Consider the following 72,089-nt stretch of genomic DNA (forward strand, 5'->3'; position numbering starts at 1 on the left):
ATTCACCCTCCTGATGAGAACCTTATGGTTTAATAGTGCTTATGGTTTAATAGTGTACTTTAATAATATCTATTGCCTCCTTCATTGACATACTGGATCCTTTTAAAAGGTTCACCATCTTTCTTTTGCTACCAGTGAACATAATTGCCAGTTTGCAGATCAGTCATTTTGCAATTAGTAACTTTTGCTTTTTGCCTTTGCCATAGAGTTAACTTTTGTCCACTGTCAGTCCCAGCACATGCGTGATCAATACTGAAAATGAGTCAGTCATTGTTAGTTTATTGTACAGCTCAAAAAGGAATCACACCGAAAATCATGCATTGTAATATTAATTTTATTTTGTTGAATTCACCTTCAATGGCCTTGCTCAATATGGTACTTACCTTGCACCAAGAAGAGGATACAATACACATGTATAAATGTATTTTCATGACATTATTAAACTAAACACTTTTAAACTGCTCTAGCTTTAACTTTGAATTAAGTGCACTTTGTTGCAAAAATCCCATTGCAAAAAAATTCCATTGCAAAAACTACAAAATTATGTAATTTCCTGAAGGTGAAGAAGCTCTCACTGTAACGGCCCGAGGACGCACAGACTCCCTCGACAGTGACAGATGTTTACTGACAGACACTTATGACATTGGCACTCACATACAACGTAAACGATGGACACAAACATGGGCTTTGACATGCTGAAAACAGACACGAACAAAGGCAATGTGAATAGGAGAAATGACCGACGGTGATGCACACAGGACTTTAAACACATAAACACAGAACACTAAATAGGGGCAAGTATGTCAGGGTTTCTGTACAGGATGTGAATAATTCCTGTCACTGTGGCCATCCCAGCAGGCACAGTAATAAATTGCTGCATGACTCTTCTTCACTGGGAACACCTTTAGATCATAGGAGCCTTTGAGCACACTGAAATCCGCTGCCTCACGGTGATCAGAATTACGAGTTAAACTGCCAGCATTAGTAGTGTACAGGATCCTTCTGAAAGGGTCACCATCTTTCTTTTGGTACCAATGAACATAGTTGTCACTCTGCAACCCAGTCACTTTGCATCTAATAAATGCACTTTTGCGTTCTACCTTTGTCATGGAGAGTTCACTTTGGTCTAATGTCAGTTCCAGCGTAACTGTGATCAATGCTGAAAATGAGTCAGTGTAAGGTTTTGTTAGTTTGTGGAACAGCTCGAAAATTAATCTGATTGAAAATCAGCCAGTCTAAGATACATTTTATTTTGTTGAATTTATCTTTAATGGCCTTGCTCAATATGATACTTACCCAGAACCAAGAAGAGGATACCAATGCCCATGTGAAAAGACATTTTTATTTGGCTCTTAAACTAAATATTTTCAATAAACTGCTCTAGCTTTAACTCTTGACTTGAATGAAGTACAGTTTGTTGTGAAAGCCCCTCAGCTACAAAATGATGTCATTTCCTGAAGTCGGAGAGGCTCTCACCACCTGCATAATTTATTTCATACATTGCTGGTTACTCCTTAGCTTGTTAAAAGTCACGTCACAAACCTCCACACTGAAGTTCTGACTGAGTTGCTCCTGGCCAAAAACCTGTTTGTACCATCCTCCATCAGGATACACAGGTCTTCTATGTGTGTCCTAGGTGTATATTGATAAGGCACTTTTACTGTGCACAGTTCATCAGCCATTTTTCACCTGCTTTACCACTGGTTAGACCCTCAGCAAAGGGACCACTGCTGCCCGGAGAGACCACCAGGGTGATGGACACACCAGAGACTCCACCGGTAGTAGCATCAGAGTGACTGTTGAACTGGTATCAGGAACAGCTGTGTTGCTGAAGTTTTTACACACGCTTGTGATTCTGCTCACCAGAGAGTGGGCTGCCATTCCAAAATGTCCACCAACATGTTTTGTGTCACCAACATGTTTTGTAATCTATTGCACATTTACTGCGATTAACATTTAAAATAAATAATTGTAATATTTAATTATTTGTCAATTTAGTTTATAATGGCACCTTGTGCCAATGAAAGGAAAACCATGTGCATTGTTTAAGTATCTTTACTTAAATGTAAAATAAAAGATATTTAATAAGCTTCTCTCTCAATGCTATGAATTTCAACACTCTCTTTTAAATATCTCGCTACTTTAAAATGATGTCATTTCCTATAGTTTTTTCCCCCCCCATTTTGGATACTTTATTGAGTGCTTGTGTATGCTGCAAACACTTAACCTATGTATGGAACATATACCTTTCTTTTACATGGTGGCTGAGAGAAAAGAGCTTTGATTTTGTTTTTAATTAAAAAGGATCTTTGGCAACTATGACATGCCAGGCTGACAAATAAAAGCATGTAAACTGTGGTAGATTCAATTCTTTGTTATTTTAGTGTGCACGAAATTCTAAAGTGCAAAAGGTGACACAAAATGCTCCCCCAAATAGTAAAAATTGTGATTCTAAATAAATAAATAAACTTACAATAAAATAATAATAAAAAAACTACACACAGTCTACCAAATGTTTTAGGCTTAAGAAATCCAGCAATGCCATTACAAAATTCAACTCTAAATCCAGTAATGCGGCAATTACTTGCGATTAGCCTTGATAGACATCACTTGGATTAAGTGCTATTGTAGAAAGAACAGGCTTACAGTGCTTTTCTATCTGAAACTATATCATCTGACCAAAATTGTGTTAAAAACCCAAGGTCCCTGGCCAAACGTTATATATTAGTGTTGTATAGCACACCACAATTAGTAGTTCTGGAAAATTAATTTCTTGATGTGAACTACTGGACACTGCTTAGCTGGTAAATACTTTTGAAAGGTTCACCATCTTTTTTTTTTGGTACCATTGAACATAACTGCTCTCAGTTACTTTGTAGCTGATGTAACCACTCTTACCTTCTGCCTTAGTAAAGGCGGGCTCGCTTTGTTCCACAGGCTCTTCCAGCACAGCCACTGTGAATAACATACAGAATAAATCGCTGTAATGTTTGTTATTTGGTAAAAGATCCTGATATTTAAAAGATCTGTAAAAAGTCTACTTCATATAGCGCTTAACCTTTGTCCCACGTATATGTATATAAGCATTTTTAGTTGTATGCAAAATATATTTAATACATTTCTCTCTTTAAACACTCACCTTAAATTAATCTCTGTGTTAATTTACAAAAAGGAAAAATATATATCTTCAAGCTTTTAAAGGATGTCATTTCCTGAGGTGACAGAAGACTTAAAAGTCTATATGACCTGCTCGTTAATTTGCTGGTGATTCTGTGACATGTCACACAATGTGATACAGATTTCAGGCTTATCATAAAATGTATTAATTCTGCTATTTTAAGTCAAACACCTGCTGACATTGTTCATTAGGAAGCAGAGACACTCAACATGTTCAATATATTGCAAATTGTAATAAATTATAGTGATGTTTGAACTGTGTGCTGTTGGCTCATAGTGATGTTTGAGATGTGTGTGGTTGGTCATAACCAAATGCTAGACAAATTGTACTCAGTCATAATTGTAAGTTGCTTTGGATAAAAGCCTCAGCTAAATCTTATGGTGTGTCCCTTTCGCATACTATGTTACATGGTTTTTTATGCATTCTAATGATTTTTGCGCAATTAGGCTTTTCTGAACTCTAAGCTGCTTTTTTTTTTTTAAACAATAATGTTTTAGTAAACACGGGGTGGTGTAAACGTATAAGGTCAAAGCAGACTTTGTAGATAAAACTGCACTACCTGGCCATGCATACCTATTTGCATATAAAGTAACCTTTTGGTAAAATTTGCAAATTAGATTTGTTTACAGTAAACATCAGAAAACATTTATACCCTTGTGATGGGAACTCCTTTTTCTATTTCATATCAAAGGCATTACACGACAGAAGGTATAGAATAGAATCCTCTATAAATGTCATCATCAGGGTTTCATGTAGTCAGCTGCTGAAGGCTATATACTGTCAGTAAAAGTTTTATGTGATTAAATATTCAAGATAATGTGCCATTGTCATTGCTGTCTGGGGCTTATGGTTTAATAGTGTGAGAGTTTCCGTACAGGATGTGAATAATTATTGTCACTGTGGCTGCTTGTGTCCCAGTAGGCACAGTAATAAATTGCTGAATGGCTCATCTTCAGTGGGTCCACCTTCAGATCATAGGACCCTCTGGTCACACTGAAATCCCTTCGCTCTGGGTGGTTAGCATCAGCGGTGAAAGTGCCACCACCATGATTGACGTACAATATCCTTTTGAAAGGTTCGTTATCTTTCTTTTGGTACCAGTGGAGATAATTGTTGCTGGAGAGACCAGTCACTTTGCAGCTGATGAAGGCTCTTTTACCCTTAGCCTTGGTCAAGGAGAGTACATTTTGCTCCACAGTCACTCCCAGTACTGCCACTGTGATTAACATGAAACTGTCACTTACTATTCTTGCATTTTTAATCATTCTTGCATTATTATTATTATTCATTTTCAAAAGACCCAGTTTGACATTGTACTTACCTACACTCAAAGAAATGAGAACAGTGTAAATAGTTATGATCATTTTGTTCTGGTTGCAAAATAAAGTTTATACTCAGTACAACACTTTGTGTTATAATGTTTCTTTGTGGTTTCATGGGCATGTGCAGAACCTTTTCAGCTATAAAACAATGATGTCATTTCCTGTATCTCAGTATGGCTGACTGAAATCTCACGATGACTGGCTGCCCACCATCTAGTGCTGAATCCCAGGAAGACTGAACTTCTGCACACCCCCGGAACACCTGGTCCTTGTAGGCAGGCAAGAAACCTTGGTGTAATTGCAGATGACAACATTTCATTCTCATGTCATAAAGTTGACTTGGTCATGCAGGTTTCTCTTCTTCAAAATACAGACAATTTCACGCCTTTCTCTCCAGGGTGGTCCCCAGGCTGATTGTTCTCCCCATGTTTGTCAACTGCAACTCACTCATAGCAGAACTTTATATACATACCATCAACTGAGCCAGAAAGCTCCTATAGTTTCCCATGTCACTCCACTACATCGTTCACTTCACTGGCTTCCTGTAGCTGTTTGTAACAGACTTCAAAGTGATTCTTGCCTGTAAGGACAAAAATAGACCTGTTCTCTCCTACATTAGGGTAATAGTCAACACCTGATCTGTAACTTCAGCTCTTCAAGCTTCAAGTACCGACCGACTTGAGCCACCATCCTTCAAGATTCATAGACAAGCAAGACAAGCATCAAGACTCCATCCTGTTGGAGGAATGAACTTGCACTAGATGTCTGAACTGCAGCGTCTATTGCTGTCTTCAAGCACCAACTGAAGACTCATCTCTTTGAAATTACCTAATAGGCACTTGTAAAAGTATTATACATCTGTACTTCAGCTGTCTAGTTTAGTAATTGATCTCAAATTGTATTCTACAGCTTTGAATTGTACTATATTTGTTTTTCTCCTTCTATGTTTCAGCAATGGCACTTGTTTCTTGCAGTGCTTTGAGATATAACTCTAACCTAGTTGTGTTATAGCTAGCTACTTTGAGTAGACAACCAGACCACTCTGGAAATGAGCATCTGATAAATGGCTAAATGTAAATGGGCAGAGACTCACCATTTTAATAGACAGAACTGTATTTGTTAGTGAACAAAAAATAATAGCATTTGTTATTAGTTGAAGGACTAGTAGAAAGAGAAGTATTAGTGGTAGTAGGTAAGAGGAGACAATAAGACATTATGGCTAATGCAGGTCAATATTAGTATTTACTGATTGTTAATCAGGTGATGACTGTGACTCTGCGCCCTTGCCCCATGACGTCATCACAGTGGGTGCCGTAGTGGGTCCTGAAAGTCCATATTTGTCGAGGTTTCCACTATCTGACACCAGAGGGCAATATTTTGCTGTGTTGTGACTTATTTTGTTTAATGTGGTTTAGTCCAGTTTATTTTATTTTTAGTTTTTGTTTGTTTCTTTCTTTAAAAAAGGTATTGTTATTTTTTAAAGAATAAGTATTACCAGATTGCTGCCCTACACAGTCAGTTAGTATTAACAGAGGCATGGCTCTCTCACATGTATGATTCCTTCTAAACTGGTGAAGAGTAACCTGCAGCCTCCTAACACTCCCATCTGTTACGGAACGTTCTCCTCCCACGAGTCACATAGTTTTTTAAAGGTTCGTAAAACCACTGATTTTATAGAATTAAAAAGCCATTCCTTTCCTTACTGCTAAAACTAAACTGCCTGAACAAAAGATTTGGGACATCCTCTTCATTTGCAGATTAAATAAACTTTCTGTGAAATATGACGTCTAGATTTGCTTACTGCAAAGTATATCCTACCTCCTTTCTTTGTCATAGTTGATAAGCCTTTTAACATTCACTGTTCACATACAAAAGCATAAGTGTCCTTTTGAGCCATTGCTGTCTGGGCCTTATGGGTTAATAGTGTGAGTGTTTCTGTACAGGATGTGAATAATTACTCTCATTTTGGCTTCTTGTGTCACAGCAGGCACAGTAATAAACTGCTGAAGGATTGTTCTTCACTGTGTCCACCTTCAGATCATAGCAGCTTTTGGGTACACTAAAGTCTGCAGCCTCGGGGTGATCATGAGTACAGCAGCCAGGACTAGTAGTGTATAGGATCCTTTTGAAAGGTTCACCATCTCTTTTTTTTGGTACCAATGAATATAACTCAATTTAGCAGTTAATTTGCAGCAGTTTTGCCTTCTGCCTCGGTAAAGGAGAGCTCATTTTGTTCTACATTCTCTCCCAGTACAGTCACTATGAATAACAAACAAAATAAGTCACTGTAATTCTTAGTTATTTGGTGAAAGATCCTGATGTTTAAAAGATCTTTAAAGTTCCTGCTTGACATAGCACTTACCTTTTGTCAAAGAGAGAAGACCCATGTATATAAGTATCTTTTTTATTTATATGCAAAATATTTTTAATGAATTTCTCTGCTTTACACACTCATCTTAAATTAAACTCTGTGCTCTCTGTTGCAAAAAGAAAAAAGGTCTTCTAGCTTTTAAATAATGTCATTTCCTGAAGTGGTCGAAGCCCCCCAAAAAGTGTGACCTGCATGTTAAATTGATGGTCATTCTGTGACGTTACACATTGTGTCACACATTTCATGCTTATGATAAAACTAAATCCAAAACCTGCTGACATTGTCCATTCGGAAGCAGAGACACTCAACATGTTCAATACATAGTATGCAATAATTCAATTCATAGTGATGTTTGAGCTGTGCGTGGTTGTGTGGTTGGTCATACCGAAAAAGTTAGAGCAGCATAGCAAATGTTAGCAAACACATAGCAACACTGATTTACTTATTGATCTTAAAGTACAACATGTGGTTTTCCCACAAACACAATAAAACAAAACTAATCCAGAATGTTTGATGGTCCATTTGCTGTGAAAGCAATCACAAAATTACACCTATTATGTAAATTCTGTCTAAAATTGATATTGTATTACCATGCTGATCTGCAATTGCAAATGTGTGTTTGGCATTGGTGATTATCCGGTACATTTTTGTTGAAAGTAGTACATTATCATTTGTCACTGACTGTGTGTATCCTGGGGATGCAGCTCAGTGAGCAGTGCATTTAGATGGTTCATGATCATGTAATAAAACATAAATACATAAATAAACATAAGAATGTGTGTGTGTGTGTGTGTGTGTGTGTCTAGTTGTATTTGCCTTCCTTAAACTTTTCTGTTAACATCTGTTAACATGGTTTAATAGTGTGCGAGTTTCTGTACAGAATGTGAATAATTTCTGTCACTGTGTCTGCTTGTGTCCCAGCAGGCGCAGTAATAAACTCCCGAATGACTCTTCCTCGTTGGATACACTTTTAACTGATAATCACTGGATTGTCTGTCTGTCTTTACTGTGAAGTCCTTTGAGTCTGGATGGTTGGGCTCAGTGGTGAGGCCGGTACCATCTGCCTTAACGTACAGTATTCTAGTGAAAGGTTCACCGTCTTTCTTTTGGTACCAGTGGACATAATCACTCCCGGACAGACCTGCGACTTTGCAGCTGATAAACACTGTTTTGCCTTCTAACTTTGTCAAGGAGGGTTCACTCTGGTCCACTGTCAATCCGAGTACAGCCACTGTAATTATTATTAAAAGTAAGTCATTGCATTATCTTATTTTCAGAATGCAATTTTAATTACCTTGCTTGATATACTTACCTTGGGTCAAAAACAGAAAAATCATATACATGTTGCTAAGCATCTTTCATGAGTTCTTATTCAATAAAAGATATTTCAGAAAACATAACAGTTATCGAATGATGTCATTTCCTGAGGGAGGTGAAACTCATCAGAGTCTATGTGATTTGTTCTTTAAATGGCTTGTTACTTCTCGGCTTATACAAGACTCATTTAGGATATTATCCGATTATTATGTTTAACAACAAAACCATTTACCTTCTTACTTTATCAGCATGCACATGGAGTCTACTAAGTGCACACACTAGATTTGCTTTTATGTGCTATAAATGTTTATGGTGTGTGTCTTTCCTCTGTGACTCAGAGTACAGTCTTTTGCTCTTGGTGTATATTGCAATTGTGATAGAAGTAAACAAAAGCATTATAGGTTAAATTACAAAGCTTCCCAGACACCTTCTTAATACTCTTGACATACATTTCTATACTGTAGACTGTGGAAATGTTATTCATATGGTTATGGTGTGTCCCTATTGCATATTATATTATGTTGTTTTTACACATTCTAATGTATGTGCTGTATAGATAATGTTTTCATCACATATGCACACTAAGGCTTTTCTGAACTTTTCTAAGCACATGGTGGTGTAAAATTATAAGGTCAAAACTGGCTTTGTAGAAAAAACTGCAGTACCTGGCCATAGATACTGGGATACTTAATTGCATATACATAAAATAATCTTGATAGTTATTTGCAAAATTTGCAAATTAGATTTGCTTACAGTAAACCTCAGTAAACATTTACACCCTTCTGATTTTAAACCCCTTATCCATTTAAATCAAAGGCATCGCACAACAAACGATACAAAACAGAATCCTACATAATTGTCATCATCAGGGTTTTTTTTGGTCAGCTGGTAAAGGTTGTATACTGTCAGTAAAACGTTTTATTTGATCAAATATTTAAGATATTGTGTCTTCCTGTTGTTCAGTTGTAGTGTGTGCTCACCTAATTCACCCTCCTGATGAGAACCTTATGGTTTAATAGTGCTTATGGTTTAATAGTGTACTTTAATAATATCTATTGCCTCCTTCATTGACATACTGGATCCTTTTAAAAGGTTCACCATCTTTCTTTTGCTACCAGTGAACATAATTGCCAGTTTGCAGATCAGTCATTTTGCAATTAGTAACTTTTGCTTTTTGCCTTTGCCATAGAGTTAACTTTTGTCCACTGTCAGTCCCAGCACATGCGTGATCAATACTGAAAATGAGTCAGTCATTGTTAGTTTATTGTACAGCTCAAAAAGGAATCACACCGAAAATCATGCATTGTAATATTAATTTTATTTTGTTGAATTCACCTTCAATGGCCTTGCTCAATATGGTACTTACCTTGCACCAAGAAGAGGATACAATACACATGTATAAATGTATTTTCATGACATTATTAAACTAAACACTTTTAAACTGCTCTAGCTTTAACTTTGAATTAAGTGCACTTTGTTGCAAAAATCCCATTGCAAAAAAATTCCATTGCAAAAACTACAAAATTATGTAATTTCCTGAAGGTGAAGAAGCTCTCACTGTAACGGCCCGAGGACGCACAGACTCCCTCGACAGTGACAGATGTTTACTGACAGACACTTATGACATTGGCACTCACATACAACGTAAACGATGGACACAAACATGGGCTTTGACATGCTGAAAACAGACACGAACAAAGGCAATGTGAATAGGAGAAATGACCGACGGTGATGCACACAGGACTTTAAACACATAAACACAGAACACTAAATAGGGGCAAGTATGTCAGGGTTTCTGTACAGGATGTGAATAATTCCTGTCACTGTGGCCATCCCAGCAGGCACAGTAATAAATTGCTGCATGACTCTTCTTCACTGGGAACACCTTTAGATCATAGGAGCCTTTGAGCACACTGAAATCCGCTGCCTCACGGTGATCAGAATTACGAGTTAAACTGCCAGCATTAGTAGTGTACAGGATCCTTCTGAAAGGGTCACCATCTTTCTTTTGGTACCAATGAACATAGTTGTCACTCTGCAACCCAGTCACTTTGCATCTAATAAATGCACTTTTGCGTTCTACCTTTGTCATGGAGAGTTCACTTTGGTCTAATGTCAGTTCCAGCGTAACTGTGATCAATGCTGAAAATGAGTCAGTGTAAGGTTTTGTTAGTTTGTGGAACAGCTCGAAAATTAATCTGATTGAAAATCAGCCAGTCTAAGATACATTTTATTTTGTTGAATTTATCTTTAATGGCCTTGCTCAATATGATACTTACCCAGAACCAAGAAGAGGATACCAATGCCCATGTGAAAAGACATTTTTATTTGGCTCTTAAACTAAATATTTTCAATAAACTGCTCTAGCTTTAACTCTTGACTTGAATGAAGTACAGTTTGTTGTGAAAGCCCCTCAGCTACAAAATGATGTCATTTCCTGAAGTCGGAGAGGCTCTCACCACCTGCATAATTTATTTCATACATTGCTGGTTACTCCTTAGCTTGTTAAAAGTCACGTCACAAACCTCCACACTGAAGTTCTGACTGAGTTGCTCCTGGCCAAAAACCTGTTTGTACCATCCTCCATCAGGATACACAGGTCTTCTATGTGTGTCCTAGGTGTATATTGATAAGGCACTTTTACTGTGCACAGTTCATCAGCCATTTTTCACCTGCTTTACCACTGGTTAGACCCTCAGCAAAGGGACCACTGCTGCCCGGAGAGACCACCAGGGTGATGGACACACCAGAGACTCCACCGGTAGTAGCATCAGAGTGACTGTTGAACTGGTATCAGGAACAGCTGTGTTGCTGAAGTTTTTACACACGCTTGTGATTCTGCTCACCAGAGAGTGGGCTGCCATTCCAAAATGTCCACCAACATGTTTTGTGTCACCAACATGTTTTGTAATCTATTGCACATTTACTGCGATTAACATTTAAAATAAATAATTGTAATATTTAATTATTTGTCAATTTAGTTTATAATGGCACCTTGTGCCAATGAAAGGAAAACCATGTGCATTGTTTAAGTATCTTTACTTAAATGTAAAATAAAAGATATTTAATAAGCTTCTCTCTCAATGCTATGAATTTCAACACTCTCTTTTAAATATCTCGCTACTTTAAAATGATGTCATTTCCTATAGTTTTTTCCCCCCCCATTTTGGATACTTTATTGAGTGCTTGTGTATGCTGCAAACACTTAACCTATGTATGGAACATATACCTTTCTTTTACATGGTGGCTGAGAGAAAAGAGCTTTGATTTTGTTTTTAATTAAAAAGGATCTTTGGCAACTATGACATGCCAGGCTGACAAATAAAAGCATGTAAACTGTGGTAGATTCAATTCTTTGTTATTTTAGTGTGCACGAAATTCTAAAGTGCAAAAGGTGACACAAAATGCTCCCCCAAATAGTAAAAATTGTGATTCTAAATAAATAAATAAACTTACAATAAAATAATAATAAAAAAACTACACACAGTCTACCAAATGTTTTAGGCTTAAGAAATCCAGCAATGCCATTACAAAATTCAACTCTAAATCCAGTAATGCGGCAATTACTTGCGATTAGCCTTGATAGACATCACTTGGATTAAGTGCTATTGTAGAAAGAACAGGCTTACAGTGCTTTTCTATCTGAAACTATATCATCTGACCAAAATTGTGTTAAAAACCCAAGGTCCCTGGCCAAACGTTATATATTAGTGTTGTATAGCACACCACAATTAGTAGTTCTGGAAAATTAATTTCTTGATGTGAACTACTGGACACTGCTTAGCTGGTAAATACTTTTGAAAGGTTCACCATCTTTTTTTTTTGGTACCATTGAACATAACTGCTCTCAGTTACTTTGTAGCTGATGTAACCACTCTTACCTTCTGCCTTAGTAAAGGCGGGCTCGCTTTGTTCCACAGGCTCTTCCAGCACAGCCACTGTGAATAACATACAGAATAAATCGCTGTAATGTTTGTTATTTGGTAAAAGATCCTGATATTTAAAAGATCTGTAAAAAGTCTACTTCATATAGCGCTTAACCTTTGTCCCACGTATATGTATATAAGCATTTTTAGTTGTATGCAAAATATATTTAATACATTTCTCTCTTTAAACACTCACCTTAAATTAATCTCTGTGTTAATTTACAAAAAGGAAAAATATATATCTTCAAGCTTTTAAAGGATGTCATTTCCTGAGGTGACAGAAGACTTAAAAGTCTATATGACCTGCTCGTTAATTTGCTGGTGATTCTGTGACATGTCACACAATGTGATACAGATTTCAGGCTTATCATAAAATGTATTAATTCTGCTATTTTAAGTCAAACACCTGCTGACATTGTTCATTAGGAAGCAGAGACACTCAACATGTTCAATATATTGCAAATTGTAATAAATTATAGTGATGTTTGAACTGTGTGCTGTTGGCTCATAGTGATGTTTGAGATGTGTGTGGTTGGTCATAACCAAATGCTAGACAAATTGTACTCAGTCATAATTGTAAGTTGCTTTGGATAAAAGCCTCAGCTAAATCTTATGGTGTGTCCCTTTCGCATACTATGTTACATGGTTTTTTATGCATTCTAATGATTTTTGCGCAATTAGGCTTTTCTGAACTCTAAGCTGCTTTTTTTTTTTTAAACAATAATGTTTTAGTAAACACGGGGTGGTGTAAACGTATAAGGTCAAAGCAGACTTTGTAGATAAAACTGCACTACCTGGCCATGCATACCTATTTGCATATAAAGTAACCTTTTGGTAAAATTTGCAAATTAGATTTGTTTACAGTAAACATCAGAAAACATTTATACCCTTGTGATGGGAACTCCTTTTTCTATTTCATATCAAAGGCATTACACGACAGAGGGTATAGAATAGAATCCTCTATAAATGTCATCATCAGGGTTTCATGTAGTCAGCTGCTGAAGGCTATATACTGTCAGTAAAAGTTTTATGTGATTAAATATTCAAGATAATGTGCCATTGTCATTGCTGTCTGGGGCTTATGGTTTAATAGTGTGAGAGTTTCCGTACAGGATGTGAATAATTATTGTCACTGTGGCTGCTTGTGTCCCAGTAGGCACAGTAATAAATTGCTGAATGGCTCATCTTCAGTGGGTCCACCTTCAGATCATAGGACCCTCTGGTCACACTGAAATCCCTTCGCTCTGGGTGGTTAGCATCAGCGGTGAAAGTGCCACCACCATGATTGACGTACAATATCCTTTTGAAAGGTTCGTTATCTTTCTTTTGGTACCAGTGGAGATAATTGTTGCTGGAGAGACCAGTCACTTTGCAGCTGATGAAGGCTCTTTTACCCTTAGCCTTGGTCAAGGAGAGTACATTTTGCTCCACAGTCACTCCCAGTACTGCCACTGTGATTAACATGAAACTGTCACTTACTATTCTTGCATTTTTAATCATTCTTGCATTATTATTATTATTCATTTTCAAAAGACCCAGTTTGACATTGTACTTACCTACACTCAAAGAAATGAGAACAGTGTAAATAGTTATGATCATTTTGTTCTGGTTGCAAAATAAAGTTTATACTCAGTACAACACTTTGTGTTATAATGTTTCTTTGTGGTTTCATGGGCATGTGCAGAACCTTTTCAGCTATAAAACAATGATGTCATTTCCTGTATCTCAGTATGGCTGACTGAAATCTCACGATGACTGGCTGCCCACCATCTAGTGCTGAATCCCAGGAAGACTGAACTTCTGCACACCCCCGGAACACCTGGTCCTTGTAGGCAGGCAAGAAACCTTGGTGTAATTGCAGATGACAACATTTCATTCTCATGTCATAAAGTTGACTTGGTCATGCAGGTTTCTCTTCTTCAAAATACAGACAATTTCACGCCTTTCTCTCCAGGGTGGTCCCCAGGCTGATTGTTCTCCCCATGTTTGTCAACTGCAACTCACTCATAGCAGAACTTTATATACATACCATCAACTGAGCCAGAAAGCTCCTATAGTTTCCCATGTCACTCCACTACATCGTTCACTTCACTGGCTTCCTGTAGCTGTTTGTAACAGACTTCAAAGTGATTCTTGCCTGTAAGGACAAAAATAGACCTGTTCTCTCCTACATTAGGGTAATAGTCAACACCTGATCTGTAACTTCAGCTCTTCAAGCTTCAAGTACCGACCGACTTGAGCCACCATCCTTCAAGATTCATAGACAAGCAAGACAAGCATCAAGACTCCATCCTGTTGGAGGAATGAACTTGCACTAGATGTCTGAACTGCAGCGTCTATTGCTGTCTTCAAGCACCAACTGAAGACTCATCTCTTTGAAATTACCTAATAGGCACTTGTAAAAGTATTATACATCTGTACTTCAGCTGTCTAGTTTAGTAATTGATCTCAAATTGTATTCTACAGCTTTGAATTGTACTATATTTGTTTTTCTCCTTCTATGTTTCAGCAATGGCACTTGTTTCTTGCAGTGCTTTGAGATATAACTCTAACCTAGTTGTGTTATAGCTAGCTACTTTGAGTAGACAACCAGACCACTCTGGAAATGAGCATCTGATAAATGGCTAAATGTAAATGGGCAGAGACTCACCATTTTAATAGACAGAACTGTATTTGTTAGTGAACAAAAAATAATAGCATTTGTTATTAGTTGAAGGACTAGTAGAAAGAGAAGTATTAGTGGTAGTAGGTAAGAGGAGACAATAAGACATTATGGCTAATGCAGGTCAATATTAGTATTTACTGATTGTTAATCAGGTGATGACTGTGACTCTGCGCCCTTGCCCCATGACGTCATCACAGTGGGTGCCGTAGTGGGTCCTGAAAGTCCATATTTGTCGAGGTTTCCACTATCTGACACCAGAGGGCAATATTTTGCTGTGTTGTGACTTATTTTGTTTAATGTGGTTTAGTCCAGTTTATTTTATTTTTAGTTTTTGTTTGTTTCTTTCTTTAAAAAAGGTATTGTTATTTTTTAAAGAATAAGTATTACCAGATTGCTGCCCTACACAGTCAGTTAGTATTAACAGAGGCATGGCTCTCTCACATGTATGATTCCTTCTAAACTGGTGAAGAGTAACCTGCAGCCTCCTAACACTCCCATCTGTTACGGAACGTTCTCCTCCCACGAGTCACATAGTTTTTTAAAGGTTCGTAAAACCACTGATTTTATAGAATTAAAAAGCCATTCCTTTCCTTACTGCTAAAACTAAACTGCCTGAACAAAAGATTTGGGACATCCTCTTCATTTGCAGATTAAATAAACTTTCTGTGAAATATGACGTCTAGATTTGCTTACTGCAAAGTATATCCTACCTCCTTTCTTTGTCATAGTTGATAAGCCTTTTAACATTCACTGTTCACATACAAAAGCATAAGTGTCCTTTTGAGCCATTGCTGTCTGGGCCTTATGGGTTAATAGTGTGAGTGTTTCTGTACAGGATGTGAATAATTACTCTCATTTTGGCTTCTTGTGTCACAGCAGGCACAGTAATAAACTGCTGAAGGATTGTTCTTCACTGTGTCCACCTTCAGATCATAGCAGCTTTTGGGTACACTAAAGTCTGCAGCCTCGGGGTGATCATGAGTACAGCAGCCAGGACTAGTAGTGTATAGGATCCTTTTGAAAGGTTCACCATCTCTTTTTTTTGGTACCAATGAATATAACTCAATTTAGCAGTTAATTTGCAGCAGTTTTGCCTTCTGCCTCGGTAAAGGAGAGCTCATTTTGTTCTACATTCTCTCCCAGTACAGTCACTATGAATAACAAACAAAATAAGTCACTGTAATTCTTAGTTATTTGGTGAAAGATCCTGATGTTTAAAAGATCTTTAAAGTTCCTGCTTGACATAGCACTTACCTTTTGTCAAAGAGAGAAGACCCATGTATATAAGTATCTTTTTTATTTATATGCAAAATATTTTTAATGAATTTCTCTGCTTTACACACTCATCTTAAATTAAACTCTGTGCTCTCTGTTGCAAAAAGAAAAAAGGTCTTCTAGCTTTTAAATAATGTCATTTCCTGAAGTGGTCGAAGCCCCCCAAAAAGTGTGACCTGCATGTTAAATTGATGGTCATTCTGTGACGTTACACATTGTGTCACACATTTCATGCTTATGATAAAACTAAATCCAAAACCTGCTGACATTGTCCATTCGGAAGCAGAGACACTCAACATGTTCAATACATAGTATGCAATAATTCAATTCATAGTGATGTTTGAGCTGTGCGTGGTTGTGTGGTTGGTCATACCGAAAAAGTTAGAGCAGCATAGCAAATGTTAGCAAACACATAGCAACACTGATTTACTTATTGATCTTAAAGTACAACATGTGGTTTTCCCACAAACACAATAAAACAAAACTAATCCAGAATGTTTGATGGTCCATTTGCTGTGAAAGCAATCACAAAATTACACCTATTATGTAAATTCTGTCTAAAATTGATATTGTATTACCATGCTGATCTGCAATTGCAAATGTGTGTTTGGCATTGGTGATTATCCGGTACATTTTTGTTGAAAGTAGTACATTATCATTTGTCACTGACTGTGTGTATCCTGGGGATGCAGCTCAGTGAGCAGTGCATTTAGATGGTTCATGATCATGTAATAAAACATAAATACATAAATAAACATAAGAATGTGTGTGTGTGTGTGTGTGTGTGTGTCTAGTTGTATTTGCCTTCCTTAAACTTTTCTGTTAACATCTGTTAACATGGTTTAATAGTGTGCGAGTTTCTGTACAGAATGTGAATAATTTCTGTCACTGTGTCTGCTTGTGTCCCAGCAGGCGCAGTAATAAACTCCCGAATGACTCTTCCTCGTTGGATACACTTTTAACTGATAATCACTGGATTGTCTGTCTGTCTTTACTGTGAAGTCCTTTGAGTCTGGATGGTTGGGCTCAGTGGTGAGGCCGGTACCATCTGCCTTAACGTACAGTATTCTAGTGAAAGGTTCACCGTCTTTCTTTTGGTACCAGTGGACATAATCACTCCCGGACAGACCTGCGACTTTGCAGCTGATAAACACTGTTTTGCCTTCTAACTTTGTCAAGGAGGGTTCACTCTGGTCCACTGTCAATCCGAGTACAGCCACTGTAATTATTATTAAAAGTAAGTCATTGCATTATCTTATTTTCAGAATGCAATTTTAATTACCTTGCTTGATATACTTACCTTGGGTCAAAAACAGAAAAATCATATACATGTTGCTAAGCATCTTTCATGAGTTCTTATTCAATAAAAGATATTTCAGAAAACATAACAGTTATCGAATGATGTCATTTCCTGAGGGAGGTGAAACTCATCAGAGTCTATGTGATTTGTTCTTTAAATGGCTTGTTACTTCTCGGCTTATACAAGACTCATTTAGGATATTATCCGATTATTATGTTTAACAACAAAACCATTTACCTTCTTACTTTATCAGCATGCACATGGAGTCTACTAAGTGCACACACTAGATTTGCTTTTATGTGCTATAAATGTTTATGGTGTGTGTCTTTCCTCTGTGACTCAGAGTACAGTCTTTTGCTCTTGGTGTATATTGCAATTGTGATAGAAGTAAACAAAAGCATTATAGGTTAAATTACAAAGCTTCCCAGACACCTTCTTAATACTCTTGACATACATTTCTATACTGTAGACTGTGGAAATGTTATTCATATGGTTATGGTGTGTCCCTATTGCATATTATATTATGTTGTTTTTACACATTCTAATGTATGTGCTGTATAGATAATGTTTTCATCACATATGCACACTAAGGCTTTTCTGAACTTTTCTAAGCACATGGTGGTGTAAAATTATAAGGTCAAAACTGGCTTTGTAGAAAAAACTGCAGTACCTGGCCATAGATACTGGGATACTTAATTGCATATACATAAAATAATCTTGATAGTTATTTGCAAAATTTGCAAATTAGATTTGCTTACAGTAAACCTCAGTAAACATTTACACCCTTCTGATTTTAAACCCCTTATCCATTTAAATCAAAGGCATCGCACAACAAACGATACAAAACAGAATCCTACATAATTGTCATCATCAGGGTTTTTTTTGGTCAGCTGGTAAAGGTTGTATACTGTCAGTAAAACGTTTTATTTGATCAAATATTTAAGATATTGTGTCTTCCTGTTGTTCAGTTGTAGTGTGTGCTCACCTAATTCACCCTCCTGATGAGAACCTTATGGTTTAATAGTGCTTATGGTTTAATAGTGTACTTTAATAATATCTATTGCCTCCTTCATTGACATACTGGATCCTTTTAAAAGGTTCACCATCTTTCTTTTGCTACCAGTGAACATAATTGCCAGTTTGCAGATCAGTCATTTTGCAATTAGTAACTTTTGCTTTTTGCCTTTGCCATAGAGTTAACTTTTGTCCACTGTCAGTCCCAGCACATGCGTGATCAATACTGAAAATGAGTCAGTCATTGTTAGTTTATTGTACAGCTCAAAAAGGAATCACACCGAAAATCATGCATTGTAATATTAATTTTATTTTGTTGAATTCACCTTCAATGGCCTTGCTCAATATGGTACTTACCTTGCACCAAGAAGAGGATACAATACACATGTATAAATGTATTTTCATGACATTATTAAACTAAACACTTTTAAACTGCTCTAGCTTTAACTTTGAATTAAGTGCACTTTGTTGCAAAAATCCCATTGCAAAAAAATTCCATTGCAAAAACTACAAAATTATGTAATTTCCTGAAGGTGAAGAAGCTCTCACTGTAATGGCCCGAGGACGCACAGACTCCCTCGACAGTGACAGATGTTTACTGACAGACACTTATGACATTGGCACTCGCATACAACGTAAACGATGGACACAAACATGGGCTTTGACATGCTAAAAACAGACACGAACAAAGGCAATGTGAATAGGAGAAATGACCGACGGTGATGCACACAGGACTTTAAACACATAAACACAGAACACTAAATAGGGGCAAGTATGTGCAGACATGTAGGCGTGATTACAAGCATACAAGAAACTCCCACTGCAAGCGGCGGGCCATACCATGTGACAGAGGGGAGCGTTCTGTGACAATCACCACTGCATAATTTGATGATTAAATTTTTGCTTACTCCTTAGCTTGTTATAAGTCACATCACAAACCTCTACAGTGATGTTCTGATTAATGTGTTTCAGGACAAAAACTGTTTTCTTCTTCTTCTATCCAGATACACAGGTTGCAGCTAAAATGAACTTTTTATATAAATTAGATTTACTTACTGACATCTTTGTCAGAAGGCATTTGTAGGCTTCTGCTGTTATATATTAGGATTATTGTATTTTGAATGGCATTTTAAAAACTGACCTTATAACTTTGTGTAGTGAACTGTCGTCATTAATTACATTTTTTAGTTACCATCATTTCCTGTCACTAACCACTTGCTCTGTGTTTTCATACTGTCAGGGTTTCTCTACAGGATGTGAATAATTCCTGTCACTGTGGCCATCCCAGCAGGCACAGTAATAAATTGCTGCCTGACTCTTCTTCACTGTGAACACCTTTAGATCATAGGAGCCTTTGAGCACACTGAAATCCGCTGCCTCACGGTGATCAGGATTACGAGTTAAGCTGCCAGCATTAGTAGTGTACAGGATCCTTCTGAAAGGTTCACCATCTTTCTTTTGGTACCAATGAACATAGTTGTCACTCTGCAGCCCAGTCACTTTGCATCTAATAAATGCACTTTTGCCTTCTACTTTTGTCATGGAGAGTTCACTTTGGTCTAATGTCAGTTCCAGCGTAACTGTGATCAATGCTGAAAATGAGTCAGTGTAAGGTTTTGTTAGTTTGTGGAACAGCTCGAAAATTAATCTGATTGAAAATCAGCCAGTCTAAGATACATTTTATTTTGTTGAATTTATCTTTAATGGCCTTGCTCAATATGATACTTACCCAGAGCCAAGAAGAGGATACCAATGCCCATGTGAAAAGACATTTTTATTTGGCTCTTAAACTAAATATTTTCAATAAACTGCTCTAGCTTTAACTCTTGACTTGAATGAAGTACAGTTTGTTGTGAAAGCCCCTCAGCTACAAAATGATGTCATTTCCTGAAGTTGGAGAAGCTCTCACCACCTGCATAATTTATTTCATACATTGCTGGTTACTCCTTAGCTTGTTAAAAGTCACGTCACAAACCTCCACACTGAAGTTCTGACTGAGTTGCTCCTGGCCAAAAACCTGTTTGTATCATGCTCCATCAGGATACACAGGTCTTCTATGTGTGTCCTAGGTGTATATTGATAAGGCACTTTTACTGTGCACAGTTCATCAGCCATTTTTCACCTGCTTTACCATTGGTTAGACCCTCAGCAAAGGGACCACTGCTGCCCGGAGAGACCACCAGGGTGATGGACACACCAGAGACTCCACCGGTAGTAGCATCATAGTGACTGTTGAACTGGTATCAGGAACAGCTGTGTTGCTGAAGTTTTTACACACGCTTGTGATTCTGCTCACCAGAGAGTGGGCTGCCATTCCAAAATGTCCAACCAATAGTAAGAAACTGGGTGTGGATTAAGACCTGGACGCACACTGCACACTGCGCATGGTAACATCTCTACCTGTGCCCTTGGCTGGATAATGTTGGATCGCTGGTGTATGTAACTATGTCACATTGGTTCTGAAGCTGAACGTAGTTCACGTGACCTGACCTAAAGCAATAGGCCATCCTCTCTGTTCTGCAGCTAAAATGACCTTTCTATGAACTAAATAAATTGGATTCGGTTACTGTAATGTTTGTCAGATGGCATTTATGGTGTTACATTTTAGGATTAGTGTATTTTGAACGCCATTATAAAAAACTGCCCTTGTAACTTTGTGTACTAAACTATAATCATTAGTTACATTTTTAGTTCATGTCATTTCCTGATAGCAAGATCTTGCTCTGTACTTATATTTTCATACTATGAGAGTTTCTGTACAGGATGTGAATAATTCCTGTCACTGTGGCCATCCCAGCAGGCACAGTAATAAATTGCTGCATGACTCTTCTTCACTGGGAACACCTTTAGATCATAGGAGCCTTTGAGCACACTGAAATAACCTAATTTGGGGGTGGTTAGGATCATGGTTGAAACTTCCACCACCATAACTGATAAACAGTATCCTTTTGAAAGGTTCATCATCTTTCTTTTGGTACCAGTGGAGATAATTGTTGCTGGAGAGACCAGTCACTTTGCAGCTGATGAAGGCGTGTTTGCTCTCCGCCTTGGTCAAAGACAGTACATTTTGTTCTACAGTCAATCCAAGTACTGCCATTGTGATTAACATGAAACTGTCACTTACCATTTAACATTTTTTACAATTATTAATATTAATTTTCAAAGGCCCCAGTTAGACATTGTACTTACCTACACCCACTGAAATGAGAACAGTGTATGTAGCTATGATCATTTTCTTTTGGGTGCAAAATAAAGAATATACTTAACACAACATTTTTTGTTACGTGTGTGTTCGTGGGCATGTGCAGAAATATTTTCAGCTATAAAACAATGATGTCATTTCCTGTATCTCAGCATATATGACTCTCATCATGAATAGCTGCAAGATTAATTCAGAGAATTTCATACCTTTCTCTCCAGGGAGGTCTCCAGGCTGATTGTTCAGTCTCTTGACATCTCCATATTTGTCTACTGCAACCCACTTATAGTGGGTTTTCATATACATACCATCATACCCTTTCAACTGATCCAGAATGCTGCTAGGCCAGTAATGGATCTGTTCACTTCTACTTGTAATTATGAAGAAATTATTATTTAAGTAAAAGTAAGAAAAGTATCTGTTAAACAGTCTACTCAAGTAACTTCACTGGAACTCATTTAATAACACCGGGAAAATAAATATAGACCACATGTTTATATATATAGATATATAAACATGTGGTATTCATAGGCATGGTTTTTAAGTGAAATTCATTATAAGTACATATTACTTATTCATAAATAAGGCTGTCATTACACACAGTCTTGTAAAGGTGTATGAATTTTGGGAATAATTGGCCTCAGAATATTTGGCCTTCAGTGTCCTGTAACAGTCTGCCAACACAGAGGGGCTCCACTTTCCTTGGTACCAATTTTCCATAGTCCTGCTATACACTGCTGTTTTTCTTTGCTCCTGCTTAGTTCCTGTGTTATGTTTAAGCTACATGAGGTTTTCGTACTGAGTAAATATTGTGCATATAACCTAAGACACAAGCATCACACTGGATTTAGTGATTACTTTGCGATTAGGTCAATCTGTAGGAATATTCTGAGCTGTTGCCAAAGGCAGCTTACTAGGCATCTTACAGTTTGTTATATTTAACTAAATATTAAAATTATTTTAAAGTGTAATGGAAGGAATGCTGACGAATATAACTGAGTAAAAGTAGATTTTGCCCGAGCAAATGTACTTGAGTAAGTGCTCATGTGCAGCACGCATGATTAGTTGTCTTAGCCTCCAACTGCTCTCCCCCGACTCTTTATATTACCATTCTGACCTTCGTTCATGACCTTTGTTCACCTTGCTTTTGTGCTTAATAAATTAGAGCTTCTCTGAATAAATGTGGACTCTTGATTTTGGGGTGGTTCTCTGCATGTCGAGAGAATGGTCTGGACAGAGAAGAGATGGCTAGTGCACCAGGGCTGCACCAGGGCTGCACTAGGGCTGCACTAGGGCTTGAGCAATAGGATATGGAACCTTTACACTCTGAATAAGAGCACCCGCTGAATGCCTGAATGGGTGGGGATTCACTACTTTAAGAGACTGTATTTGATAGTGAGCAAAAATATGAATAGCATTTGTTATTTCTATTTTTATAATAATTATTATTAGTATTAGTATTACTATTACTGTTACTAAGGAGTAGTAATGGTAGTAGGTGATAATATGAGACAATAAAAATTATAGTTAATGCAGCTCAATATTCGAATTTTAAGACAATGAGGAAATATGGTTAATGCAGCTCAATATTCAAATTTTAAGACAATAAGGAATTATGGCTAACGTAGTTCAGTGTTCGTATTTTAAGACTTTTTTTCGGGTGCTGACTGATGTCACTTGTGGTTTCCACTATTTGACACCAGAGGACAATATTTTGCTGTGTCGTGACTTATTTTGTTTAATGTAGTTTAGTCCGGTTTATTTTATTTTTTATTTTTTGTTTGTTTCTTTCTTTAAAAAAGGTATTGTTATTTTTTAAAGAATAAGTATTACCAGGTTGCTGCACTACACAGTCAGTTAGTATTAACAGAGGCATGGCTCTCTGACATGTATGATTCCTTCTAAACTGGTGAAGAGTAACCTGCAGCCTCCTAACACTCCTATCGTACATGGGACTCTGAGACAGGGCTTATTGAATCTGGGTCTGTGGACTGGATATAAATAGCCAGTGAGGTAGACAAGGTGAGTTAACTTTAATACATTTCAGCACTGACCATTGCCAAAATCTCCCAGATATAAAATAATATATAATAATAATAATAGTAGCAGTCATAACAGTGTATGATCTGATCATTAAACTGCTTCGAATGTGTCCTAATCACTTGTGTAAAAATGTTCAGAGTCTGTGAAGGTTTGTGTCCTACCCACCATCCTTTCCTCACCTAGACACAGATCACCCTCTCCTGAGTATCGATAAGCTCCACCTGTCTCTCATTCCAGTTTCCTCTATAACCTCCCGGTTTCCCTATCCAACTTGTGAAATATTGTATTACTCTTATGCATACTTATGCATTTCAGCACAAATAATATCATTTCCTAAAGGGGTGGAGCAGCCATAACAGTGATCTGATCATTCAACTGCTTTTAATGTCTCCTAATCACTCATGTAATAATGTTCAGTGTCAAGCTGTGACTTGTGATTAAGCTTTTTTAGAATAAAGGCCTGCTGCTGTTATTCTTTTTAAGAATGTAGAAATGTTTCATATTGATTTGGTGTTGTTTGCTTGCTTTTGCTTTTGATTTTTTAAAATATTTGCCTACTCCAGATATGTATGCTCTGCAAGGAATACATCAAATGCACATTAAGACATCTTTCAGCTGTGAATAAGACTGATGGTGTTATAGAATTAAAAGACCAGTTCTTTATCACATAATTTCTTTATCATTAAAACTAAACTGCCTGAACAATAGATCTGGGACATCCTCTTAATTTGCAGATAAAATAAACTTTCTGTGAGATATGACATCTAGATTTGCTTACTGTAAAGTTTGTCATAGGAGATGAGCATTTTAACATCAACTGTTAATTTCAACTCCAGACATACACTAAAAACATTCCAGAGATACACTACAAAGGCATTATTGTTCTGAGCTTTTGTGAGAACTGCCATTATTTTAATTTAATTCACCTTTCTGTTGAGGACCTCTAGGTCTCTGCTTATGGTTTAATAGTGTGAGGGTTTCTGTACAGGATGTGAATAATTACTGTCACTGTGGCTGCTTGTGTCCCAACAGGCGCAGTAATAAACTGCTGCATGACTCTTCCTCACTTTGATCACCTTCAGATTGTAGGTGCCTTTGGGTACACTGAAGTCCCCTGCCTCGGGATGGTTAGGATCTGGATTGAAGCTGTTAGCAGTAGTAGTGTACAGGACCCTTTTGAAAGGTTCACCATCCTTCTTTTGATACCAGTGAACATTAGTGCTCCCAGTTACTTTACAGCTGATGTAGGTAGTTTTGCCTTCTGCCTTGGTAATGGAGAGCTCGCTTTGTTCCACAGTCACTCCCAGTACAGCTACTGTGAAAAACATATAAAATCACTGTAATTTTTTAAAATTTAAGGAATTAATCTCTACAGATTCTGTTTGATGTAGCACATACCTTGTGTCAAAGAGATAAGACCTATGTACATGTATATAAACATCTTTCTTTAGATGTATTCAAAAATATTTAATAAATGCTCTCCCATACGTACTCAGCTTAAATTGTGTGTTCTCTGTTGCAAAAAAAAAAAAAGGCTTTCAAAATGATGTCATTTCCTGAGGTGACAGAAGACCTAAACGTCTGTATGACCTGCTCGTTAAGTTCATGGTTATTCTGTGATTTTGCGCATCGTTTCCCAGATTTTATGATCATGATAAAACTTATTGATTCTGTGATGCTAAACCAAAAAACTGCTGATAATGTCCATTAGGAAGTAGAGATGCACAATGTGTTCAATGCTCAGCAAAATGTAATTATTCAGTTCATTTAAGCTGTGTGTGGTTGATCATAACCAAAATATTAAAGCAACATAGCAGTGATTGATTCACTGACTGATCTTTTGTCATTGTGTGTATCCTGGAGGTGTGTTTACATGGTTCATGATCATTTAACAAAACATAAATACTCAAAGATTTGCTCTGTAGAATGTGTGTGTGTGTGTTTGTGTGTGTGTGTGTGTGGTTGCCTTGCTTAAATTTATCTGTTAAGGTCTCATCCTGTAGTGGCCTCTGATTATGGTTTAATAGTATGATTTAATAGCATTACACATCAACACTACAAAATGGAATCCTCAATGTCTACATCAGGGTGTCATGTAGTCAGCTCCTGAAGGTTATGTTAGCTTATTACGTGTCAGTAAAGGTTTTATGTGATTAAATATTCAAGAGAATGTGCCTTCCTGTTGTTCAGCTCTAGTGTGTGCTCACCTAATTCACTTTCCTGCTGTGGACCAATAGGTCTTTTCTTATGATTTATTAAGTGAGAGTTTCTGTACAGGATAATTACTGGTTAGGGTCTGGATAATTACTGGTTAGGGTCGGGATTGAAGCTACTGCCTCCTTCATTGATGTACAGGATCCTTTTAAAAGGTTCTCCATCTTTCTTGATGAACATAGTTGCCACTCTGCAATGCAGTGACTTTGCAACTAATAAATACACTTTTGTCTTTTGCTTTTATAATGGAGAGTTCACTTTGGTCCACTGTGAGTCCAAGCACAACAGTGATCAATACTGAAAACAAGTCAGTGTAATGTTTTGTTAGTTTGTTGAAAATTAATCATATTGAAAATTAATCAAATTGAAGTCATTCATTGTAATATAAATATATTTTTGTTGAATTTACCTTTAATGGCCTTGCTCAATATGGTACTTACCTGGAACCAAGAAAATGATACTTATATACATCTGCAAACACATTGTTAATCAGTTTAATCACATTTTTAATCAGTTCTTAAGTAAAATATTTTTTTTGTTCAAAAAATACCTCAGTTACAAAATGATGTCATTTCCTGAAGGTGGAGAAGCTCTCACCACCTGCATAATTTCTTTATTAAATTGCTGGTTACTCTTTAGCTTGTTAGATAAAATATCACACATAAGACAAACATATTCATTTAGTATCTCATTTCCTGGGACATGCCCTGCACAAATTATTCATCATAATGGTTGCCCATAAACCAAATTGAACATTACTGGAGAGAGAAATTGAAAGGCACCAAATTTTCTTTTGTTTTAAACCAAAGAAGAGAGTCCATAAAGCACTCCAATGATAATGTAAATTAAGGAGCACAGATGATATGGCTAGATGATAGACCCACCCAAAGCATGCTCTGATCTTACCGCCACCAAAACAATTTTTTGTTATATAACTCTATCTAACTATGCTGTTGCTTTTAGATGCTTCCATTTAACAATAATGACACTTGGCCAGAACAGATCTAGCAGGGTAGAAAAAGGGTACAAGTTGTCTTTGCATCATTTATTAAAAAATAACTCAAATAATAATATGCTTGTTTTAGTCAATACAAAGAATATTATTATGTTCCTAATAATAGAATCAGAAAACATTTGTGCTTATCTTTTGTCACATTAATAAATGGTAAATGCAACAAAACATTTTGTGAAACAAAACAAATGATCTTTTTAATCAAAATAAATATAAAACAATTGTACTACTGGACAGAGGCAAGTTAGTAGGATCCATGTGTAGGCTTTAATGGAGTCCACACATATATGCAAAAAGCCTGATGCCAAATAAACAAACAAACAAACAGACAAAAACAAAACAAAACAAAGGAATCACAGCATAGGAGTCAAAAACCAGAAAAGCAGGTCACAAATCCAAGAGATACTGATCAGAAAAGGACCAGTCAGGACTGCAGTTGAACAAATCACTGTTAATGATTCACATCGTCTAGTGTGGGAAAACCTATAGGAGTGTTAATGAGAGGCAAGGGGAATCAGGTGTAGGTGTGTGTGTGTATGATGAGTGTTGCTATTGACAGTTATAACAGTTATAATTTGGGAGATGAGGACCTCTGGTGTCTGGAAACAGGAGTGCTACTTAAAATTACAAATATATTTTAAACTGTAGATAGTTATTGTATTGTTCAATGCTGATAAGCTTAAGAAATGTGACCATAAAAGCTTTTATGAACCTCTTCCTTTGAGTCCCAATGCTAATTTGCTTTCAGTCAATACGCATGTCCAAGGACAATTTCTTAAAGGGAATGTGAATCTGAGGGGCAGCTGAACTGAATGAAAACCCAGTCTGCCTTCTTGTCTCCAGCACTTTTCAAAGCAAAGCTATGTCCATGCATACATGACATGATATCACATTAAACCATAATACAGCATTAGACACAACCATAATACATCATCATTACATTAGACACAACCATAATACATCATTACATTAGAACATGGTACATCATTACATTAGAAGATACTACAACATCATTACATTATAACATAATACAACATCATTACATTAGACACAACCATAATACAACATCATTATATTAAACCATAATACAACATCATTACATTAGAACATGGTACAACATCATTACATTAGACACAACCATAATACAACAACGTTACATTAGACACAACCATAATACAACATCATTACATTAGAACATGGTACAACATCATTACATTAGACACAACCATAATACAACATCATTATATTAAACACAACCATAATACAACATTACATTAGAAACAACCATAATACAACATCATTATTCAGTTACAATCATACAAAATCAGGTATGCAGTGCACAGATGTCATAATTGCAGCAGTTTGTAAAGGAAGTGAAAGTGGTTGGGTAATATGTCTGCTACATTTGTAGGTAAGAGTTTATAAATTGAATTTAATTTTGAAAATGTAAAGAGATGTTTTGACATTTGACAAACAGAAGATGGTGATATACACTCAACATTCACCAGATCTGAGCGGCTGCGTCAGCTCTTCCTTTTTGTTGCATCTTACGCGGGCTTTACTGAATAATGATGTGGTATTATGGTTGTGTCTAATGTAATGATGTTGTATTATGTTTTAAATGTTAATCTCTAGACCTTTTTTAAGAGTTTCATATTCAACCCTCATACAAAAATATGAAACTCTTAAAAAAGGTCTAGAGATTAATATTTTTACATTAACATTTTTTCATAATAATTGTGTCAGAAAATAATTTTTATATAATAATAATAATAATAATAATAATAATAAATAATAATAATAATAGCCAAATGTTACTCTAATGAGCGTGTGTTCTTGATACCACACTTATCTTTTGTGGTTTATTAATTAACTTGCTGGAAATCTCAAAATATTGTCCAACCCTATTATAGAATACTCTTATAAACCTTATAATCTTATAAGCTTATAAACCTTCTTGTTTGAGCCTAATAACATAACATATTTTTAATATTACAGCTGTAGACCAACTCTCACAAATATAGTTCTCTACTGTTGTGCTCTTAGAGCTGTAGCCCAAAGGTAAGGTACAAATCTAAAGTAATATATAAAATGCAAGTAATATATAAAATTATATATATTAATACAATCTTGGGGCAGCAGTGACAATGCCGTCAAATGGTCAACATTGCTCAATAAACCAATAAATCTCTTTAAAATATATCAACACATCTATTTAAAAATTACATCAGTTACTTTTAACATTAACCTCTTAATGGGGATGTAGGGTTTATCTTTACAAAATCAATGGTTATCAGGGTGAGAATAAAATCACAGGACATTTTACAGAGGACAAACCAATTAATAGGGTTAGAGTTTGAATAGTCATCACATACGATAATAACAAACATGAAAAATCCCGCCCAGAGAAATAACCATATGGCGATCTCATAATTTTACAAACACTTGTCAGCAGACTCTAACAAAGGTGTTGTGAAATATTTTATCCTTTTAACTAAATGTAAGTGTAGCACAGTCATTCCCTAAATGAGATAAGTAAACATGTTGCTTTAAGGTGAGACACTACTGGTGAAATATGATAATTTTATCTTGTCCCTCATTTCTACCTTTGGTTCTTGTATTTAAACCTTGTCTTGATCCCTGTGTTTTGGCTGTTGTTTGTTATGCTTCATTGCGTTTATGTGTTTGGTTGTTTTGATGTTTTTGCAAGCCTGTAAGTTTGTACTCCATGCTTTTGTATTATCTTAGCCTCTGTGTTCCCTAGTCTTTGTTATAGCCTGCTTCCCATTTGCCTTCGTGTACTTTTGCTTTGTGTCTCCTAGCTTTCAAGTATCCTAGCCCTTGTCTTGTTCATCATGTATCCCCGTACACTCCGTGTTGAATCTTTGACCCTGGACTACGACTACGACTCTGATTCTGAATTTGTCCTGAATAAATCTTGCTCTTCTCCGCACATGCGTCCGCCTCCTTACCACTCAATGTTACACCTCCCCATCTGGAGGGAGATTGTTCCATATCCCTGAAGGATGGGGTTATCCCCCCCAGGAGCTGGATTTATCACCTTTCTTAGGAAGAGACCCGTGTCATGGAACAATATATCAAGGAGGCAACTGCCCAGGGATATATACACCCCTTTACATCACCAGCTTCTGCTAGTGTGTTCTTTGTTAATAATTAGGATGTGAGTTTGACACTGCGTGTAGACTACCAAGGACTGTATAAACTACTGGTCAGGTACCCATATCCCCTTCCCCTGGTTCCTGCTGCGCTTGAACAGTTGAGGGGAGCTTGGTATTTCACAAAATTAGATGCTGTGCTTACAACCTGATTAGAATCAGGAAAGGAGACGAATGGAAAACTGCCTTTAGTACGTCCTCAGGCCGTACGGGTTAGCCACAGCGCCTTCTGCGTTTCAAGCGTACATAAACAAAGTACTAAGGCAGTTTTTGGTTAGGTCATTCATCACTTATATCAACGATATCCTGATCTATTCTGCCTCCTTCAATCAACATGTGCATGACGTAAGAGCGGTGCTTCATACCCTCTTATGTAATCAACTATACTGCAAGAAATGTGAATTCCACTGCAGGGAGGTGAACTTTCTAAGATATATCATAAGAGAGGCTAGTGTAAGAATGCAGCCTTGCAAAATAGAGGCAGTAAAGGACTGTCCGAGACCTCAGACATGCAGAAAGTTGCAACGCTTCCTAGGGTTTGCTAACTTTTACAGGAGAAGTCTTTTAGCACTGTGGCCAGGACCCTCACTGCACACCGGCCTCCCAGATACTGCACACCGACCTCCCAGATACTGGACCCCGACCTGATCACCTCCTTTCACAGGGAGCACCCTACAAAGCCTGTTCCTCGTCGGCCGAGCGAGCCGTGCTCTAGGAGGCTGGCGGGGTATTTGGGGGGGTTCTGTCATGGTTGGCTGGTCTCCCAGCAGGAGGGACACAAACTCCAGTTTGGGATCATAGCAAACTCCTGCCTCACTCCAAATCACCAACTTATTGATTCACTCACCTGTTCCTTGTTTTGTTTCTCATTATTTAAACTGACACGTCCATTCAGACAGTGCTGCACATTAGCAGACTAAACCCAAAGGTATCCAGACGGAGTAGTATGCTACGTTATACTTTCATATTTGTTTTCCTTTGTACCGACTTCGTTTTTGCTATGGCGAATAAAGAGCTCTATTCTTCAGCCATGCTTCTTGCTAACCTCTGTGTTGCCAGTGTCACAACTACCTAGATTTTGTATGTTAGATAACAGACAGATACCTTGGAGTCAATATATCCAGAGATATGTTTTGTGTGTAGTGATGCAGTCAAAATCTTGTGGGCCTAGTAGGAATGTACTGGGCTCTGCTGGAGTCACTGGAATGGTAGAGTCCCTTAAATCTCACTGTGTGACATTTGGTAGAGTCCCTTAAATCTCACTGTGTGACATTTGGTAGAGTCCCTTAAATCTCACTGTGTGACATTTGGTAGAGTCCCTTAGGTTTTTGTTGGAGGCAATCAAACTGAAGTGGAGCCAGGACACTTTAATAGTAGCATTAATAACTATTGCCACCAGCTTTGATGAAAACCACATGGTGGCTGAAGAATTTTGTTTAGAAGATCAAAGACCTTTATGACATTAATAACTGACTAACATTAGATTGCATATTGACCACCTTAATGTTTTCTCAAATTAGTATACAATGTTTATTGAATTCACCGTTATTAAAGGTATTAAGCATTTTAGTAACTACTATGTTGTAGCATTCACACACTAACATGTCAATGACATTTACAAAAGGATTATGCATCCTGCTGCTGGGCCCAAAGGACAGAGAACAGTTACATTTCAGTGGACTGTAGTTTGTTTCCTGTTTATTTCTGGTATTTTTAACAATCATAATGCCCCAGTAATCAACTAGTAATATGATCATTAATCTAAACATTTAAACCAAGAAATCAAGATTCTATTTAACTCATTACGGCAGGCATACAATTGAAGTGAACTTTAGCTAGCTAGCAGCATCGTGAATGCATTTTGTTGTTGTTTTGCTTGGAATTAACTCTTGAAATGGACTCAATTGCAATTGTTTCCCCACATTTGGAATCAAAACTGAAGAGCACTATAATGCTCTAGAACAGCCTTCAAGACACTGCAAGTCACTGCAATAACTTCAGTCACATTGTGAGGTCAGGGTTCATATTAATAGGTGGAGTTAAGAAAAACAGTCAGTCTCTGTGGTTAATGCTATTTCAAAGAGTTCAAATAGACTTTCTCTTGCACATGTATTAATCAAACATGAACTAATTTCATACTAAACTTCAGTTGTGCAGCTTCCAAATAGAAACATACTAAAGCTCTTCCTTTTGGTCTACAGACATATAGAGGGAATGAAAAGGATATTCTGAGCTGTCATTTATGATGTTAAAGGAGGGGTTTAGCATTGTACAGCCCAACTGAAGCAGGAATCAGTCTGACACATGCTCTCTCACAAGCTCCTGGAACTGCATTTATCTACCAATATGCATGCACCTGAGAACATGCTGGTGTTTATAGTGATATTATTGTCATCAATTGAAGGTAAGTTGTAACCTGGTCATTAGTCATTTGAAAAATTAAAAGACTTTTCTAATATTTTGTAAGACTTTTGTGTAAAGCACAGGGTTAGACATACATCACTAATTTATAATACTATTTTCTCTGGCAGGTTACTGTGGCTCAGATGAAATCACCCCATACAGTGCTGTAGTGACTGCTAACGTGGGTGACAATATACTGTCTTGTAATTACAGCAGTTACGTGAGCAGTTTTCACTGGTATCGGCAGTATTTGAAGTTACCTCCTCAGATCCTTATATTGGAATATTCAGGGTCAATATCAGAGGCAAACCCTCCAGTTCCAGGAATATCTGTCACACACAGAAAAGAATCTACCAGTGTGCATCTGAACATCTCTTCCACTGCAGTATCAGACTCTGCACTGTACTACTGTGCCATGCAGCCCACAGTGACAGGAAGCTTAAGTTTGTTGTACAAAAAGCAATCCATTTTGTATAAGATTTTTTTTCAAATTAGCTACCATTCTTAAACTTGGAAAGATGTTGCAGAAACATTGGTTTTCTTTTTTGAATTAACATTATGCATTACAAATGTTTATGTTGCCTATATATTTTATGTTGCAAATAAACAAAATTGTATATCAGTAGCACATAAATTATGCACAATGCACACAATGTACTCCTCGCACATCTGAATGAGTAACGTTAGTAACAGTAAGATAAATATTACCCATTTTACAAGGTGAATCCAGCTAATGTCACAAATCTCAGAAAACTCAGTACACCAACAGGGGTGATATTTCAACAACTATAAACAGGTCTGTCAATGCTGTTCCAATGTCAACAATGAGATACTGTAAGGCAATACTCTATTAGTATTGCACATTTTCATATTAGAGAGCATTAAATGTGCTTTACACAGGAAAGAAAAAAACTAAAGAAGATAACGACATAAAAATAAGACCAGAACACTGGATTAAAATAAAATTAATTAAAACTGTATTAAAACAACAATCTGCAATGCTACACTAAAGGACAGCAGACAAGGTTTAATCTAAATTTAATCTGGAAAAATATCTACATTTGGGGAACATTGTGTTGTGTGTAGCATGAAAACTAAATACTGCTTCAATGCATTTCATTTAGCGCTAGAGAATAAAGCCAAAGGCATATGAAAGCAGGGCTGGCTGGGCAGGTATGCACATGTAACAAGGCTGGTGTTGTGCACAGAATGAATTTTGAGGCGTACAAAAGATCTTCTTAAACCAAAGACCAACATCATTGGTCTTTGGCCTCATCATTACTCCTGTCACACGTAGCCACGTGCATCACTCAAAAGTTTTAATCACAATTATAATCCAGCGATCTAGAGAGAATAGGAGCTCTGATGCAGGAGGTCCTACAGTGTTTTAAACATAATTGAATTGTTCTCTCCTAAAAACGCTTTTAATTGCTGTAATATATGTAAGTACAATATATTTGGTCACCTTTCCTGTGGGGAATGAGGTGCAGTCACATCATACTGTACCTATAAGAGCCCTCAGGCAAGATTCCTCATGTGACATTTGCCTACCTATGTATCATGGTTGAAATTGTAAGTCCCTCCGATTAAGAGTGTCTGCCAAATGGAAAATGATATGATGTCAGTTATTAATTATGTCAAAGATACACATGGTGGTACAGAGACAACATTATTGAAAATTATCAAATTATCTTTTATATTATCCTCTGATCAAGGTTACGTTTCTTTGATGCTTCTGGTTGATCTGACTGCAGCATTTGATACTATAGCTCACACTCCTCTACAAAACAGGTTTGAAACCTTTTTTGGGTTCAGAGGAAAAGCCTTTTCTTAGTTCAGCTCCTAAATAATTGCTGAGTACAGTCAGTTTGTAATTGTAAATGGTTTGTCTAGACAAAAGGAGGTTTTTCACACTTTTGTCATTTGAACCTGATATCATAACGCAGAATATGTAGTCACAAAGTAATTACAGAAATCAGAGCAGGAGTGCTCTCAGTATGGAGTCATTATTACCAAAGCATCTATGAATTTTTTTTTACTCTTTATCTATAAATTTCTTAGCATGTGAATGTGCTTTGCTCATCATCTAATCATATATTTATAAACATACTTGATTTGCTAAAATGAAAGTAAAGAGCCCTTACACACACACACACACACACACACACACACACACACACACACACACACACACACTGCTACAGGGAAGAACCGTATCTGCAAGCTCCTGTGCACAGATCAGCTAAGAATTGATGAACTGATGAAATGATGAACTCTGGGCAGTAGGTGTTTTCATGATTTGTTTACATGTACTAAATAACACTAAATAATAAAGTTATGAGTTCTCTCCTTGAGTAGATTACAATTTTCATGAGGGGAAAAAGGACAATTCAGTGCATTCCAAAAAAACTGGAATATTATAAATCCAGAGTTTCCTCCCTTTCTATTTCTAGTAGTTTACACCTGTAGGAGGAGACTGGTGTACTTGGGTGAAAAGCACCATCCCCATCTCTCATTATGTCTACACTATCAACACCATGACGTACATTGCTCTGCTCTCTGGCTCTGTTTATCACAAGTATGTGTAGCTAAATTGGTCTCTCAAAAATATTTTGCTGTGTTTTATGCATGCATCTGTAGGTGATGGACTTTGCAAAGATGTATTTGAATATGCCAGAAATAAATTAGATTTAGTGGAAATTCTTTTTCACTGATTTGTGATTAATACATTTTTAAATGCAATAATTTTTTTAATGTCTTTATAGCTGGTTTGTCTCAGTCAGTGACGCCACTGAACAACAGAATAAGAGTTCATGCACTTGAATTTGAACCAGTTATTCTCTCCTACAAGTATGATGGCAATGTACAAAATCTTCAGTGGTAAATCTTCAGAATTCTGGATCCAGACCAGAATACTTGTTGATGATCTTTTCCTCAGAGAACAGTACTGTAATACATGGATCCCCCCGATTACCACATCCGGATGCTGAAGTGAAGATAAAACACAAAATAGTGCATCTGCTGGTCTCCCCTGCTGCAGTATCGGACTCTGCACTGTACTACTGTGCCCTGCAGCCTGCAGTGACAGGATACCCAGCTACACTTTACAAAAACCTTCTACTTCAGACATAAGTTTAAATAAGTATGATATATTCAGAATATTTGGCTGTCCATCTGAAAAATTAAGGTTGAAATATTCAAAGTCACTTTATGTCCTTGTGAAGTTTTCAACTGTAATGCAGCACATGCTAGGAAGATTCCACATAAAGCATCATGCTTTATTTCAATGTGAGAGAAATGAAACATGACAGGACTTGAGAGAATCACATTGTGATGAGCAATCCTAGGTGGTGTAAGGGTGGAGCTCTGTACCAAAGTAGAAAATCACGAATCCCATTCAGCTTTGGCTTTAATTCACTTCACATCTCCATCATCATGGTGCTCTTTGTACTTTCTATCTTAGTGACACTTTTAGGTGAGTTTATCTTCATAGTTTCATTTTGATTAAACATAAGAAACAGTCATCATTAAATTTTATTCACATTTGGGTAAAACGTTCTATGTTCCAGTTTGAAACAGATCAACTGATTTTATACATGCTATTCTTTATTTTCCTTTTCATTCCCAGCTGAAGTGTCAACACAGGAAATTAAGCCTCTTGAACCAGTAAAGCATGTGTCAGAGGTTGATCTTGTTACTCTCTCCTGCAGTTACCGTGCAAGTACTGGTGATGTTCTTCAGTGGTATCGTCAGTATCCCACATCTAGACCAGAGTTTATAGTTTCTATCCAGCTTCATGAAGAAAGTAAAGCCTCTCATCTTCCTCGTCTGTATGCTGTTATTGAAAGAAGCAAAAGCCATTTACAGCTGAACATCTCCTCCTGGTCACTTTATTAAGAATATATAGATTATTGATGCTTGTTAAAGAGAAACAATTAAACTTTAACCCAGCACTAAGTGTTAGTGCAACTGTTGACTTCATGTTATACGTAATTACAATTGTAATAAAAGGATTTCTACATTCTAATTATTACTTACATATTCATTTTATCATATGTTTAATCATATGTGTAACGGTGAGTGGTAAGGAGGCAGACGCATGTGCGTAGAAGAACGAGATTTATTAGGGGCAAATCCAAAGTTTTAGTCGTCAGAGCAGTCTAGGGTCAGTATACCAACATGGAGATTACGGGGATACATGATAAACCAAAAGCACACAAAGGCAAACAGTGGAAGCAGGCTATAACAAAGAGGCTAGGATACACAAATAAATAGGAATAACATCCAAGGGCTACGATATTACATACAAAGGCTAGACTTAACACATGGGCTTAGATTCACACAAATCAGCTCTACTTACAAACATACAGTGAACAGCTAAAACACAGGGAATGAGACAGGGTTTAAATAGATGAACTTAACAAGACTAGAAATAAGGAACAGGTATGGAAAACCAAACGAGGGGTGGAGAAAACGAAACTAAAATACACAAGACAGGGAAACCATGGAAGCGAGGAGTGAGCAACTGTGATAATATGACTCTATTTAGCAATTCAGAGCAATGCTGTGGGCAGTGTATTATGCACTGTGTGAAGATAAATGGTTTCTCTTTTGATAGACAGTAATTCTGTATATCCTCCAGAAGAGGGCAGAGTTCATCTAGAAACCCTGAAACTGCAGGTGATGTGACACTGGGTTGCTCTAAAGGAAGCTGAAGACAAGAAGAAACTGTAGTAGAAACTGAGTCTGCAGTTTAGTCATTGTATGTCTTAGTTCAAAGTTCAAAGTTCAAAGAGGTTTTATTGTCATTTCAGCTATATACAAGTACACAACAAAAACGAGACAATGTTCCTCCAGGACCATGGTGCAAAACAAAAACAACAGTGCAAGAGACATGCTACACAAGTGCAAACAGTCCAATATAGTGCAAAATGTCATTAAATAAACAATAATAAATACAGGACAGGACAAATACAAAATGAGTAGACAAAATGAGTAGTGGTCAATGGAGAGGGAATAGGACCAGTGTCTTCTACTGTAAACGTCCTACAAGGAAATCCTGTTACCCTCTCCTGGCTGTACAATGGCTCTGCTGCAACTGTTTCTCTGCTGTGGTATCGTCAGTATTCCAGATCCAGACCACAGTTTCATTACTTTGTTGATGAGGCTAAATTTGAACTAATTACTAAATTATTATTGTAAGTTGCTTTGGATAAAAGTGTCAGCTAAATGCTTTAAATGTAATCCCCAGTACCAGGAGTGTAAGCAGTACTAAAGGAAGGGGACAATTGTGCAGATCTGTTGATTTCCAGTGCTGAAGTCTCAGTCTCAAAAGTATCTAAATTTTCTCATGTCATATATCATGCCATACGCTACATGAAAATATTCTTAACCAATTTCTTCAATTAATTCAGTGTTTGAATATTTAAGATTCTGTTTCTTAAGTTATTTCATAAGTTATTTCACTTTTATTGGTCTTAATTGTTATATCCTGCATGGAAGATCCACCATTTAAACACGAGGCACGCTGCACTGAAGCACCAGACACTTAAATGGTTTTATGGAAGCTGGTAGCAGGAATATTCCTGCAGTAAAGTCTTCATTTAGCAAACCTGTCCACCAATCCTGTCCTGATGTGTCCTTACCTCCTATTGTCTTGATTCAAGAATATTTGGACTTATGATCAAGTTTCATTTACTGAAAGCCATACAATATGGATATTACAGCCACTGCCATATTGAGTCTGTTCTGTGTATTTTTGCATTCTCAGTCTTATTTTTTTCAGGTTGTCCAGGAGGTAGTGTTTTGACAGGAATGGTGACAAGAGGCTGATTCCTGTCACTTAGGACTGAGAGTTGTGACTAGTCAGCAGATTTGTCAGCTATTAGATAAATACTCATGTCGCGTACGCACTGGTGTCGTGAGTGGTAGACTCCAGGTGGTCATGGTAGCTGCAAGGTTTGGCTTATGAGCTTGTACTTAACACCATTTCTACTTAGTTGTTTTAGATGGGACTGTAAGTCTTTGTATTCAACACTATTTGTAGGAGGTTCTTTGATGGGCCCATTTTTGGCTTGTATTTGACACATGCATGAAGCCTTGAGTCATTACATTTGTGGGTTCTTAGAGCTGGAATAATTGAGCAGTCTTGATACAGGTATGTGAAGATCACTATGAGAAACACTGTGGGTTCTTATGCCTTTTCTCTTGTTTTTACTTTGTTAGGGCGTTAGTGAAGTTGTGTTGTGATGTTCTTTGTTTTATTTATTTATTTATTTATTTTAGGGAAGTAAATGTCAGAGGTTGGTTTGTTTGTTTTGTTTGTTATGTTGGATTAAATCCACCCTGATATTAAGCTCCAAATTTGTTTATTTATTTGTGATTTGCTTCTTAAATTCTGATGATAAAACTAATTGAAAACCTACTGCAGTTCTGTGTATCCATTTTTATTCTTTATGTTGCAAAACCGAGGCATCATAATATAATATTTTCAAATAATCTCAACAATGTCAAAAAGCAAGTTTTTTTATTTCTTCAACCTCAACACACACACTGACACCGGTAGGGAACCTTTACATGTCTCCATGACAACACACACATCTGACCTTTTGATTTGAGTTAAGGAACATGATGTGACCTTGTGGTTTTGGATTTGAAACTGAAGTTTCTTTTAATAGTATTCTTGTCCCAGACAAATAACCATGTCAGTTCAAAGTGTGGTGAACATGATGAGTTCATTCAGTAATAGTCCTATGATCTGCTGTACACTGTAGTGTTCATGTATTCAGATTAAGAAAATGTGTAGATACAGTAAAGGATCACTGGTGCAGTGCAGTTCATATGAATGTGTTGAAAGCACACTGATGTAAGGTGAGGCTGTAAGTACCATGTCCTCTTTCTTACCTTCTCATCTCTTATCAACCCCCCCCCCCTTTTTTGGAAACAAACCTCATTATGTATTAATATCTGTTTGATCAACACTGTTTATCCTATAATAATTTACGAAAAAATGTAGGCCCAGGTCCTCTGTTGGGCCTAGCGGATTTGAGCATATGAGTGTGTGTGTGTGTGAGAAAGTGATAGACACAGAGGGTGTGAACGCGACTGCACGTAACAATCTATTGTATCCGTTTCCCTGATTTAGGCCTCAGTACTAGCAGAGTTATTGCTTTGAACTTAAGCCTTAGGCCCTGACCTCTTTTATTATTTGTATTTAATGTTTGTTCAGACCTGGTTTCACCTAGTGTATACAAATAGTGTAGGCAAACTACACTGTACAAGTATGAGTTAAGTGTCAAATGATTTAAAGAAAACATCCCATAAACAAACATTCCCCCCACAAAAACACTTGCCAGGACACAAAAAGAATTCAAGAATTCATCAGTAAAGGTGCATAAAGGCTGTAGTCACAGTACATTTTGGTAAACGTCCTCGCAAAATTCAGATATGCTCAAAATGCCCCCCTCCCCCCAATAAAAAGACAAACTTTTGACAAATGGAAGATCAAGCTTAGATGCCTTTGTCAATGTTTAAAAATATCTAATTGCTACTTGGTATCAAACTAGTTTACGGTTGATGTACTAATTAGATGAAGATCACCTAAAGGAATTAGAGAATTCAGCAGAAAAGGTGCTCAAATGTTGTGACTGTAATGCAAAGTTGTGGGGAGGAGCTTCATAAAGCTTCATAGAGCTAAAAGGATAAAAGAGTGGAGAAAGATCTCAGAATATTATCACTCTGACAAGACCACTCATCATGTTCACCATTACACTCCTGTGTGTGTGGCTTTCACTGGGTGAGTTTAGACTGAACTGTTTAAATTATATGAATTACATCACTGTGCAGAATGATTGATAAATCATTCTGTGTGGTAAAAGAGCAGAGTGTGTGTTAGACTTGTTACTTGTTAGAGCAGCGTGATAGTCAGACTTATGTAACTATGCCATGAATTAAACCTGTTAACTTTATGTTCTCTTCTCTATGGCAGGTGACTCTATGGCAGAGCCAATAGAACCACTTTTCCCCAGTGAAGCTGTGTTTCAGGGTGATAATGTTACTCTGTCCTGCAACTATAAAGAGTTCAGTGGTACTATAGAGAATCTCCACTGGTACCAACAATATCCACAATCCAAACCAGAATTCCTCCTTTACATCTTTCCAAGTGGAACTAAAAGTGAACCTCTCCCACCACGTCTATCTGCCAATGTTGATAAAAATCTGAAACAAGTGGATTTGCTGATCTCCTCTGCTGCAGTATCAGACTCTGCACTGTACTACTGTGCCCTGGTGCCCACAGTGTGAGGAATCCTAGCTACACTGTACAAAAACCTCCTACTACACAGATAAGATTAAATAGGTACAATATACATGATGTATATGATTTAAATATGCATCTGAAAAGTGAGGACTGAAATGTTTGATAGTCACTATAGTATGTCATAATGTGATATATTTTAATAAAACATATATTCAATGTCTTTTAGAGAAGCATGAATACAAAATCAATAAAAATGTTAAAAATAGGATTTTTGTGAAGTTTTATTTGTATGATATCATAGGTCGACATACACATTTTAACCCTCTATATAATATATGTATCCAAATACAATTGTATGATGTATAGTTAATTACACTTTACCTGTTCCTTGTTGTTAAAGAGTCCCAGAGTATCATCAGACCCCCACAACCAGGGCTCATGGTCACCATGATTCCCTCCATGATTAGACAAATAAATCAAATACAATATACCCATGCTCAAAAAACATGCATTTCTGCAAAAACATCCTTCAGAAAACCAGAGTGGCAGCACTCTGTAAGGTTCTGCTTGTCTAATATCACCAAAAAGTGAAGTTTTAAATCAGGACTGTATCAGAAGGAAAGCTCCATAAGGAGAATGGGGGTGCTATTAATTAATTTATTGTTTATTCTAAAACAATGAAAATGTATATGATGCTCACACGTCACTGCAAACATTCTTGATAAAAATTAAATTACATTAGTTTTCTTTTCTGATGAAGAGCAACTAATGTATATTGTTATTTAATTTGTAAGAAGCATGAATGAGGGTTTTTGTACACACACACACACACACACACACACACACACACACACACACACACACACACACACACACACACATTACTGGCTGCAGCTATGCTTTATCACCCGACATAACAGTTTAAAAATATTGTCCATTGTTCTTCAAAATTATTTTAAGGAATAACAATGTCATTTTTAAACAGCTTCCAAATCTTTGCCACAGTTTTAGATTGTATATCATTACAGTACCATGTGGCCCATTCATTTAAAAAGCTGAGAATAAATTTAATCAAATACTTTTATATAAATATTTGTGGATCAATTGGCAAAAATTCCCATGCACACATTCCAAAATCTTGTAGAAATCCTTCCCAGAAGAGTGGATGCTGTTACAGGTGCAAAACAGGGACATACTCCTTATTAATATCTATAGATTTAGAATGGGATGTCATAAAAGTGGCTGTAGTTGTAACGTGTAGGTGTTCCAATACATTTGTCCATATAATGTATACACACACAGTATACTTCCTGGTTTAGTGTAAAGTAACTCATGATGGACACGCCCAATATTTGTAAATCACACTCCAATGTTGATGCCAAGCGCAAGTGTAATGCCATTAAAATGATCCTCATTAAAACAACAACTTATACCCACGGCTGATTCAGTTTGAACAAACTCACAATGGAGACACAAATCCTCTTGGTTTACATTATGGTATCAGGTACTGCCTATGAATTTGAACAATTTGTTTGAGAACCACAGATTCAAAATTCAATTAAATATGTTTATTGCATTATCTTACAGGTGTGTTTTGTGCTGATCAAATTGGACCAAACCAGGATCAGGATACTGAGGTTTTTCATGAAGAGGGAAAATCAGTTACACTGGAATGTTCATATGATTCAACTAATCAATATGTTGATATTTACTGGTACAGACAGCATCCTAACAAAGCACCACAGTATTTACTGCATAAACCTGCTCGATCAAGTCTGAGTCCCGGGCACATATCAGACCGACGTTTTTCATCAACTACCTCTGACACATCCACTCAGCTCACTATTAATGGACTAACTCTGGCAGACACAGCTCTCTACTATTGTGCTCTTCACACTCAGTGATATAAAGTCTCTGAGAGGCTTTACAAAAACTGATACAATTAATATTTGCTTTGAACTTGACGAGCATCTAAACCACAGTGGTGTTACTGAATGTATTAAACACCTGGGAAAAAAAGGGTTCTGGTGGTTAAATAAGATAAAAAGATGTTCAAACAGACATGTTTTTATATGAGTCACTTCTTAGAAGAAATACAATTCTGTCAGTGAAGTTGCCAGCAGAAGACAACAGTGGAAGCATAACATTGTTCACTAAGGAAAGAAATATTGTAAATAAAGTTAGACTGTTAATACTGTTAAAACAGAATTATTTTATATTGTTAAATGGACAGCTTATAAGGGGGAGCTATTGCTAGGAATGGACTATAGTATACAAATTGGTTATGTTAGAAATACATTGGTAGAAATAAAACAGCAGGAGAAGCATAGTACTGTTCATTTAAGGAAAAGCAGAAATAATCTAAATAAACTTAGACTATAAGTAAGAGAGTGAATTTATTTTAGATTGCTAAACATACAGTCACCCAATACAAGGTGTAGGGTGAGTGTTAAACTTTATTAGAAACAACCACCCTACACCCACACTGGCCACTTGTAATTATATGTGATGCTGTGCTCAGTTTACAAGCCACTACTCTCAGTAGATGTAGCACTGACATGGTAGTGTTACTGTGTGTTGCACTGTTGAAAATGAGTGTAGTTCCTAACATGCAATCAATCACATCAATCAATCAAAAATATATTTATTTTATTGAGTTTTCACAAATCAGCTTCACAAATGTCTGTGTCGAAGACCGCAGTACACAAGCCAAAGGCTGCTGTGGCAGGAAAAACTCCTTAAGAGTGTGAGGAGGAAATCTGGAGAGGGATCAAGACTCAACGGGGAAGCCCATCCTTCTCTAGATGATACTGGACACACACAAAAAGAACAAAATGAGCAAGAAGAAGCCCAGAAAATCAACAGCAAAGTACATCAGAAAAACAAAAAGCAGAAAAGCAGAGGAAATTGTTATTATGTGTCAGAAAGGATTATGGCAGTATTCTAAAACCACATAAAATAAAAATTGTATTGCTAACATGTGAAACTGTCATGCAGCCTGTCAGAACCTCCATGAACTATGTCCCAGAATCCTCCAGGGAGACGCTCATCCCCAGAATATTAGTGCCTGCACCTGTTGCCCATTTATGTAGCCTATTTATACACTTCATACTCCTTTTCTCTTTGTTAAGTCTTGTCAAGTAGCTCCTAGTGCATATTGAGCATTATTTTCCTAACTTCTGTGTTTTGACAATTGCTCATGTCTTCTTCTATCTTGGATATTCCTATTTGTCCATGTTGCATTATCCATGCCTGCTCCTCGGCCATGGATTGGATTTGTCCTTTTGGATTTGTTTGCCTGGACTGTGCTGATAATAAACTGGTTTGTTATCAACAATCTGCAAGCATCTGATCTGTCTTTCAGTGTGACAGAAACTGAACATGTCAGGGCTTGATAAAATCACATTGTGATGAGCAGTATGAGGTGCTGTAAGGGTGGAGCTCTGAACCTCAGTAGAAAACTTCATGAATCCCATTCAGCTTTGGCTTTCACTCACTTCACATCTCCATCATCATGCTGCTCTTTGCATTTTCTCTCCTAGTCACAATTTTAGGTGAGTTTATCTTTATTTCAAAAGGCATTTCCCATAATTTATAACAAATCAAAAATTCATTTGGCATAATCTTTTTATTCTTATACAAGTACAAATGTCTGTCTTTTTTTAGGCAAGATCTCAACACAGAAAATGTATCCACTTGAGACAGTAAAGCATGTGTCAGAGGGCGATTCTGTTAATCTCTCCTGTAATTACAGTGGGAGCAGTAATATTCTTCAGTGGTATCGCCAGTATCCCATGTCTAGACCAGACTTTATTATTTTAATCTACCAACATGAAACTAAAAAAGAGTCTGATCTTCCTGGTGTTTCTGTAAGAGTTGATAAAGACCAAAGCCGTGTGGATCTGCTGATCTCCTCTGCTGCAGTATCAGATTCTGCACTGTATTACTGTGCCCTGCAGCCCACAGTGACAGGAAACCCAGCTACACTGTACAAAAACCTCCAACTACACAGATAAGATTAAATAGGTATCCCATATTTAAATATGTATCTGAAAAGTGATGACTGAAATGTTTTATAGTCACTGTAATGTCATAATGTGATTTGTTCTAATAAAACATGTCAGTGTGATTTAGAGAAACATGAAAACCAAACAAAAGCAAAAAAAAAAAAACCAAAAAACAAAAGGACATTTTTTTTTTTTTATTGGGACCTTAATGACATTTTTAAGATAATCTAAATAAAAAATGGTGGAAATATCAGTCAGTAACATTGTTGGTAGGGTGTTGAATTGGTAATGGTGTTAAAATGTTTTTAAAATTTTGACTCTTTTGTGTCACTATATTACACAAAACCATTTAACATTGCTTTCAGGACAATGTATCTTTATGATATCATGGGTAGACGTGCACTATTCATTTTAACATAATGACAGTAGTCTGCTCATCTGCAACACTCAACACAAAATATTATTCCCCTTCATCACACTGTGATGACAGCAGTCTCCCAGAGGAGGGCAGACTTTACACAGAATAATTTTCTAGACTGTACCACAATGGCTAAAAACACTAGTGTCGATAAGGCAGGACACTACTGAAAATCAAGAAACTTGAGAAAAATAATTTTTACACTTAGCTCAAACCAATGAAATCATTTCAGTTTAAAAAGATATTCCGATGACTGCAAAGTTCCATTATGAAGCCTAATGGTTTAACATACGTGTTTTATCAGTATTAACAGTCATGCAGGCTAGGAATAATCTATAGTGAGCAGAGTGGCTAGAAACCAGGGGATCTGGACACTCTGCTGGTGAGGCAAAAAGGCTCCTCTGATAAAAGGAAAAATAATATACCATGATCAAAACATGTTTGTCTACTCAGACTCCCTCCAGACAAACTGTAAAAGCTGAGTTTGGCATGGTCATAGTGTTTCATAGTACATAAATGCATACTAAATAAATGATAAACTAACAATCTCATGTAAGCCTACTTTAAATGAAAATGGCTACATATTGAGTGCAGAATTCATTCAAACACTATTGAATGGATGTAAAACACATCAGGTTTTTGGTTAATATGAATTTGAAGACTAACATTAAAAACTAAATTTAATTAAAAATAAAAAAGCACAAATATAAAAATAGATAAGGTACATAAACAAAAATATGACTTTGTGTGTGTCACCCTTAATATGGAATATTCATTATTGATTCATGCTTTACAAGAATATAATCTTATACTAATGATTCAGTCAGATTTTTTGTTATCACTAGAGGTGTTTTGTCATGGTACGCCACCCCACTCCCCCAAACGTCTCCATGTGTAGGTGTGTGTGTGTCTGTTGTCACGCCCTCCCGTGTCATTCACCTGATACTTGTTGTATGTAACTGTCAGATGTATATAAGTCTCGGGTTTTGTTGTTGATTTGTCGGTGTTTGGAAGATAGCAAGTGTGCTACGTCTAATTGTTACCTATTAAATAAATGTCTGTTGCGTGGTGCCTTGTGCTGGCATCCTTCTACATCTCCAAACGTGACATGTTTGATACTGTTGCATTGTATAACCCCAACCTTAATATACCTGCACACACACACACACACACACACACACATACACACACACACACGTCTCCATAACAGTATACAATTTTCTCCTCTTTTTCTTTCTTCTGGAGCCCAATTAAACTTTTATCCCTTTAACAACTAATTGGTACTAAACACTCTATTATACAGAAATTAGCAAATTAAATGATCAATAATATTTTAGAATTAAAGAGTCTATGAACAAACAAAACATCATGCTATTTGCCTTTAAAACATACATAACTCTACATAACTGTAGAAATGTCAGCTATGAAAATTCAATTTCTATCTCATTATTGCTTTAATGTTTGCAAGAACGCCCAGCCGAGCTGTTCTCCAAGACAGGAAGTTCTTGCATCAGTGACAGTATTAAATTATATTGGTAACATTTTTTATTCAATAATTCTGAATTATATTCAGCAGTATTCACATTTTTAGACCATTTTAATGGTCATTGTATGTTACGTTGGCTTGCTTTGTTTTAGTGCATTTTTATGTTCAGTTTCGTTTTCGTTCCTCTCATTAAATGTTTCAGTTTGCATATTCACCCCAGTTCCATTTACCTTTCATTTAGTAACAACTGTTATGGCCACATCTAGGCAGTAAGGCAAAGAGTGATTATATCGCAGAACAAATGGACAATGGAATGAACAATGGAAATGAGGAAACGAGGTAAAAAACCTAATTTGTTGCTGATTTGAACATAAAGCAGGAGTGATACAAATGGAACATCTAATGGAATTAGCATCAGGAGTGCCCCAGAACAAAATAAAACAAAACCCTTTAAAAGAAAGAACCCACTAGCTAATCATGTACAAAAGAAGCACAAACCGTTTCACACTGACTTCCTAACACATAAACACAGGACAAAACCCACACCCAATAAAAATGGCAGACACTCCCTACCTTCATTAGGATCCATACCAACATATACTGGGCACTATTTACGAATACATACCAATATATATATAACATCAGCCGACGTAATAAGGCAAATACAAGGTCATACACAAGTTCTTAAAGTAATTACACATGAATGAATGCTAAACCGAACACAACACAAACAATCACGAACAAGATCATCCTCCACCTGTCTCAGCCTCAGCCTGTCCTGTCCTCCCAATCTCGTCTGAAAGAGTTTTTTTTTTTTTTTTTTTTTTTGTAGAGCAGGCGGGCGACGCAGGGATCTGGCACTGAATGGAGCGGAGTTTTGATTAATCTTGGTGCAATGTTTGATTGGCCAAAGCACAAAGGAAAATCTGTATCTGAAATCTGATGAATATCTCTACACACACACTGTAACGCTCTTTACATCAAATACACTCTAGGCTATGAGGAAGCAGAACAAGACATCAGAGCCCACGGTGTACAGTAGGCGACAAATAGGGAAATTCTAATGGTATTCCAAGGATGCTTATTCACATGAATCTCAGTCTTGAGGGTACATATATCCTCCTACATCAGTCAACCTCAAACACCATAGATGCATTACTCATGAAAACAAAGAAATGTATGTTTATGTAAACATGTACAAAACAGGCTCCTACATGTCATACTATTTATATCAATGCAAACAAACAAACAATCATACAAACAAACAAAAGCATGCATGCAAATTCAAGGTACCAAGAGCCAATAAAGAGCTCTTGGTGTTATAGAATACTACTTTACTTCAAAGCATATTGTGACTGCAGGATATGATGTCACAAAAAAAGGTCCTTACAGGAGTACATTTCTACAGTCTCTCATTACAGTCTCTCATTAGAGACTTACAGCAACACAAAGTAAAAAAAAAAAGTGTTGAGTTTTACTCAACATGGTGAGAGCACTACTCATTTTCACCCTAGTATTAGGTTTGAAATACAAACTTAAAGAAGAAATACACAAACACAATCATTTAATCAACTCAATGTAAATGATTAGAATAACTGTAAAATATGATTTTGAAATTTCATTTCCAGGTATATTTTGTGAAGATCAAATTGCACACCTTGATATTGGTTGTTGACTATGACCGTGTGCTCTATGTCTACACCGTATGTCTGTACTAAATCAAACGCATATCCACCATGTGTGTGAGTTCTCTTATATGTTGGGTGAAACCAATTGATTCTAACATACAACAGGCCAATCTCAAAGGATCTTGGGCACTATCAAAGTGAATATTCAAATCATCAACAATAATGTTGTTGGCTCTTTTTCTACAGTGACTATATTACAGAAGAAATCTGCAGACTCGTTAATAAATTCTGAATAGGGTCCTGGTGGCCCTATATATCGCTGTGCCACACTGGGACCGGAGCATACTACAGCATCGGACATTGTCTTCACTAACTGACATACCTCTGCAAAATTATTCTTAGTAAACTCTGACCGGCGAAGGCATATATCGTTAGCTCCTATGTGACTGACAGAGAACAGATGCTTGTCTAAGACCTTACATTTTAATGTAGTTCTTTCGATGTAGTTTTTGATGGTAGAGTAGTCTTCAATGTTTAGTGGAAATTGCTGATTTCCAGGTAGAATGTAGTTAAGCCAACCTTTCGCCCCTTTCATGTGGAGGTCAGTTTGATAATTTTGTGATTTGACAGCAAGTACAGCAACTGTTGAGCATTTGTACTGGGCTGCCTGCTCTCATTGGTTACTAAAAGGAAATGGAGGAGGAGCTGAACTATGATGTACAGAAAGAATGTCAATATGAGACTTCTAAGTTACTTCTAAGACAGAAGGCAAAATACTACACAATGTTTCTCTGTTTATTTATGCTTTTAACAGTACTCACAGGTAAGACATTTGTTCCATTTAACATATATTCTTTATTTGCATGTTTATATATTACAAATGTTTACATGTAAATATGTATGTATTGTTAAATATTATGTTACTACCTTCAGTATGAACCTGTTGGAGAAATCATAAATCTGCAATGGATCAGTTTGTGTGAGTAACTGAAGATATTTTTTCAGGTGACAGCACACAGGACAGCATCACCTCTTTATCTTCTGTAGTCAGTTTTAAAGAGGACCAAACAGTTACACTCTCCTGTAACTACAGCTTCACTGGGTCTTCGGACAATCTGCTGTGGTATCGCCAATATTCCAATTCAGAGCCTCAGTTTCTTGTTTTAGTGACTGAATATGGACAAAATCAAACAGCTGATTCTGATCCTCGTCTGTCTGTTCACGTTCATAAGAGTGTCAAGCGTGTGGATCTGAAAATCTCCTCTGCTGCAGTATCAGACTCTGCACTGTACTACTGTGCCCTGCAGCCCACAGTGGCAGGAAAACATCATTCACTGTACAAAAACATGTGGAAATAAACTTCATTGCAGATGTCTGTGAAGATGTGAATACATTTCTTGGTTTCCTTTAATGCAAGAAGAAATGTACAGCCATTGAATGAAGAGAGCTAAGGTTTTCGTTTAAAAAAATAGTGTTTGTCAAATATCAATAATACTAATTACATAATACATACTAAATAATAATGATACATAATAGAACTAAAAAGGTTAACCTTACAGATACCACAAGTAATGTATTCAGATATTTCATTTATTTTAGCAAAAAGAAGTAAACTTTCTATGAGCATGCATCTATATCTGTGTTTATTCCCTGACAATTTGAAATTCTGTAAAATTGTAAGTAAGCCACCAGAAGGTGGCAGCACTCTGTATATTTCTGCTTGTCTAATATTGCCAAAAAGTCCTTCTGTATCAGAAGGAAAGCTCCATAAGGAGAATGGTGGTGAGATTAATTAATTTATTGTTTATTCTAAAACAATGAAAATGTATATAATGCTCATTGATGAAGAGCAACTAATGTATATTGTTATTTAATTTGTAAGAAGCATGAATGGGGATTTTTGTACACACACAGACACACACACACTCACACACACACACACACACACACACACACACACACACACACACACACATTGCTCACTGCAGCTGTGCTTTATTACCTGACAGCATCTTCAAAATATTATCCATTGTTCTTCAGAATTAGTTTAATGAATAGCAACATCATTATTAAACAGTTTCTAAATCTTTCCCACGGTTTTATATTATATATTATTACAGTGCCATGTGCTCCATTCATTTAAAAAGTTGACAGTAAAATTAATCAAATACTACTATTTAAATACTTGTGAATGAATTGGCAAAAGTTCCCATGGACACATTTCAAAATCTTGTAGAAAGCCTTCCCAGAAGAGTGGATGCTACTAGAGCTGCAAAGCAGTGATCAAATCCATTTTAATATCTATGGATTTAGAATGGGATGTCATAAAAGTGGGTGTAGCTGTAATGTGTAGGTGTCCCAATACTTTTGTCCATATAGTTTATACACTGCCTGGCCAAAAAAAAAAGGTCACCACCTGGATTTAACTAAGCAAACAGGTTAGAGACTCCCATTGGATAATTACTGCATGGGTGATTATGTTTCAGCTGGCAACAAGTTATTTAACCATAACTGATGCAGTGAGTAACTTCTCCTTTGTTTAAGAACCATGTCAAAAGACACATCCTGTGGTCGTGGAAAATATATTAATCTGTTTCAGAAGGGTCAAATTATTGGCATGCATCAAGCAGAGAAAACATCTAAGGAGATTGCTGAAACAACTAAAATCTGGTTAAGAACTGTCCAAGGCATTATTAAAAAGTGGAAGGACAGTGGGGAAACATCATCTTCGAGGAAGGAATGTGGTTGGAAATAAATCTTGAATGATCATGATTTGTGATCACTTAAAGGTGTGGTGAAATCAAATCATAGAAAAACAACAGCAGAACTCAGCGATATGTTTAATAGTGAAAGTAAGAGCATTTCCACATGCACAATGCAAAGGGAACTCAAGGGATTGGGACTAAACTGCTGTTTAGCCTTAATAAAACCACTTGTCAATGAGGCAAAAATGGCTTCAGTTTGCTAGGGAGCATAAAGATTGGACTCTGGAGTAATGGAAGAAGCTCATGTGGTCTGATGAGTCCAGATTTACCCTGTTCCAGAGTGATGGGTGCATCACGGTAAGAAGAGAGGCGGCTGAAGTGATGCACCCATCATGTCTAATGCCTACCGTGCAAGCCTGTGGGGGCAGTGCTATGATCTGGGGTTGCTGCAGTTGGTCAGGTCTAGGTTCAGCAACGTTATGTGCCCAAAGAATGAGGTCAGCTGACTACCTGAATATATTGAACGACCATGTAATTCCATCAATGGATTTTTTCTTCCATGATGGCATGGCCATATTCCAAGATGATAATGCCAGGATTGATAGGGCTCAAATTTTGAAAGAGTGGTTCAGGGAGCATGAGACATCATTTTCACACATGGATTGGCCACCACAGAGTCCAGACCTGAACCCCATTGAGAATCTTTGGGATGTTCTGGAGAAGACTTTGCGCAGTGGTCCAAATCTCCCATCATCAATACAAGATCTTGGGGGAAAAATTAATGCAACTCTGGACAGAAATAAATGTTGTGACATTGCAGAAGCATGTGGAAATGATGCCACAGCGAATTTGGGCTGTAATCAAAGCTAAAGGTGGTCCAACGAAATATTAGAGTGTGTGACCTTTTTTTTTTTTTTGGCTAGGCAGTGTATATAACTACTTATGTAGCTATAATTATGTAGCTCAGTTCAGTTCAGTTGGTTACTTGATGAAGGCTCTTAGAGTCCTGTTGATGTTATACACCCTCAAGCAATCCAGAACCCACGTGTGAGGCAGTGAATCATAAGCTTTATTGTAGTGAATCCAGCTGCTACACAGCATGGTCTGTAGTCTGGCCTGCAGCTCACAGTTGGTCAGGTCTGCAGCCCACAGTGACACCCAGCTATACTCTACAAAAACACATTATTACAGAAACAAGCCTAAACATGTAGTTTTTGGAACATACTTTGAAAAGCAGCCTTGAATATCATGAAGGTACTATATAAATAAAACATGATGATGATCTCTGTATTTGTAATATATAAAATGAGATGTGGGAAACATGCCACTTTAATGTTTCATTATATATAACAGTTATTTAAGGGGACAAAAATAATTAATTAATTATTAACTAGCATTGATATAATGACAAGCCTATGATATTTAATCACAGCGTACATCACGTACCCATACAAAATCAACTAAAACATGCAGAATCTCTAGAAGATCATGTGAAGATTCATATTAATCAGATGTACAACATCTACAAATGCTGGTTCTCCAGTGAGTTCAGGAAACCTGATACAGCCAAAGAAGAGACATGCAGGTGTAGTGACCTCAGTGCATACAAAAGGATGAAGTATACACTCAATAAGACAGTGAGAACTGATAAACACAAATACAGAAAACACTGTAAGAGCAGGCATGTGTCCTGTACTTAGGGATTGTTTAATCTACTGTATAGATATATGTATATTTTATTAATAGCATTATGTTCAGTTTACAGCATGTACTGGCATGTTGTCTGTATTTATCATATTTGCACTGTCTGCTGCAATTTTGTATCAAATGTCATATGAATCTATTTTTCGTTCACTACCCAGTTCAACAAATCTCTGGTGAGGCAGATTGACAAATTTGACTTTGAATTTAGTTATAAGAGTATTTAAGAGTACTCAAGAGTAATTACGCACACATGTAGAGCTTCTCTATGTTTATATGATTTCCTAATTACCAATTCCGTGTTCAATTGGCTGTGGTCGAAATAGTTGATACTTTAATTTCTGCATCAATGCCCTGTGTAAAGATAATGATACAGAGCAATCTTTATCAATGTTTGCTCGTCATACAGAGTAATATTGTAAACCCTCCAAAAGAGGGTTTACAATAAAAATCTTGAAACTGCAGGCGATGTGGCACTATATCGTTCTAAGGGAAACAGAAGAAAAGAAGAAACTGTAGCAAAAATCGAGTCTGCAGTTCAGTCATGGCAGGTCTTAGTGGACAATGGCTTCTGTTTCTCATTTTAGGTAAGATGCACATGATTACTGGACATTCTGCATTAGATCAACATATATAAACTGGGGAAGGTTTCAAATAATACAGAAGGGTATTCACTTACTAAACCAGACTAACCCTAAAATACAGCCCTCTTGTCTTTGACTCTCTTCATCAGGTTATAGTTCTGGAGAGGGAATAGGACCAGTGTCTTCTACTGTAAATGTCCTACAAGGAAATCCTTTTACCCTCTCCTGCCTGTATAACAGATCTGCTGCAACTGAGTCTCTGCTGTGGTATCGTCAGTATTCCAGATCCAGACCATAGTTTCTTTACCTGGTTGGTGAAGCTAAATTTGAACAAAAGCTGAACCCCCAGTACCAGGAGTGTCTGCAGTAGTAAATGAAGAGAAAAACCATGTGGATCTGTTGATTTCCTCTGCTGCAGTATTAGACTCTGCTCTGTATTACTGTGCCCTGCAGGCCTGCAGATGGGACTGTAAGACTTTGTTTTCAATACTATATGTGATAGATTCTTTGATGGGGCCATCAAAGAATACTGGTATGTGAAGAGCACTATGAGAAATACTAGAGAAATATTGTGAAATTGTAATGGCCTGAGTGCTGATGGGTGTGGAGCAGAACGCACAGACTCCCTCAACAGTGAAATATGTTTATTAACACTGAACATAAACTATGACAGTGGCACTCACACACAACATTAAGTTTGTTAATTACATTGAGAGTCACTCGACATGTGTGATTCTCTTGAGCTGCAATTCTTTCTTGTGCCAGACAAATATCCATGTCAGTTCAAAGTGTGGTGAACAAGATGAGATGAGCTCATTCAGTAGTAGTTGTATAGTTTGCTGTACACAGTAGTGTTCATGTATTCAAATGAAGAAAATATAGATGAATTAAAGGATTTGAGCACTTTACATGTATGTGAAATGCTAGAGATGCGCTAATGATGCACCAATGAGAACATGGTCCTTTTAAAATGAATTACCTTTATAGCAGCTGTAAATTCATGATACATATCTTATGGTTTCATTCTTTAAATTGTTTCATTCTTTGTCTTTGAACTACTAAGAAGTAAAAGTGATCTCTAACACCAAACTCTTCTCCATTAAAACAGCATTTAATTCAGAAGGTCAAATAAAGGTGCAGAGCACAATCATGCACATTTAATATTTTTGGTGAGGATTATTTAAATGTTGTGTTTATTTCCTATGGTATAGTACAATGCCTGATGTTGGACACACCCAATATTTGAAAATCACACTGTAATATTGATGCAAATTGCTGGTGCAATACCATTAATATGATATACATTAGATCAACAGCTTAAACACACTGCTGATTCAGTTTGAACATACATACAATGGCCACACACCTCCTCATGATTTACATTATGGCATTAGGTAATGGCTATGGTTGAACAACTTGTTTGAGAACCACAGATTCAAATAATTTGGTTTGCATTCTCTTACAGGAGTGTTTTGTGCTGATCAAATTGGACCAAAGCAGAATCAGGAAACAGGTTTTTCGCAAAGAGGGACAATCTGTAACACTGGAATGTTCATATGATTCCATGTCGATATATGGGCTTTACTGGTACAGACAATATCCTAACAAAGCATCACAGTATTTATTACTTAAAGGTGCAAAATCCCAAGGTGGTGAACACACACCAGACTGACGTTTTTCAGCAGCAGTTACCTCTGACACATCCACTCAGCTCACTATTAGTGGACTAACACAGTTCTCTACTAGTGTGCTCTTCACACTCAGTGATATAAAGTCTCTGAGAGGCTTTACAAAAACTGATACACAATATTTGCTTTGAACCCGAGGAGCATCTAAACCACATTGGTGTTACTGAATGTAGTAACACCTGAAAAAAAAAGATTCTGGTGAGGGATTAAACAAGATAAAAAGATCTTTGAACAGACATATCTTTGTATGTCACACTAATTACTTGAAATCAATTGGTGTCAGTGAAGTTGCCAGCAGAAGACATATGGAGAAGAACTGTTCACTAAGGATAAAATAAAAATAATCTAAATTAACTTACACTGCAAAGTAATAGAAACAATTTATTTTATTTTAACAGTGAGCAGTAAGGAGGTGGATGCATGTGCGGAGAAAAGCAAGATTTATTAGGAGCAAATCCAGAGTCGTAGTCACTGGAGTAGTACAGGATCATAGAACCAATACGTAGAGTACTAGGGTACACGATAAACTAAAGCAAAGCACACAAAGGCAAACAGGGGAAGCAGGCTACAACAGAGACTAGGAAATAACACACAGAGGTAACGAAAAACATACGGTTAAGATAACACACGGGCTAACAAACACAGACAGGGGTTTCTAACACACCCAAACAAACAAACATTCAATTAACCACCTAGACACAGAGCACAATACAGGCTTTAAATACATGAACTTAACAAGACTAGAAATGAGGAACAGCTGAAAGTAATGACGGACTTGGAAAACCAAACGAGGGGTGGAGAAAACAAAACTAAGGAATGGAACCAAAACACACAAGACAGGGAAACCATGGAACATGGAAGTTGGGAGGGACTAAACGTGACATTTATATTGTGAAACATACATTCATCAATCACTTAATCAGCTAGAATACAATATATACTGAACATAGCAGTCACCAGTAGCAGCCAGAACAGTTCAGAGTACAGTGCTGGTTTAGTACAGTACTCTAGCAGCAAGTAGGATAATGTGCAAGACTGCAACAGGAGTGCATATTTTATGTTTGTGAAGTTCGACTTCAGCACTAGTCCGATGCAAAACAATATGTGAGTGTGTGTATGGATAAGTATGTAAGTATGTATGTATGTGTGTGTGTGTGTGTGTGTGTGTGTGTGTGTGTGTGTGTGTGTGTGTGTGTGTTTGTGTGTGTATAAAGTGCCCAATTTTGGAATCTGAATTGGGATTGGAGTTAACCAGAGTTCAGGCGTCTAATGGCTTCTGGGAAGAAGCCGTTGCACAGTCTGGAGGTACGGGACCGGATGCTGCGGTACCTTCTTCCAATCAATCAATCTCAAGAACTGCTCAGGGAAAGAGAGAAACAGAAAACTGACTAACCATAGAGAAGAGGGTGTAAGTGTGCATGTGTATGTGTGTAGTGAATGATGGTAGCTACAGCATGTCAGAAAATTACTGCAAAACATGAGAAAATACAAAACATAATGGAATGTTACCATACAAAGTGTAAATCAAAACAATGCATGTCATAGGAAGTTAACTGTAAGTAATGTAAATGTGTTTTAATTTAGATTTAAATGTTAATAGTTGGTCTAAGTCCCAAAGAGGCTGGGAGCACTGAGGGGCCTTATGAGAGAAAGCTCAACCTCCTGCAATTTACTAACAGAGTGTATGTGACAAGTTAGAAAACTTGATGATTTCACTGAAATACAGAGGATCTTACAGACATAATAGACTATTATCCCAATAGTACTACATCCAACAGCTCTTATACACAAAACTGCTTTTGAACAATTATAATCACTTTTTAAAATTCAAGCAGCCCTCCATGAACAGTCCAGCTGTTCTCAGATGAGTAACAGCAGACTTTTGGTTCTCAGTGCAATAGCAGGAATACAGTCCTCCTATTTCTTTTTCAGGAAGATATTTCTCTTCTTAGTGCCTAAGCTGTAATGCTACCTGTTATCAGAGCTACAAAGCTAATGTGCTGTTCTCAGACCTGTGGTTTAATTTATCATTCTTCTTCCTAGAATTCCACTAACAAACTCTGAGTGACTGCAAAGCTGTTCCATTATGAAGCCTAATGGTTTAACATACATGTTTTATCAGTATTAACAGTCATGCAGGCTAGGATTAAGAATAACCTTCCCAGTGTATCAGTTCTGTGTATCTCAATTTTTCTGTCATCTATAGTCAGCAGAGTGGATAGAAACCAGGGGATCTGGACTCCGTGCTGGCAAGGCAATCAAGCTCCTCTGATACAGAGAAAAATAATATACCATGATCAAAACATGTTTATCTACACATACTCCCTCCAGAAAAAAAATTAAAAAACTGACCTGAGTTTGGCATGGTCATAGTGTGTCATTGTACTTAAATACAAACTAGATAATTGATAAAATAACCACCTCATGTAAGCCTGTTGGTGATTAGGCTTGTCTGTGATCTGTAAGTCTGACCAGTGGAACGCAGGAGCCACCAGAAAGACTTAAAGACTTCATATCAGAAAATTAACAGAGGCAGTAATACATAAGAATTCAGTTTGAATGTGAAAATGAATACACTGTATGAGTCTGTTGTTTGAGCCACTACAGAAAGCAAAAAACAAATTATTTACATCGTTCAAATAGAACTATGAAATCCATCATATCATTAAACACAGGAAACAAAGAATTAACTGGCATCCGCTGGAGTCCCCAGGAGTCTAACTCTGCTTGACAAAAAAATCTAAACTTTGAATCTCAAATGATCAGAAATACACTAAACTGTGATGGGTGTCCGAGCTCCCAGCAGGACGAACATGCCCACTCACTGGGATGACCACAGTGCACACCTAACCCGCTCCCAATCATGGGCCTACTAACCATGTGCACCTGTCCCTTGTTATTCCCTTCAACTATTTCTATGGTGATTATATCACACTTCTGAGTTAGGATGTGGGTTCATTGATGTGGGCTGTGGGCTCACTGATAGTCCTGTGTTATACATGGGAAACATATTGTGATGAGCAGTATGTGGTGGTGTAAGGGTGGAGCTCTGTACCTTAGCAAAAAAATTACATGAAACCTATTCAGCTTTGGCTTTCACTCAGTTCACATCTCCATCATCATGCTACTCTTTGTACTTTCTCTCCTAGTGACACTTTTAGGTGAGTTTATTTATATGTCAGAATGCTTTTCCCACAATTATAACAAGTCAAGAAACAATTTGGCATAATATTTTTATTCTAATATGAATGCAAATTTCTGTAGAATGTTTCACTTTTGAAAAGATTTTGATTATTTAATTTTCATAACCTTTTTTTTAGGGAAGATCTCAACACAGAAAATTGTTCCACTTGACCCAGTAAAGCATGTGTCAGTAGGTGATCCTGTTAATCTCTCCTGCAGTTACAATACGAGTACTAATGATCTTCTTCAGTGGTATCGCCAGTATCCAACATCAAGACCAGAGTTTATAGTTTTCATCTACCTACACGAAACTAAAAAAGAGTCTGATCTTCCTGGTGTTTCTGTAAGAGTTGATAAAGACCAAAGCCGTTTGGATCTGCTGATCTCCTCTGCTGAAATATCAGACTCTGCACTGTACTACTGTGCCCTGGTACCCACAGTGACAGGAAACCTGGCTACACTGTACAAAAACCTCCTACTACACAGATAAGTTTAAATAGGTATCCCATATTTAAATATGTATCTGAAAAGTGATGACTGAAATGCTTTATAATCACTGTAATGTGTCATAATGTGATTTGTTCTAATAAAACATGTCAGTGAGATTTAGAGAAACATGAAAACCAAACAAAAGCAAAAAAAAAAGACTTGGGATGTTAATGGGATGTTAATAACATTTTTAAGATAATCTAAATAAAAAAATGGTGAAAATATCAGAGTCAGTAACATTGTTGGTATGGTGTTGAATTGGTAATGGTGTTAAAATGTTTTTAAAATTTTGACTCTTTTGTGTCACTATATTACACAAAACCATTTAACATTGCTTTCAGGACAATGTATCTTTATGATATCATGGGTAGACGTGCACTATTCATTTTAACATAATGACAGTAGTCTGTTCACCTGCAACACTCTGAAGCATCAACATAAAATATTATTCCCCTTCATCACACTGTGATGACAGCAGTCTCCCAGATGAGGGCAGACTTTACACAGAATAATTTTCTACACTGTAACACACTGGCTAAAAACACTAGTGTCAATAAGGTAGGACACTACTCAAAATCAAGAAACTTGAGAAAAATAATTTTTACACTTAGCTCAAACCAATGAAATCATTTCAGTTTAAACAGATATTCCGATGACTGCAAAGTTCCATTATGAAGCCTAATGGTTTAACATACATGTTTTATCAGTATTAATAGTCATGCAGGCTAGGAATAAGAATAATCTTCCCAGTGTATCAGTGCTGTGTATCTGCATTTATTCTGTGATCTATAGTGACCAGAGTGGATAGAAACCAGGGGATCTGGAAACCGTGCTGATGAGGCAAAAAGGCTCCACTGATAAAAGGAAAAATAATATACCATAATCAAAACATGTTTATCTACTCAGACTCTCTCCAGACAAACTGCAAAAGCTGAGTTTGGCATGGTCATAGTGTGTCATAGTACATAAATACATACTAAATAAATCATAAAATAACAACCTCATGTAAGCCTGCTGGTGAGTAGGCTTGCCCTTTAAAAGTGCATAGTGCTTTAAATGAAAATGGTTACATATTGAGTGCAGAATTCATTCAAAAACTATTGAATGAATGTACAACACATCAGGTTTTTGGTTAATATGAATTTAAGCTAACATTAAAAACTAAATTAAAAATAAAAAAGCACAAATATAAAAATATATAAGGTGCATACACACAAATGTGACTTTGTGAGTGTCACCCTTAATATGGAATATTCATTATTGTTTCATGCTTTACAAGAATATAATGGTATACTCCTGATTCAGTCAGATTTTTTGTTATCACTAGAGGTGTTTTGTCATGGTACGCCTCCCGCAAACATCTCCATGTGTAGGTGTGTGTGTGTGCCTGTTGTCACGCCCTCTCGTGTCGTTCACCTGATACTTGTTGTATGTAAATGTCATATGTAAATAAGTCTCGTCAGTGTTTGGAAGATAACAGGTGTGCTACGTCTAAGTGTTACATGTTAAATAAACATCTGTTTCATCGTGCCTCCTCCCCGTATCCTTGAACATATCCAAACGTGACATATTTGATACTGTTGCATTGTATAGCCCCAACCTTAATATACCTACACACACATACACACACACATACGCACACACACACACACACACACACACGTGCACACAAACACACCCCCACATACACCCCCCCCCCCCCCACACACACACATCTCCATAACAGTATACAATTTTCTCCTTGTTTTCTTTTTTCTGGAGCCCAATAAATGTTTATCCCATTAACAACTAATTTGTACTAAACACTCTATTATACACAAATTAGCAAATTAAATGATTAATAATATTTTAGAATTAAAGAGTCTATGAACAGACAAAACATCATGCTATTTGTCATTAAAACAGGTTTTGCATTAGTTTGATCTTTGGATAATGTGTCATTTACATAAATGTAGAAATGTCAGCTATGAAAATTGAATTTCTATCTCATTATTGTTTTAACGTTTGTCAGAATGCCCAGCAGAGCTGTTCTCCAGGACAGGAAGTTCCTGTTGTAGTTTTCATAACTGCACTCAGAGCAGAGAGACTCACAGTAGCACATATCAACATTAGAGCAATAACAGCTTAAACACACTACTGATTCAGTTTGATCATATTCACAATGGAAAGATTCTTCCTAATTACTTACATTGTGGTATCAGGTACTGGCTATGAATTTGGTTGAACTTTTTATAGAGATCGACAGTTTCTAAAATATTTTAATTGACTGTTTTTTTCTCACATTTTTCTTACAGGTGTGTTTTGTGCTGATCAAATTGGTCCAAACCAGGATCAGGATACTGAGGTTTTTGATAGTGAGGGACAATCTCTCACACTGAAATGTTCATATCACTCAAGTAATCAAAATGTTTATCTTTACTGGTACAGACAGTATCCGAACAAAGCCCCTCAGTATTTACTGTATAAAGGTGCCCGATCCCGAAGTGGTGAACACACATCAGATCGACGTTTTTCATCAGCTACCACTGAAAGATCCACTCAGCTCACTATTAGTGGACTAACTCTGGCAGACACAGCTCTCTACTATTGTGCTCTACGCACACAGTGATATAAAGTCTCTGAGAGCCTTTACAAAAACTGATACACAATATTTGCTTTGAACCTGAGAACATCTAAACCACAGTCATTTTACTGAATGTAGTAACAGCTGGAAAAAGGCTTCTGGTGGTTGGGGGTTAAGATAAAAAGACCTTTGAACAGACATATTTTTGTATCAGTGAAGTCATTGACAGCAAAACACTTTTCACTTAAAAATAGAAAAGCACAAATAATCTAAATAAACAGACTGTATATTTAACATCATAAAAAATTGAACAGATTTTTTCAATGGGTCACATATTACTTTAAATAAGCAAAACAGGATCAGTGTTGACACACAAGTTAAAACAGTAACTTTAAAAATAGTAAATTGTAAAGTCTACAAATCCTTTTCGAAATAAATAATAAGGGTCCTGCACTACAACACACTGTCTGACTAGGGATAAACGTATGTGATGTCTCAAGGTGTTTAGCCATTCTGCTGCTTGGCCTTGTCAATGACATGAATGCTTTCAGATTTAATTTAATTAAAATGTGCTCAAGATCAACCTCCCAAAGGAGTTTAAAGTGCCTGGACGATGCATGAATTCAAAAATAACCAAAAATGCAACAAATGTACCAAAATGCAACATCCCTCATATGTATGATCCCATGTAAATCAGTAAATGCAGTGTATAAAATACAGTGTATTTAAATAGTTCTACAGTATATCTGCGTTATCTCTGCTTTATAAGGTGATTATAAAGTTCTCTTCATCATAATTCTGACTAGTATATTTTGCAAAGTGAAGGATAACCAATATCAAAAATGATCAAATGGTACTTGAGAGAAACACATTGTGATGAGCAGCGTGAGGCGGCGTAAGGGAGGAGTTCTGTACCTCAGTAGAAAAGTACATGAATCCCATTCAGCTTTGGCTTTCACTCACTTCACATCTCCATCATCATGCTGCTCTTTGTACTTTCTCACCTAATGTCTCTTTTAGGTGAGTCTTTTTTTTTAACATAATACATGTACAGAAATCAATAAATAAGTCAATATAAATTCAAATTATTTTGAGTGACAATTTTGTTGAATGTTGGTTTGAAAGACTACAAAAGATTTCTCTTTGTATTTTTATTTTACCCAGGGGAGATCTCAACACAGAAAATTGATCCACTAGAAACAGTAAAACGTGTCTCAGAGGGTGATCCTGTTACTCTCTCCTGCAAGTACAGTGTCAGTGATACTAATTATGCTCTTCAGTGGTATTGCCGATATCCCAGATCTAGACCAGAGTTTATAGATTACATCTTCCCAAGTGAAACTGACAGAGTCTCTGATCTTCCTGGTATGGCTGTAAACCTTGATAAAAACCAAAGCCGTGTGGATCTGCTGATCTTCTTTGCTACAATATCAAACTCTGCACTGTACTACTGTGCCCTGGCGCCCACAGTAACAGGAAACCCAGCAATGCTGTACAAAAAACTTGCACTGTGAAGATAAGACTAAATATGTATGTTTATAAATTAAAGCTCTGTAGTTGTTGGGTCATCATATATTTGCTTAGATATTTTCAAAGAGATGTCATAAAAAACAAAAAATCTAAATCATAAAACTAAAGCTTTGGTATTTGGTAGATAATTTTTCCTTACAGTATTGCTGATTTCCTTACAAATTGTCATGATATGGCCCCTCCCCCGAATGCCTCCGTGTGTGTGTGTGTGTGTGTGTGTGTGTGTGTGTGTGTGTGTGTGTGTTTGTGTGATCGTCAAAGTGGCCACACCCTCCTTGTGTCTCACACATACGCCTCATTGTGTCATTAGCATACAAGTATAAAAGTCTATTGTTTACACGTTTGTGTTGTCTGTGTTTATCCCCATTAGCCTTCGAGCTAATTCTTATATGTTGCGTGTGCATTAAGGTATTTCTGCAACTCGTCCTCGCAATCTTATTCAACCTCCACGTTACACAAATCTTATTGTCAATCCTTAACTTTGAATAATCAGCTATTTTGATTCTTTTCAGGAGAAAACATGTCTGTATGATATCATGTTCAGATATGTAGCTCTTACATTAATTACTTTATGTAGATTTGAAATGGTACTGAAACTGGACAGTAAGAAAGAGAACCAGATTTGAAGGATTTTAAATTTACAAAGTAAACTTCAGCAGGGTTTAAGTCATATAACATTACAGTCCAGCCTTTGGGTGTTGCATTGCAAGTCAAACACCAAATTCACAAATTTTCTAAAATAATTCTAAACTGTCTTCTGCAGAATCAGTTTCTGTGTCGTGCTACTTTCCTACAGACACTATTGAAAGGAAGATATGTCACACTGCACAGAAACTGCACAAAACCAGAAACCTGATGATGAAATATTTTTAAACCTCCCGCGTTTGCTCAATTATAACATGACATTGTAAATTGTACCTTTGTGTATAATGCTGACACCTTTACCAATCACTGGTTATGTAAAGCTTCTAGAAGATAACGAATGTAGATGACACCTTTTAACTATGTTTATTATGTCCTGTGATTAACCCACCAATTCCAGTGTCTAAACACCATGTGACTGCATGACCATCGTTACCAAACACACTACTCTGGGGTGAAGGTAAAGGTCCAGTCACTGACTGTTGCATTTATCATGGAGACTCCAGCATGGGAGCTTCCACTCCAAGTCTTGCACTGCTGTCATGGCAACAATTGCACCACTCCAGCTTGGATTGGTTAAACTGAAAAAATAACTGAGATCAAAGGGGAAGCTCCACCCACCTCACAGTAACTCTGGCCATATATCAATTATATGGCACACTTTGACTTGCTCCAGGAGCGAGAGAGAGAGAGAGAGAGAGAGAGAGAGAGAGAGAGAGAGAGACAGAGACAGAGACAGAGACAGGGAAATAGCACGAAAAACATCAAGGGCCAGTCATATAACATACATAAAAGGTTTTACACCATGTATATAACATATAATCCAACGCATATACATCAGAACATAATATCTTTACATAACTCGACAGCACATAAGTGTCTCTGTATGCAGGCTGATCATCTTTTATTTTGGTTAACATGAGGGGCTTATTCTTAGCTATGTGACTTGAGAGAAATGTATTGATAAATATCATGTTACTACTCTCAGTTAAAACTCAACAGCCTCAACAAAATCTTATTGTATAACAGAAGTTATTAATCATCTTGTCATACTTTACATGAAAATATTCTCAACCAATTTATTCAATTCATACAGTATTTGAATATGTAAGATTCTGTTTCAAGATATTTTTTACTTTGAATCATTACATCTTGCATGGAAACTCTACCATTTAATCCACCAAGCACCGAAGCCCAATACATTTACGGCATTTAGCTGAGACCTTTATCCAATGCAACTTGAGCAATTAAGGGTTAAGGGTCTTGCTCAGGGGCAACCTGGTTGTGCTGGGACTTGTACAAACAACCTTCCAGTTACAAATCATGAACCTTAACCACTGAGCTACTACTTATACTAAGACACTTACAACACTTTCATGGAAGCTGGTAACAGGAATATTGCTGCAGTAAAGCCTTCATTTTAGAAACTTTTCAGAAGTGTTGTACTGATATGCTCTGTCGTCCTGGTTCAGGATTAATTGGACTCATCAAAAAATACTTATTTAGTGAAAGCATTGAATGTGCAGTTCATAATACATCCAAACACCACGGAATGAATGTAGAATGAATGTTTATTAAAAGTCCTTAGACATGTGATTCTCTTGAGCTGCATTTCTCCAACCTCAATACACACACACACACACACACACACACACACACACACACACACACACACACACACACACACATCTGTACATCTCTTTACATGTCAATGGATCAATCTGCGAGCATCTGATCTGTCTTTCAGTGTGACAGAAGCCGAACATGTCGGGACTTGAGAGAATCGCATTGTGATGAGCAGTGTGAGGTGGTGTAAGGGTAGAGCTCTGTACCTCAGTAGAAAACTTCACGAATCCCATTCAGCTTTGACTTTTCACTCACCATCATCATTTTGCTCTGTAACTTCTCTCATAGTGTCACTCCTTTTAGGTGAGTTTATCTTGAGTACAAGTTTGAATAAATAAGCAATTTGTCAATTTATGTTGAATATTTATTTATCTCAATGAAAATGTATGCTGAATACTGCAAATTCCAAAATATCAACAGATATTTTATTGAATTTTTAAAATATTTTCCCAGGAGATCTCAGCAGAGACAATTGATCCACTTGCACCAGAAAAGCATGTCTCAATGAGGGATGAATTTATTATTACGTGAAACAAATAATGCTCTGGACTGGTATCACCTGTATCCCAACTCTAGACAAGCGTTTATAGCTTTAATTTCTCCACTTATTTATAGTAGGGCCTTTCATCTTCCTTGATTATTGTCTGTAATTGAAAACAGCAGAAGACATTTACATCTTAAGATCTCCTCTGCTGCAGTATCAGACTCTGCACTGTACTACTGTGCCATGGAGCCCACAGTGAAAGGGAATCCAGATACAATCCACAAAAACCTATTCCCACACAAAGAGAGCTTTAGCAGAATAAACTAGTGCAGGTACACAGATGAGATTTGGACGAATAGATGAAATAATGTTGACACATTGTCTTAAGAGATGGAACATAGATGTACATTTACCTCCCACTGTACCAGAAACATTTACCTTGCTGCTGTACATTTGATACATATTTACTGCTCACAGATACGAGTGCATCACAGTGAGAGCTGCTGTCCAGTTCTAATGCAGTAACATCTGTATGGAGTGTGGCACACAAACACCTTTGCCATTGTAACCTTATAACCAGACTCATGTTGTCTCTGCCATTGCCGTGATCTCTCCCTCACTAGGAAAAACCAGACTCCATTGCCAAGCCTCTTTACTCTGCTCTCCTCACCCTCTACCCCAGCCAACCAGCTCACTCTCAGCTGGCTGGTCCCTTTAGGCAGAGGACTGGAATAGCACTTGTTGCCTCCTTCCTCCAGGTGGCATCTGCTCTCATTCTCTTTGATGCCGTACTCGAGTTCATATAGTTTAACAAAACAAAGTGATAGCAAAATAATAACAAAACTCACTCAAATGAAAATGGAAAATAAACAACATATTAAATACTAATTTACAAGCTGCAAGCGAGACTTATGGTCATTTTCTCTCTCTCTCTCTCTCTCTCTCTCTCTCTCTCTCTCTCTCTCTCTCTCTCTCCCTCTCAATCCAACCCTAATCCAGTTTAAGGATTAATACTGTAAACAAATGGTCATGTCAGTAACCATAATGCTGCTGTCAACCCTGTGGCCCAAACACTAACCCTGTTCCTGCAAAATATTTAGGTTTGAGCACACAGTCACAAAATGGGATGGAAATACGGTATGCGCCCATTCCCACTGATCACATGGTACAGCCTGCCATGTGCAGTGGGAGTTCACTGTTGATGGTTCATTTTATCGCAATTGTAACCATGCCCCCCCTTGTTAGCACACACCTACACCTGGTTTGTTGTTTTATGTATGTATTTAAACCCCTGTATGTGTGTAATTTGTTGTTGGTCATTGTTTGTGTAGATGGTACATGGTAGCTGTTCATGTTCATTGCCTGTGCCCATGTTCATGCTGCACTGGACTGTTACATGTGAGTGCTGTTAATGTTTATTGTTCATCGTTTGATTATTACATTAATACACGTCTGTCTGCGTCGAGAGAGGTCTCTGCATCCTACTCCTTACCCTGTGGCAATTGGGCCATCACAATTGGCTTGTATGAATGCAACAGGAGAGGAATTACATATTTTAAAACATTGTACAAATAATTTAAATAATATCAGTTTTGCCTAATAGAAAAGTAAACCTTAAAGGGGTTCACACAATTCTGATAACATTGTTGATAGAAAAAGAACATTATAAAACAAATTATTTTGGACTAAAGGGAAGATAACTTGCAAGTAAGAAATGTTCTATAAATGTAATGTTTACAACATAAACAACTATAAAGTTACAAAGCCTGTTTGTGATTAGGCTTTTCTGTGATCCAGTTTAACACAGGAACCACCAAAAAGACTTAAAGACTGCATAACAGAAATTAAACACAGATAGTGATACATAAGAATTCACTTTGAAAGTGCATAGTGCACTGTATGAGTCTGTTGTTTGAGCCACTACAGAAAGCAACAAACAAATGATCTACATCATTCAAATGGTACTATGAAATCCATCATATCATTAAACACAGGAAACAAAGAATTAACTGGCACCTGCTGGAGTCCCCAAGAGTCTAACTCTACTTGACAAAAAAATCTAAACCTTTTATCAGAAATACACTAAACAAACAAACTAAACAGACTCTACAGAGTCATATGGATGATCTAGATAATTGGGCTTTTATTCTGGGCTTCCTGCTCTCTCATTGGTTACTAAAAGGAAAAGGAGGAGGAGCTGAAGTATGATGTACAGAAAGAATGTCAATGTGAGACTTCTAAGTTACTTCTAAGACAGACGGCAAAGTATTACACAATGTTTCTCTGTTTATTTATGCTTTTAATAATACTCACAGGTAAGACTTCCTTCCATTTACAAAATATACCTTACTTACATGTTTATATATTACAAATGTTTAAATGTAAATATGTATGTATTGTTAAATATTATGTTACTACCTTCAATATGAACCTGTTGGAGAAATCATAAATCTGCATTGGATCAGTTTGTGTGACTAACTGAAGATCATTTTCAGGTGACAGCACACAGGACAGCATCACCTCTTTATCTACTGTAATCAGTTTTAAAGAAGACCAAACTGTTACACTCTCCTGTAACTACAGCTACACTGGGACTACACCCTATTTGCAGTGGTATCGCCAGTATTCCAATTCAAAGCCTCAGTTTCTTGTTTTAGTGACTGAATATGGACAAAATCAAACAGCTGATTCTGATCCTCGTCTGTCTACTCACGTTCATAAGAGTGTCAAGCGTGTGGATCTGCTGATCTCCTCTGCTGTAGTATCAGACTCTGCACTGTACTACTGCGCCCTGCAGCCCACAGTGACAGGAAAACATCATTCACTGTACAAAAACCTCCTACTGCACAGATAAGATTAAATAGGTATAATATATATGATGTATATGATTTAAATATGTATCTGAAAAGTGATGACTGAAATATTTGATAGTCACTATAGTGTGTCATAATGTGATATATGCTAATAAAACACATCAATGCCTTTTAGAGAAACATGAATACAAAAGCAGTACAAATGTTAAAAATGGGATTTTTGTGTAGTTTTATTTGTATGATATCATGGGTAGACATGCACTATTCATTTTAAAATGACAATAGTCTGCTCATCTCCAACACTTTGATGGATCAACACAAAATATTTTTCCCTTCCATCTCACTGTGAAGACAGCCGTCAACCAGAAGAGGGCAGACTTTACATAGAATAATGTTCTACCTTGTACCAATGTGGCTTGAAATTCTAGTGACAAGAAGATAGGACACTACCTTCATCAAAATCATTTTTACGCTTAGCGCAAACCAATGAAATAATTTCAGTATAAATACATGATTTTATCAGAATCATTACTCTTTACCTGTTCCTTGTTGTTAAAGAGTCCAAGAGTATCCACACATCAGACCCCCACAACCAGGGCTCATGGTCACTATGATTCCCTCCATAATTAGACAAATAAAGCAAATACAATATACCATGCTCAAAAAGCATGCATTTCTGCAGGAACATCCTCCAGAAAACCTGCAAAAAATTTTTTTTTGTTTTGTTTTGTTTTGTTTTTTTAAGCTCAAAGAGTATCATGCAACATCAACATTTTAAATAAATATTAACTAATAGTTAATATTAATATTAACAACCTCATATAAGCCTGTCAGTGATGAGGCCTGTGATCCTGCCCCATGCAACACAGGTGCCACCAGAGAGACCTAAAGGCTACATAACAGAAACTGAACACAGGAAGTGATACAAAATAAAATAAAACATACAATAATCACTTTGAAAGTGCATAGTGAACTGTATGAGTCTGTTTGACCAACTACAAAACAAAAATCCCAGATTACTTAGACCATGGCTCTATGATTTGAGATTAGACCACAGGACACAAATAATTCACCAGTACCCTTTGGAGTCTTCAGGAAAATAAAATCTACCACACAAAAAAAATCTAAACTTTGAATCTTAAATGATCAGAAATGGAGGAAACAATGTGAGCCATGTGGATGTTCTAGATAATTTGTCTTTTTTGCTGGGCTTCCTGCTCTCTCACTGGTTACTAAAAGGAAAAAGGAGGAGCTGAAGTATGATGTACACAAAGATTGTCAGTGAGAATTCTAAGCTACTTATAAGACAGAGGGCAAAGTTTAACACAATGTTTCTATGTTTATTTATGCTCTTAACAGTACTCACAGGTAAGACTTTTGTTCCATTTACCTTATATCCATTATTTACATTTTTATATATTACATATGTTTACCTGTTAGAAATATTTATGTTTTGTTAAATATTATGTTACTCTTCTCAGTATGAACCAGTTAAGGAGTAATCATTAATCTGTATTGGATCAGTTTGTGTGACACTGTTTAACTGACTAACTTAAGATCTTCTTCAGGTGACACTACACAGGATAGCATCACCTCTTTATCATCTGCAGTCAGTTTTAAAGAGGACCAAACAGTTACACTCTCCTGTAACTACAGCTTCACTGGGTCTGTGGACAATCTGCAATGGTATCGCCAATATTCCAATTCAGAGCCTCAGTTCATCGTTTTAGTGATGGAATATGAATAAAATCAAACAGCTGATTCTGATCCTCGTCTGTCTGCCCACAATCATAAGAGTGTCAAGCATTTCGATTTGAAAATCTCCTCTGCTGCAGTATCAGACTCTGCACTGTACTACTGTGCCCTGCAGCCCACAGTGACAGGAAAACTTCATTCACTGTACAAAAACCTGTAGAAATAAACTTCATTGTGGATTTCTCTGGAGATGTGAATAGATAGATGTGTATGGTTTATTTTAATGCAAGAAGAAATGTAAAGCCATTGAATGAAGAGAACTAAAATTTTTCTAAACCCCCCCCCCAAAAAAAACCAAAAACAAAACTTGTTTGTCAAATCTCAATGTAGACATAATACATAATAGGACTAAAAATGTCAAATTTACAGATACCACAAATAATGTATTCAGATATTTTAATTATTAATATATATATATATATATATATATATATATATATATATATATATATATATATATATATATATATATATATATATATATATATTCCATGAGTATGCATCTATTTGTTTTTATTCCCTGATAATTTGAAATTCTTAGAAATTGTATGTAAGCCACTTGCCATAAGGTGGCAGCACTCTGTAGGTATCTGCATATCTTATAGTGCCAAAAAATGAAGTTTTAAATCAGGATTGTATCAGAAGAGAATGGTGGTGAGATTAATTAATTTATTGTTTTTTCTAAAACAATGAAAATGTATATGGTGCTCACACTTCACCAGAAACATTTTGGTAATAATGCAATGACATTAGTTTTCTTTTCCGATGAAGAGCAACTAATATATATTGTTATTTAATTTGTAACAAGCGTGAATGAAGATTCTGTATACACACACAGACACACACACACACACACGTTACTAGCCATTTATTTAAAACGTTGATAGTTAATTAATCGAATACTTTTATCTAAGTACTTGTGGATGAATGGGCATACATTTCATGGACACATACCTAAATCTTGTAGAAAGCCTTCCCAGAAGAGTGGATACTGTTACAGTTGCGAAGCAGTGACCAACTCTATATTAATAGCTATAGATTTAAGATGGGATATCATAAAAGTAGCTGTTGCTGTAATCTGTATTTGTCCCAGATCTTTTATCCATATAGTCTATATAAATGCACACACAGGAAGGTAGTGACAGGGACAACCACACATAGAAGGTAAATGTGCAAATATGAGGCACAAAAGCCAATAAGGCGCTCTTTGAGGCTTTCTTTGAGAGCCTCACAAAAACACAAAACAGGAGTCTTTATTCATCATGGATAGAGCACTGCTCATCATCACCTTATCAGGTGATGATTAAAGAAGGAACACATAATAATATAATCCATTCAAGGAAAATTGTTCGAAGAACTCTAAGATATAATCTTTTAAATTACATTTAAAGGTATATTTTGTGAAGACCACATTTTTTTATGATGTCATCATTCTTACAGGGAGACTTTTTTGAGAAAGATAAATTGATTCCAGCAGCTTTTTTCCTTAATTAAAACTATACTCTGTGAACAGTCTACAGTGATATTGTTAATATTGCTCTTCCATATTCTCTATGCTATAAGAATGTATATCTGGAGGCTTCTGTAATATCAGAAAAAAAGCTTGAATTTAAGTGCAAATTATTATCAGAGGTGCTTTACAGAGGTACATTGATTTATTTTAGTGTATTATTAGCTTTTGTCGTTCTAAATTTAATAATGATGATATCATACTTTTGAGTTAGGATGTGGGTTACCTGCTATTCCTAACTGGGAACAAATGGATCTTGAGAGAAACATATTGTGATTATCAGTGTGAGGTGGTGTAAGGGTGGAGCTCTCTACCTCACTAGAAAACTACATGAATCCCTTTCAGCTTTGGCTTTTACTCACTCCTCTTTTAACGCAGAGCTGTGGGGAGGAGCTTCATAAAGCTTTATAGAGATAAAAGGTTATAAGAGTAAAGAAATATCTCAGAAGATTATCACTCTGACAAGACCACTCATGTTCACCATTACACTCCTGTGTGTGTGGCTTTCACTGGGTGAGTTTAGACTAAATTGTTTAAATTATATTAATTACATCAGTGTAAGTGTAGAATATGAGTCAAATTATGTGTTGTTTTAAAAGAGCAGC

General features: G+C 36.7%; 2 gene segments (V, D, J or C); one reads left to right on the forward strand and one right to left on the reverse strand.

The window, feature by feature from the left end:
• Positions 1–24,572: 24,572 nt before the first annotated feature.
• LOC118242981 lies at positions 24,573–25,048 on the reverse strand. The segment is given in 2 exon segments: positions 24,573–24,922; positions 25,009–25,048. Coding segments are annotated over 2 exon segments (381 nt in total).
• A 15,097-nt stretch (positions 25,049–40,145) lies between these two features.
• Positions 40,146–40,763, forward strand: LOC118242963. The segment is given in 2 exon segments: positions 40,146–40,210; positions 40,403–40,763. Coding segments are annotated over 2 exon segments (354 nt in total).
• Positions 40,764–72,089: the final 31,326 nt, after the last annotated feature.

This window comes from Electrophorus electricus, chromosome 18, assembly GCF_013358815.1.
Source record: "Electrophorus electricus isolate fEleEle1 chromosome 18, fEleEle1.pri, whole genome shotgun sequence".
Lineage (NCBI taxonomy): Eukaryota > Metazoa > Chordata > Actinopteri > Gymnotiformes > Gymnotidae > Electrophorus > Electrophorus electricus.